The 71,139-nt window shown below is 43.1% G+C and overlaps 5 protein-coding genes, 1 long non-coding RNA gene and 1 pseudogene across 7 annotated transcripts in view; 4 read left to right on the forward strand and 3 right to left on the reverse strand.

Annotated features, from left to right (window-relative positions):
• The window catches only part of LOC133897445 (transcription factor bHLH94-like), a 2,155-nt gene extending 576 nt beyond the window's left edge, over positions 1-1,579 (forward strand). The window contains exons 1-3 of the mRNA XM_062338178.1: positions 1-315; positions 393-830; positions 1,327-1,579. The exon at positions 1-315 is cut by the window's left edge and continues 576 nt beyond it. Of these exons, the coding sequence (XP_062194162.1) occupies positions 1-315; positions 393-830; positions 1,327-1,431 (858 nt within the window). The 3' untranslated portion in view covers positions 1,432-1,579. The remainder of the gene's footprint in view (positions 316-392; positions 831-1,326) is intronic.
• Positions 1,580-6,368: 4,789 nt separating this feature from the next.
• On the reverse strand, positions 6,369-8,178 carry LOC133897804 (E3 ubiquitin-protein ligase Os04g0590900-like). Its single transcript, XM_062338633.1, has one exon. It carries the CDS (start codon positions 7,948-7,950, stop codon positions 6,868-6,870), a length of 1,083 nt encoding a protein of 360 aa, XP_062194617.1. The 5' UTR covers positions 7,951-8,178; the 3' UTR covers positions 6,369-6,867.
• A 2,517-nt stretch (positions 8,179-10,695) lies between these two features.
• On the forward strand, positions 10,696-13,984 carry LOC133897735 (uncharacterized). The gene is made up of 6 exons (XM_062338552.1): positions 10,696-10,902; positions 11,019-11,072; positions 11,167-11,277; positions 11,361-11,431; positions 11,859-12,052; positions 13,599-13,984. The coding sequence occupies exons 1-6, from the start codon at positions 10,838-10,840 to the stop codon at positions 13,710-13,712; spliced, it is 609 nt and encodes a 202-aa protein (XP_062194536.1). The 5' UTR covers positions 10,696-10,837; the 3' UTR covers positions 13,713-13,984.
• An 18,684-nt stretch (positions 13,985-32,668) lies between these two features.
• LOC133896817 (isoamylase 3, chloroplastic) lies at positions 32,669-43,408 on the reverse strand. 2 transcript variants are annotated; one of them, XM_062337459.1, is made up of 24 exons: positions 43,101-43,408; positions 42,909-42,975; positions 42,737-42,811; positions 42,281-42,441; positions 41,600-41,687; positions 40,884-41,120; positions 40,701-40,805; positions 40,380-40,484; positions 40,156-40,290; positions 39,975-40,061; positions 39,796-39,853; positions 39,200-39,263; positions 38,513-38,612; positions 37,621-37,721; positions 37,037-37,088; positions 36,631-36,702; positions 35,614-35,703; positions 35,448-35,520; positions 34,932-35,011; positions 34,735-34,839; positions 34,071-34,169; positions 33,877-33,938; positions 33,643-33,754; positions 32,669-33,231 (listed from the first exon to the last, which is right to left on the reverse strand). In XM_062337459.1, the coding sequence occupies exons 1-24, from the start codon at positions 43,199-43,201 to the stop codon at positions 33,118-33,120; spliced, it is 2,343 nt and encodes a 780-aa protein (XP_062193443.1). In that variant the 5' UTR covers positions 43,202-43,408; the 3' UTR covers positions 32,669-33,117. The 2 variants fall into 2 exon arrangements, with proteins under 2 accessions (XP_062193443.1, XP_062193445.1); XM_062337461.1 differs by having other exon boundaries at positions 36,631-36,693; positions 43,101-43,406.
• A 9,238-nt stretch (positions 43,409-52,646) lies between these two features.
• LOC133897328 (dicarboxylate transporter 2.1, chloroplastic-like) lies at positions 52,647-57,827 on the forward strand. Its single transcript, XM_062338021.1, has 4 exons — positions 52,647-53,513; positions 55,138-55,451; positions 56,169-56,617; positions 56,895-57,827. The coding sequence occupies exons 1-4, from the start codon at positions 52,740-52,742 to the stop codon at positions 57,008-57,010; spliced, it is 1,653 nt and encodes a 550-aa protein (XP_062194005.1). The 5' UTR covers positions 52,647-52,739; the 3' UTR covers positions 57,011-57,827.
• LOC133897329 (uncharacterized) lies at positions 53,520-54,527 on the forward strand. Its single transcript, XR_009905896.1, has 2 exons — positions 53,520-53,670; positions 53,796-54,527. It is a non-coding gene; the product is annotated as an uncharacterized LOC133897329 (long non-coding RNA).
• Positions 57,828-70,920: 13,093 nt separating the features above from the next.
• LOC133896995 (uncharacterized) overlaps positions 70,921-71,139 on the reverse strand; it is an 860-nt pseudogene continuing 641 nt past the window's right edge.

Below are 71,139 nucleotides of genomic sequence, written 5' to 3' on the forward strand. Positions count from 1 at the left end.
GGTGCCGCGTGCTCGTCTATGCTGCTGCATGGGTTCCAGGAGCTGAATCACATCCCGGCCACCGGCGCGCCGCCAATGGAGCCCAAAGGGAGCGCGGGCGGCGTTGATCAGGAGGCCCCAGCGGCGGCGGTGGGGATGACGGCGACGGCGCCGGCCGGGCGGAGGAAGCGGCGGCGGACGAGGGCGGTCAAGAACAGGGAGGAGGTGGAGAGCCAGCGGATGACCCACATTGCCGTCGAGCGCAACCGCCGCAAGCAGATGAACGAGTACCTAGCCGTGCTCCGCTCCCTCATGCCGCACGCCTACGCGCAACGGGTAACCGACGAGTTCTCATGCACGTCCTGGCAATCTAGCATGATGCGATCGAATTGAGTGCGCGTTGCTGTGTGCAGGGCGATCAGGCGTCCATCGTCGGCGGCGCGATCAACTTTGTCAAGGAGCTGGAGCAGCAGCTCCAGTCCCTGGAGGCGCAGAGGCGGTCCAGGCAGCACCCGGCCGACGGCAGCAACGGCGACGCGGCTCCGTTCGCCGACTTCTTCACCTTCCCGCAGTACTCGATGAGCGCTGCCGCGGCGCCAGCTTCTCCTGCCGACGCTACCGACCGCGACAGCGCCGATGCCGAGGCCGAGGCGGCCGGGTCGAAGCCGTCGGCGGTGGCCGACGTCGAGGCGACCATGGTAGAGAGCCACGCCAACCTGCGGTTGCTGTCCCGGCAGCGGCCGAGGCAGCTGCTGCGGCTGGTGGTGGGGCTGCAGGGCCACCGGCTCACCGTGCTCCACCTAAACATGACCAGCGCCGGCCACATGGTGCTCTACTCGTTCAGCCTCAAGGTACACAATAGCCTAAGCTACTTCGCATTCTTCCAATCTACTCGTCAACAACTGAATCTATATGATGGATATGCTACATGGCTCTCCGTCCATCGTGTATACTGTAGTACTCATACCTGGTTAGCAATACCTCACTTGGAAGTCTCGAACGGTTGCTCCAAATATTTGAAGTTTTAGACATACACGGTCTCCAACGTGTTATTTCGTATTAGAATATATTTATAAAATTCAATGAACTGATAAGATTCTAAAAGTATTTTTAATATCTACACATATAATTTTAATGTTTCTAAACTAAATATGTTAAAAGTTATTGATAGTTAAAATTTTAAAAAATTAACCAGATCTTATCTAAAACGTCAAGTATTTATGATGAAAGTATTTATTAAATTAACGGAGAAGATAAGTGAGCTAAAAGGTTGCAATTACCTAAAAGAACAGTTCTTTGACTTGCTAATGGATGACCATATGATAGAAGAGCATTTTGTCAATGCAGGTAGAGGATGATTGCCAACTTACCTCTGTGGATGAGATTGCAACCGCGGCTCATCAGATCGTCGAGAAGATCCAAGAAGAGCAGGGTTGTTGCAGCTTAGACTAGCATCAAGCATGCATGTATATGCAAGTTTTTACCTCTTTTAGCAAGTGGAGTGAAGTGATAACCTTTGTGCAAATCAATAATGTAGTTATCAGCTCAAGCTAGTCTTGAATAACCTTAATGCATAATTTGTCTTTGTTCATAGCACTTGTAAGTTCTCTAAATTAAGAACGGACGTGTAGCTCAGTGGTACTAGCGTATTGTTGCTCGCGTCTGAATTGTGTGCGTCTCATGGGGTTTTTCCTAGAGTGTCCAGATAAGTTTGGATTAAACTAGATATATGTACGCGTGCACGTTCAGTGCTGCTGTGTGTTCCGACGTATTGAAAGTCTTAAGTCTCCTAATCCTATCTTATCGTGTGTTTGGACACGCAGGGGGTGTGTGCACGTGTGAGGTGAATGTGGAGTGCCTGAATTGTGTGCGTCTTAGTGGTACTTAAAAAAAAAAGTAAGGTCTCTATATTATGAAGGCTCCAGCTAGAGAGCAATTCCATGGTGCGTTGGAGATGGCACATGACATTCCTTGTGGGTGCTACCATGTTCACCACAGGATCTGACAATTTTGACAGGTGCTGTTTCACGCCTCCTTGGGGGATTCTGTATTTCTGTTCCCCTTGTGAAGCGTCATCCCCTGCCAAAACACCAAAAGATTCCCAACTTCTGTGCACACAGTTTGCAATTTCCTTTCTCGAATTTCCACTCTGCAAGTTAAGCTGATGCAAAGCATATCCATGTTGTGATCATAGAATCACAGAGTTGTGTATATCACAAATAAATAGACAAAATACATACCGGAGCAAGAGCAGCTCTAGGCCTTTCCTCCAAACCATATGCTCTATTGAATCCTTAATTGGGCTCAATGAGCCTGTATCTGGGTAATGGATTTCTGCAGATAACACAGTGCTTTTAAGGGAAAGAACAGGTATGGAGTATGGTCATATGGCGGAGCATGGACATCAAAGCGAGACTGAAAGGAGGAGCGATAAGAAAAGAAGAGCAAATAGCTTGCGCGTGTCCTCTCATTTACCCAGGAAAGGATTCTAAAACAGGGCACTTTTACCTGATCGACCTTTTACCATTTCTGTATAAGCATGATTGATCAAACAGTGAAAGAGCTACACGAACATGTCATCTCTGTGATGCATGCATCTGATTGATTGGACCAACAGGACAAACTACATGTGCATCTTGCTCGCATGCAGCATATCGTTTTCACACCCGAAATGTTCTGCTCTGAAGCAAAGAGCCACCTGAGTAAAAATAAAAAGCCCAACGTAGAGCTGAGTTTCATGAATCAACCAATTCACGGAAACCTTTTAGCTGCTACATAAAGGTACATGAACTGCTTATGCTTCAAATATTTAGGGGTTGTTTGGTTCTCGTCCATAGGAAGCCAAGCTAAATTTTGATCATGTTAAAATGAAGGTTATATCAAAATTAATTTATGTCAACTAATTTTTAGTTTGAGATCAAGCTAAAATTTTGACTGACCAAAAATCGGGATGGCCATTTAGGACGTCAAAATCGGGCATAGCTTTGTTATAAAAAAATTTTAGGGTGTGACTAAATTTTGGGTTTGAACCAAATAAAAATCAAATTTTAACTTAGCTTCTTAAAGGCAACCACCAAATAGCCCCGTGTGGATACTACGTACATCTATGTGCGAGCATGTGAGTGTCCATGAAAATGACAGGTCTGTGTAGCAAGAACGATAGGCATATTGATAAGATCACCGAACTAGACCATGATATTGATGATATATGCTTAGGGGCATAGATTGAAGGACCACATACTGTATATTCTATATTGATTCAACAGAATGCAGCTGCTTCAGCATAGGACAAAAAAAAAGAACAGCATTGCTCGAAATCAGCAAAAATAGGTCGTATGCTAAGACAAGATTGTTCTCAGTTAAGTGGACTAACCACAGGCCACAGCTCAATATACTAGTCAATATGAAAATCAATCTCAACAGCATACATGACATAGATCACATCTTTAAAAGAACTATAGTAAAAGGACCTACAGTTGAGGGCCCATCAACGACTTAACATCGTTTTTCGGGACTCCATACGGGTAAAGAAAGAAAACCTTCATGGTCCAAGTTGAACGCTAGAACCTTGACAAAAGCAAAAGCGTGGTATCAGGAAAATTATAGTCAGTTCTGTTGGGAGTCGAAGGTCAGAAAGCTAATGTAGTTAGGCACATCGAGCCAAGAGTGAGAAGGCACCAGCCATGTCACTCCAAATAGACAAATGTTGAACTATGAAGTCATAATTATTATGCCATCGCCATATCAGCGTGACGAAAATATGAGTCTCGTCACACCAACACCACGGCGCAAGCGCTTATAGCGTCTATCATATCGATGTGGCGCCGTTACGGGGTTCTATGACGACCAGTTTTGTTGTGACAGACGTCATTCCCCCAATAAAGGAGATGAGGAGCGGGATCGAGTTTGAGTGAGCCATATGCGTGTACTTGACCACTTGAACCATAGCCTTGGTCGCCGCCGCTGCCGCCCGAGATCAAGATCCGTCCACTGCTCGTGCTCCTCGCCGTCGCGCCCCGAGATCCTTGCACTCCCATGTCCCGCCCCTGCACCCCCCCCCCTGTCGTCCCCCAGCGCCTGGCCCCGCCTGGAAATCCCCTTCCAGATCTGGGCACATGGGAGCAGAGGAACAGAGAGAGCACCAAACATTGAAGCGAAGTGAGAACATTTTCCTGACTGACACGTTGGGTCAGATGGCATGTGGGGCCAGATTGCAGAGGCTTGATAGCGGTTGGTGGGTCAAATGGGCTGAACTGGGCTGATTTACGACTGCGTGCAGATTTGAGCCGACTCGGATTCGAAAGAGCTTGATCTCAAGAAAAAAAGATTGGAAAGAGCTTCGGGAAGAAATCTAAGCTGAGGAGAGGTTTGAAACTTTTGTGCTATATTTACATTGTCATTCGCTAATATAATTTTCTAATATCCTAAACTACAATATATATATTCAGTCACACTGATGTGTATATAACATCACCATACCGCACACCCGTAACAACTATGTACAAAGTACAGTATCGCTGTATTGGTTCTCACCAACCATAAGTAGCCTGTGAACAACTGGAGATCAGCAGCCATTACCCCGTCAAACAGCAAAGAGACAATAAATGGACAGCTTAACAGATGCATAATTTTCGCTTGCCGGGAACATAAGAAATAAGTCCACTTGAAGAAAGAGACGGGGAAAAGGCAAAGAGGAAGACAAGGATGGAGGAAGACGATGAAATGAGGGGCAGAAAGTCAAGCATAAGTGGATTTTTCAGTGGTTGCCAAAGGGAACAAAAGATAAACCAGTAGCACCATGGCAAAAGACTAGTGAAAATAGAGAACACATTGTCGGTTGGTGTAATATTTAATCATGCAAGACAACTTCCTTTACGCTGCACCTCCGGAACAAAAATGGCGTACTTGGCACGTCCATCAAGAATGGAATTTAGAGGTACATGAATGGTGAATCAAAGCTTTGAAGAAGTTTGTTACTCAAGCATTCTACATATTGAAAATCCCAGTCCCCTATTCTGAAATCCCATCCAAGTGTTTAGGTACAGGGACCATGCACCATCATAAGCAAACTTAGAAAATTGTTAAACAGAAGTAGAATTGATACAAAAGTAAATTTCTTTCATCAATCGGTATAAATGAAGTGACTGCTAAAACTCAATTAGTCTTTCAGATTTTGATAGATAGAATTCAACATTTTTCCTCAAGTCACATATACAAATGTTACAATGTGTACAAGTGAACTATGAGGTGTGATTTTAGAATATAGTTTGTGGGTTCTTAAGTGAATTCCTTGACAGGTGAGCATGTTTATTTGATATGAATTCTCTACTCTCTAGTGTAATATAGCTTAAAGAGAAAAGACATAGAACAGAATCTTGATGCAGTGAGCCCATATTTAGGAACTCTTTCTTTTGTTCCGCAGCTCTTGCTGCATTAGGTTGTAACTCCTTCTAAAAAGCAATGAATAAGCAGGCTCTGCTCGTTCGTCAAAAAAATATTTTTCATACTAAAGATGCATTTGCGATCTTGTTCCTTGCCATGCACCCCCTAAGCAGTCTGATTGTTCACGTGAAGAGACAGATCATTGCTGAGAAAAAAGAGTAGAACATAGAAAACAAGCATGCACCCACACTATCAAAAATCATTTGTAATGCAAAGCAAATAAAAATGAACAATTGTGTTACTATTTCTTATTTCAACTTGTTATTCAAGAAACTTATTGGAAACCTGCAAACAGGATAGGGATTGTACCTGGTATGTTGAACCATTATAGTGGCTCAAAGATTTTAAAACTGTTTTGCTAATAGAGTTTTTAAGCAAAGCTGGTACCGCTTAAGAGATCACAAAATTGAGTTTTGTTAATGAACATAACCATCAAGTTCATATTTAACTGGGGATAATTGCAGTCAAGTTTTGTCAAATCACCATGAAATACCTCTCTATACCACAAAAGGAATACTATTTTAGAAGCAATTAAATCAGTGTTGTAATCATAATCAAATATCTCTTTCAAAACATAAAATGGCATAAACCAAGCTACATGGACACTAACAAAAGCCAAGGACAAACTGAACATTGCATCAAACCTTAGACATGTAAGGAACTAACTATATCTAATTGCATGAGTTTTTCAACATTATCCTTTATGTTTAAAATGAACAAAAGCTTCTTAAATTACTGAAAAAACAGGTACCTCAATTTGGTGAATCTTCCCAACTTGATCTGCAGGAGCACACCACAGTATTGTATTTCAGTTCATTTATTATCCTGCCAACAGGAAGAGCACGCATGCAAAATTTACTATATGTTAGCACACTTGATACTCTATTACTAGTTATGCTAACTAGATCTTAACATCCACATAATAAATAAGACAATCACATGCCGAATTACTAGTTTAAGTTTGCATTCAATATGTGATCAATGCTATCCATACAAAGATGACAAATAACAATATCATACCCTACCACCAGGAAGTATTGGTCTCCCAAGCTACAGATTCTTGATTTAGTGCATTAGCTCCATTCCTTTTTGAGACCAATAGACGTTGATGTAGGCAGATAGTCCATTCCTTCTTGTATAATTGCTACATAATATAAATATATGGAGAAGCCAAACATCAGCTTCTTCCCCAAAATTCACTCAACCCAAGTTTTGAAACTATGGTACAGGAAACTTGGGACTTGGAAGCTAACACCAGCGCATCAACTCAAGAAATCATTATCTCCCAACAACTGCTCTTGTCAACTCACACACCCCAAAGGACATTTTCTTCTTTGAGAGCTACTTCAACTCTCGAGTTTACACTTTCTATCAACAGGCACTGACACACTACCAGCTCCCGGCTTTGCTGAGGCTGCACCCCCTTGACAGTAAAATCATGCCGACTCACAGTCGCAGCATGGTGCCACTGGAGCGGCCATTCCGTGAGAAGAAGAATCCCAGACCACTGCTTGACATGGACCTGCCAATCTTAAACCGGCCTGCCTGACAAGAGGATGAAGATGTCCCTGCTGCCTCCTTCTCCCCCACCCTGAAGAACCTCATCTCTCGGCCACTAGACAACTTGCAATTAGACTGCACGTCATCATCCTGAGCTTCAGGCACAGCTACGAGGAACAACGGCGAGTCCATGGACGCCGAGCGCCGAATTGCCATGGGCGTCACCCTTCCATTCTCATCCGCTACAGCTGCCGTGTCCTCACTTTGAGTGTCTGAAGAGGCATCGGTGTCCACAGAAACCTCTGCCTGCGATTCCAAATTCGACAACGACATTTCATCAACCACTTCGCGCTCTTCCTGTTGGGCGCCATCTGCCTCAGCCTCCGTGACCGCGGCGGGGAGATCGGCGGGAACGGCAACGGGGGAGCGGCAGAGCGGGCAGTTGACGTGGGCGCGGAGCCAGGTGTCGATGCAGGGCGCGTGGAACGGGTGGGCGCAGCGCGGGAGGAGTCGGACCAGCTCCCCGTCGCTGAACTCGCCGAGGCACACCGCGCAGTCCCCACCCCGCCCCACCCCACCGCGGTACTCCACGGTGGCTATGGACGCGATGGTGGCCTCGTCGAGCCCCACCGTGCGGATGTACCACACGTGGTGCACTACCCTTCCCCTGCCGCCCCCCTCCTCCTCGTCGCCATCGCCGAACTCATCGTCGCCGGGAAGCGCCCCTCCCGAGGCGGCTGCGGCCGCGCGGCGACGGCGGCGCAGGACGAGGCGGCGGCGGCGGTAGAGGAGGAGCGTGGATAGGGCGAGCGAGAGGAAGAGGAAGACGGAGAGCAGGGAGACGATGAGGAGGAGGCGCGCGGGCGCGTGGCGGTCGGCGTCCGGCGCGCGGGGGATCACCGGGATCGGGGGCGGCGGGGGCAAGGCGTAGTCGGAGCATCTGGCGCCGCCGGGGCAGAGCGGGAGGCAGTCGAATGGGGTCTCCGTGCAGTTGACGGTGACGGTCGCGTGCGGGCTCACCGTGTGCATGGCTACCTCGGATCCCACAGCGGCGGCGTGGCCTCGGCGGCGCGCATCGGGGCTGGGGTGCCCTGGCCGCGTGCGCGAGGTGCGGCGTCAGTGGTGGTGGTGGCCTGGTGAGGGTGGAGAGTGGAGACGTGGAGTGGATTGGTCGCTGTTGGGTTTGGTAAAAGGTTTGGCGAATCGCACCAGCAGGGGTGGAGCTGGAGCGCATGGAGTCATGGACTGCCGACGACGACTGCCGAGTACCGAAGACTTACGAACTCTGCGAACACTCTCACTGACCGTGTAGGCCCAAGAACCTTTCCCTTTTCCTGGCCCACCGATCATGACTAAGTACGGTTTCGTTATAAAATGACGTTTGCTCATGCGCTTAGCCGCAGCTGAATTTGGTGTGGAAAGTGAAACACTCGTTGGACCATGATTAGTAACCACTCATCGGTACATTTTGCCCGTGCTTTGCAGCAAAAATATGATATAATCTACTTATATGTTATAGCGAAAAATATATTTTACTCATATGTTATAATAAAACATAAATATTAAATTAATAATATTAAATACAAACTTAAAGTAGTGATATAGATGTGATGTATGAGTGTCATCGAATTAATACGTCAGAAATAATATTGTAGTTTGATTTTAGATAAGATAAAAAAAAAATATCCTTAATTTTTTATTTATTTTTAAGTAAAATCGGTATCATATCGGTATCTAATAATGAGATGAGAAGGTCAAAAGGGTAAATATAGATAATATATATGAGTAAATTATATGAATTTTAAAAGTTTTTATTATATAGGAGAATGAGAGAAAAATAGATTACGTGAGAACCAACTTATATATTTTATTTTATATAGTAAAAATTTAGATACATGATTTCATCTTCGACGATCTGGATGTAACGGGCAGAGAGGTGAAGGGGTTCCTAAATGCTTGGCAGTGGCCGTGATCGTGCAGTACCGGTTAAAAATGGAGAAGCTTCTGGCTCTGGGCCTCTGGCTATGGGTGAGGCAAGTGATGGATTGGTTAATCGTGCGGCTGTTTAAGGATGTGTTTGGTTTTTTTGATCTTTTCTATTTTAATTTAGCAGATGTGTAAAATTTTAAAAATAAGTATATTTAGTTGTATATATCTACTATTTAGCACGGATGTAAATATACAACATTATCCTAATCTTAATCGAGCTTCACTTTATAGCCTGAATAAACGGGTTTATTGGTCAATATCACAAAATTATCTTTATACAAATAAACAATTCTAATCTTAACTTTTACGTTCATTCATACGAACTTAAATTCAATCAAACAAATATAAAACTTAGTTAACATATCAAACAAATATAACCAACTAAATACTCTTTATTTTTAATAAATAATACTCAATTCAATTTATTTCCCCTCTAACTACTTATACGATACATCCTTACCAAACCTCCTGCGGAGTCGTTTTGTTAGGCAAGTGCGGTTAAGTTAATCCAGGTTTCAACGCAATCAATGGGCAATCACACGTCATATCGGATGATGACAAATGGATGAGGCGTTCTTGAATCTTTCCGGATGCGCCAGTGGCATCGGCCTCAGATGGTTTTTGAACTCCTCGCGGTTTGAGTTTGAACAAACTCAGCTCGAGTAAATTTGACCCTCTCGGTAGTGGATCGTGTAAAATGACCAAACTCGGAAAAGGACACGTCTTTTTTAACTTTTTATAAAAGGTCATGCTAATTTGTAGTCATATGAAAATAACATTTCAATCAAGCAACATCCTGATCGATTCGATCTTCATCGGATGGCTAGAGTTGTTTGTTCAACCTCTTGACAGATGCAGCAGGTCGCTTTGTTCCCTCCTGCACGTGTCTGTGGTGCGTGGGAATCCGCTTTCACTGTCTTTGTTGCGCTAATCACCCCATTTTAAAGCTCTCTTGTCTTGTTACCGACCCATCAGCTATCCGTCGTCTAGCTCGTAGTTGACGATGTTTCCATCGTTTCACACACTCCGCTCCTATATTTTTTTTTACTCTTCACCACTGAATACAACTGTAGTATCTGAACATGAACGTGCGCATTCACTCCACACACACCTAACGCACGCACATGCTAGCCCTATAATTACACACAGCTTAAAGAAAAACGTCTAACCAAAAATTATCAGGACCCAACAAAAATCCCGAAGACGACGAGCACGTCATAATCCCTTCTATAAGGTCCGGAGAAATCCGAAATAAATCAGATCCTCCCGTGCGTCACTGGACTTGAAGCCCGGGTGAGCTCGGCTCAATACCCTAGCCTTACCACCGTGCCTTCGCTCCTACATTTATCTTCTCTATGAGGCCGATTTGCCTCACCTAGAGCTCTTCTAAGCCCGATAGTCATAAAACTCTCCAACCTCAAATACCCCAGAGCCCAAAACCTCACCGGTGGCGTGGAAGAATGTCACGGATCAAAACCGAGAAATCAGGAAACGTTTTATAAAACGTCAACCGGGCTTAATATGGCCCATTAGCCAGGTCGGACTAGTTGGGCTTCCCGTTGGTATATCTGCGTAGGCTCAATCTTGAAATGGGCCGACGGGCCGGGCCGCGATGCCGCATTCAAAGCCTTTGGCATGGGGCAAGCCACATCATCACGCACTAATTAAAGCCTGCATCAGCAGAGCGACTCAGTTATCCAGATTCCAGAGTAATAAGGTTTGTTTAATTCCCTCGTGCGAAATTCTTTTCTACTCTACTCTATCGCGTCGTCAATTACGGCTACGAATCGAATTATTGGTCTGACAATAACACAAATTTAATGTTGGCGTAGGCAATCAGGCACGGAACCTAGAGCTGACCCGGCGAGCTGATCTACTCTAGTCTCTTGTTCCTTTCTTGCCTTTGGGCTCACCTAACCGATCCTCCATGGCGACCCTCACCTTGCCGCCGACCGCCGCCGCCGGCCAGGCCACCCAAGAAGGCTTACCAGAGTATGCGCCCGCCATCTTTGTTGCTTTTTTTTTGCTTGGGTTCTTCGTAAGACTCGACCTACCAAGGGATTGATGTGAAATTTGATGATTTCTTGGTGTTTCTCTTTCTGATGCAGCGGGATCAAGAGCCCAGCCGGCGATGCTGCAGATCCAGCGGGCTTGGACTCCGGGTACGTGTTCTCCGAGCAGGAGTTGTGATTTGTTGCTTGCTTTTTGAGACAAGGACTCGTGGGTTTGTCTAACGCGGTTATTTCCGGTGAACAGGTGGGTGGTTCTTGGAAAATCGGACATCGTCCCGGCGGATTTGGCCGCGGCAGCGGCCGCCGCTGGCCATCAGCGCCTCGGATTCTCGCCCCTGCCGATGATTCCTATCTGGTAGGAATTGGGAACAACGATTGTGCATATCAAAATAGGATCTTTCTGATTTGTATGATTGATATCTCCCTTGCTTCGCTCAGGGCGCAGATGGTGATTGGGGGTGTGGTTTACACGGTTGTGCCGTTTTACAAGAGGGCCAGGAAGGTCGAAGGTATGATCCGATCCATACAATTGTTAATTTCAGGGCACAGATGGTGCTTGGGGGTGTAGTTCAGGATTGGTTATCAGTTTAGTCATAGTCTATAGATGATCAGATGACGTCTAGAACACTAAGGTTTGAGTTCTCTTTAACACAAATTTGGATGTCTATTTCTTCTTATTTATAATGGCACCTAGTTCCTCGTAGGTTGGTTGAGTTTTATAGATGATCGGATGAATTACAAACTGCTGCGACATGTTCATATACTCTAGTTCTTTTTTAGAGGAAAATTGGCAGGTGTTCTGCCTTCTCATTGTAGTAGGGAAAGAGTATTTACATGAGCCAGAGGCTCAAAGAAACTTTCCAGAACAAACTACTACTAAAACAAACATGCTCCAGTTCTTAACTACTTATTGCAATGATTGAATTGCTATATCAGGAGAAACGTTAGACAATGTGGAAACTGCAGTGGAGGTTGTGGAGCATGTCGCTGAGGTGACAGAGAAGCTAGCTGCTAATGCGGCCAGTTCCCTTCCAGAGGATGGGTCTCCGGAGAAGGTGGCCGTGGAAGTTGAGTGCATTGCTGAAGTAGTGGATAAGGATGCACATAAGGTTGAAGCGGTCATTAAAAAGGTCTGTGATGCCTTATTTATGCTCTTACTTGAAATTGAATGTCTCAGCACATTGAGAATATGTCAATCCTACATGAGAAATTGAAAATCATATGTATGTGTTAATTTGTAGTTGGCCGTGCTTTCTCATTAGACATTAGTAAAAGCTACCCATGGAAAAAACATGTGCAAGAACAAATTTCTTACCTTTTAAGTTTTAGGAAATTTCTGAGTTTTGACCACTTCAAACAAGGGATTTCTTACTTTGGGTTACCTGTTTCTTGTAAGAAACTGAGGACAGATTCAATCCCTTCTAGTAGTTCCACATACCAAGAATTGAATTGACTTGGAACTGAGGAAATCATGTGCAAACTTGTTAGTGAAAAATAATGATTCTAAGGTTTCTTGCAGAACATGCTTTTCTTTTCGACCAAGAAGAAAACACTCCTGTATCTGCTTTAATTCGGAAACACTCTCAGAACATACTTTTGGTAGCTTCAAACCAAATTTATAGGGGAAATTATGAAAATACCATCGTAAAAGAGCGCTTGTTGCTAAATACCATCGCAAACGTGAAAAACTCTGGAAAATACTATTGCCGGCGTTAAAACGCCATGAACAGTACTCGACAGCTCCAATTTCAAAATAGTGGTCTTTACTTCAAAAATCTTAGAACTTTTTGTACATGTTCCATAATCCATGTGCAACTCATTTTAATTGGATTCACTCAAAAATCCTATGTAGAATTTAAACTAAAATTCTCCAAAAAAGACTACTTTTATAACTTCTAACAATTATTAGAGCCTCAAATAAATTCCAAAAAATCTGGGAAAAAATTCATAAATATTTTTATTATGTGATGGACTAATTTCTAAAATTATTTTCAGCCATATGTTATATGGTGACAATCAAATTTAATTAAACGAAGAATATCACATTAAATGATAGAAATGTATAAAAATAGAGCATTACAAATAAATTCATTTTTTCACCATATAACCTAATGAAGAAAATAATTTTAGAAATTATTCCATTATATAATAAGAATATTAGTAAATTTTCCCATATTGTTTGGAATTTATTTGATGCCCTAATAACTGTTAGAAGTTATAAAGGTAGCCTTTTTGGAGAATTTTAGTTTAAATTATATATAGGTTTTTTGGGTGAATCCAATTAAAATGGGTTGCACATGGATTATGGAGCACATACAAAAAGTTCTAAGATTTTTGGAGTAACAGAAGACTACTATTTTTGAAATTAGAGCTGTCGACTACTGTTCATGACGTTTTAACACCGGCGATGGTATTTTCGAGAGTTTTTCGCGTTTGCGATGGTATTTAGCAACTCAACAACTTTACGATGGTATTTAGCAACAAGCGCTCTTTTGCGATGGTATTTTCATAATTTCCTCAAATGTATACTGCTGAACTGTACAGTTTATGTTGCATCTAGCTTAGATGAGAAACAGTTTGGTTTCATCCTGTTAAAGACCGTTTCATGTCTACAGATACTAGTTGCACGGGTTATGGAAAAAGATTAAATCTCTTCTAATGTCCTTACCAATGCAGATTGAAGATCTGAGTGACCGGATCGACGCCGCAGTGGAGCCTGTCATTGAAGAGCTCGAGAAGGACTTCAAACCGGACCCAACATCCACTGGTGGATCAGATGCCCAGAAGTAATACTTCATGTAGATTTGGGGGGGGGGGGGGTGCAAAACTTAAGTGTTCCTCGTTGTAAATATTGTTGTTGTTTTTCCGTTCTTCCTGAATGCCTTCGTGTAATTATATGCTTTCGATGCCCTATGAACTAGAACTGCACCATGGCTACAGTAAAGACATGGTTATGGTGCGTGCTGGGTGCTCGAATCTGGAGCGTCCTGATGGTCAAAATGTATTGACAACTACTACACTGAATGTGGATTGCTGTATGAATTTTTAGGATTTTTAATTTATGTTTGACGGTGAGTAGTATAGAACTACTGTATCTTAGGATTTTTTTTATCCTTGGCATATATCTTCATTTTTGGGAAAGAAGTCACTATGTATAAAAACTATCAGTAAGTTTTAGAATATCTCTTAATTAAAGAAGTTTATCCTTAAATTTAAGGATGACAGAATCTTATTAGAAAAAAGAGTTCGCATGATACACGATAACTCTCATGTATATATACGGAACAAGAGAACCCTGCGAAGGACAGATCCAAAAAATAGATTTAAGCTCATCTAAGTCATTACATGCCATTGAAGTCTACAGAAGTTTTACGTGTTAACATCTCTTTCCGACTACACACAAAGAAACCATCCAACTAGATTTAAATCTATCTAAATTAGCCACACATCCCCTTTAATAGTCTTGGAAAATAATATAAAGATAAATAGGACGTAGGCATAGCGTTGGCACCACGTTGTGGAAATTTGCAGTGATTAACTACGTGACCAAGGAGTACAATTTGATGGAGGTGAGGAAGAACGACTATTACGCCTGCTTCGGCAGCAACGCGCTGAGCAACGACGACAGTGGCTTGACTAACATCTCATGCTCACAGCCCCTGGCACATGCTACTTCATCTGTAACATCACCATCCACTGCACCATCGGCATGAAGCTCGTTGTCCCTGTCACCGGGGCAGGCTCTCCCTCGGTGCCTTCGGGTGTGTGAGGAACGTTGAAGTTCTAAAAGTGAAGGGTAAATTGGGACATTTAGAAACCTAACAAAATTGGCTCTAAAAACTTCACAAGATAAATCTATCTCAATTTCTATCTAAATATGCTCTAGATTTATCTAGTGTGTTTATTCTACCACTCAAGAGGATTTTAACCTACTCTAGTAAGATAAATTGCAAATATGTAAATGCGAAAACGTAATTAAGCTAGAGAGACAAACTCGGCATAAGAGATTTTTATCCTGTAGTATCGATGGTATAAATATCACCCCTAATCTATGTTGAAGCTTCATCAAAGATATACTCCCGATCGGTACTCGATCATGACTCTTGAGCCACCAAATCAAGGCCTCAAGCCGGATGAGCCACTAAGCCACCAAGATAAGGTCTCACCACTAGCTTCTTTTCCGGTTACTTGCCGTTGTGATCACTTCAGAGCTTAAGTCACCAAGGCAAGGGTCTCTGCGTCCCCATACACGTATCTTACCGTCAGTCCACATCAAGTCGAAGGGTCAACAAGCTTGAGCCACCAAGGCCCAAGATATCAGCGAGTCAACAAGACTCTAAGGTGCCGACGTACCTCTTGGTAGACACTAGGATCACTCTCTAATCCCTTCTTCAAGCTGCAACACATAACTATAACTCACTCTAGGCCTATAAGCACTAAACACTCTCTAACCTTGGATGATCACTTTAAGCACTTTGGTGCTTTGGATATCTTCTGAAGAGTGTATGAGCTTTCTCTAAACTCCAGCAGCATGCCACATGTTCAAATGACTGAGTGGAGAGGTATTTATAGCCTCAAACTCGCCAACTAGCTATTTTCCCAACGGCTCAAAAAAGTTGTTAACACCAAATGATGTGGTGAGAACAGTACTACTAACACCGGATCATCCGGTGAATACAACCTCAGAACCTAGTCGTTGGAACTCCACTCAATACCTCTATGAACACCGGACACTACGATATACCTTCAAATCCATCACCGAACCTTCCGATGAGTTATCTTGAGCCATCCGAGCCTTTACATCCTCTCTGTATAAAATGCTCCGGTGCATTCATCTGATGTTCATTCTATTCACACCGGACCATACGGTGAGCTAAACCGTCTCTTCTTTTCCCTGGAAATGCTCCGATGCAACCATCTCTGTAATCACCGGACTATCCGGTGAATTGATCTTCATTCTTTAGCACTTGCAGTCACCTCTGCAAGAAATACTCCGGTGCTATAATCCCGTGTGCACAAATCAAGCACCGGACCATCCGGTGGGTTGATCTTCAGTCTTCTGTAGTTGCATTCTTCTCTGCAGAAAATACTCTGGTGTTACCCAGTGCAGATCACCAGACTATCCGGTGAGATCCTCAGCCTTCTCCCCTTTATCAGAAACACTCCGATGAGTTTAACACAGAGAGCATTGAACTATCCAGTGAAGTCATCAAACTTCACTTTGTCTTTGGACAAAAACTCCAGTCAGTTCAACCCCTAAATACCGGACCATCCGATGAGATCAATTTTTCTGGAACTTCTCCAATTTAATCAAATTTTATTTCGGCTACGGTAGCCTCTTGATGTATTGCATTAATGATAACTACTAACATATATTCTTGACAAATATGTTAGTCTCAATAACTATGTTGTTATTAATCGCTAAAATGATAATTATGATCTAATTGGCTATTTTCGCTATAGGGTGCCACATCTACCGGCGGCACCTTGGTTCCGGCGATGGGGCCCATTGTCGCCACGCTCGTAGGGGCTCTAATCAAGCTCCGCTGTTCTAATGGAACACGTGAGGCTCGGCCAACCTAGGCCGTGGCCACCCCCCAGCCTTTTGCCAAAAAAATTTAAATATAGGTATGCAATTTTTCTGACTGTTCCTCTCTGCATGTGACCGTGCTCCGTCTGTCACTACCGGCGGCGGACGACACCCTTCTTGGCTGGCGGCTGCTCCTCCAAGTTCGAGGCTCCAGATCGGCAGGACGGCAGATCCCGTCGCCCGGCCTCCCCTGCAGGCTCCTCCGCTCCTGCTCAGGTGCTCGGCCTCCCCTGCAGGCTGCGTCAACTGGACCGACAGTGTCGTGGGCTAGCTGAGGGATGATTCTAATTTCTGAGCTACCCTGTCTGAAATCCAAGCTTCAGACAGATCAAAAGCTAGTTAGTACTTGTTGATGCTCATTGGCCTTGCATACCTTTTCAACTGCAAATTTGCATTTGCACTAGATGCTAAAGCTGGCAGTACTACTAATTTAGCTATTGTCTGGTAATTCAGTTTTAATTTTCTTTTCTTGAATGAACACTATAAATTAAATTGGTATCACTGTACTTCACAATCCATATGTATGTTGCTTTGCTTCATGTGATTGCGAAGAAATTGATGTCTCCATTAGTCTTTCCATGCACGTTTCTTCTTCTGATATTTAGTTCTTCAGATTGGGGCATTTGCTAATTCGAACATATATTCATTTGTAATGTATTATGTAGGTAACTATGGTTAAGGGTAAAACCATTGATTCATTTTACAAAAGAAAAGGAGCTGAATCAGCTGATGAAGATATCACAATTCATCCTTCACCTTTGTTGTTAGTAGAAGTGGAACCTCAGACTCAGAGAGAACAAGATGAAGGGCAAGGAACAAATGAAGTCACATTTTGAGGTATTGAATTCTTGAAGCGGGATTCTGGATTACGCCCACAAATTTGGCAATATCCACTTAACCAAAGAGATGATGTGGTGCGGGCATATTTGAAGTTAGGTCCTATGCAATCCCTATTGCAAAAATATAAAACATCTAGAGTACATGGGCATCAATGCCACTTTCATTATAATTGGTTTAGTCTTTTCCCATCATGGTTAGAGGACTCAAAGAGCAATCATCATGCATATTGTTTATTTTGATTCCTGCACAGCACGAATAAAAACAAAAGAGGTGGTTTTGATGTCTTCACAGTACATGGTTTTGATAGTTGGAAGAAGGTCAATGATGGAAAAAATTGTTCATTATTAACCCGTGTAGGATCTTATCCTTGCTTTGTACACAACAATGCAGTCACAGAATGCCGAGCTTTATTGAATCAACCAGGCCATATAGAAAATGTCCTAGCAGTGAAGAGCAAGAAAGAGATAGAAGAAAATCATTTACGACTTAAAACATCAGTTGTAGTTGCCAAGTGGATCACAAATCAGTCTTGTGCTTTTAGAGGTAATGATGAGACACCTCAATCAAGGAATAGAAGTAACTTTCTTGAAATGGTAAAGCTTCTTGCAAAATTCAATCCTGAGATTGGAAAGGTTGTATTGGAGAATGCTCCATACAATTCAAAGTACACATCACCAGAGATTCAGAAGGAGATACTAAGTATTTTCGCAAGTGCAGTTAGGAAACACATCCGCGAGGAAATAGGGGATTCTAAGTTCTCTATTCTGGTTGATGAAACTTGTGATGCAGCAAAAAGAGAGCAAATGGCACTGGTTTTCAGATTTGTTGATGAAGATGGTCTTTTGCAAGAGCGGTTCTTTGACTTGATACATGTGACAAACACCAAAGCTTTAACACTTAAAAGAGGAGTTGTGCTCCGTATTATCCGACCATTCTTTTGATGTTCAGAATCTTCGTGGTCAAGGATACGATGGGGCTAGCAACATGAGGGGAGAGTTGAATGGATTACAAGCCCTTTTTATTAAAGAATGTCCTTATGCATATTGTGTTCATTGCTATGCCCATCGTTTGCAACTTGCACTAGTTGCTGCATCCAAGGATGTGGTTCCTGTTACTCGGTCTTTTCAGAAGCTGAATTTTATTATCAACACAGTTGACTCCTCTTCAAAGCGACATGATGAGCTTCATGATGCCCAATTGGTTGAACTAGCACTAGCACTAACTATTAACGACATTGAGACTGGTCAAGGGGCAAATTAGATAGGTGCACTAAAACGAGCTGGAGACACTAGGTGGGGTTCTCACCTAGGTTCTATCTGTAGCCTTCTGGATATGTTTGCTGTAGTAAGTTCTGTTCTTCATACTATAGCTGCCGGTGCATCAGCTGGCTCAGTTCGTGCTGATGGAGACACTGCTTTTAGCTACTTGTCTTCTTTTGAGTTTATATTCATCTTATGTATGATGAGAGAAATATTAGAGATAACTGAAGATCTTGGCCAAGCTTTACAAAGGAAATCACAGGATATTGTAAATGCTATTTGTCTTGTGTTCTCTACAAAAGTGTGCCTCGTTGAACTGAGATCAGATGATGGATGGGAAGATTTTTTTTTTTTTTTTTTGCAGGGTCGTGGAGTTTTGTGTTAATCATTGCATTGAGATTCCAGACATGCAGGAAACTTACATCATGCGTGGCGATCGTGCCCGTCGTCAGCCTGATCAGCTTACTAAAGAGATTTATTATCGAGTGGAAATATTTCGGACAACACTTGATACCCAACTGCAAGAACTAGGTCTCAGATTTAATGAGAAAGTAATGGATCTTCTATCCACTAGTGCTACATTGATCCCAAAAAATAAATTTAGATCTTTCAAAGCTGGTGACATATGCGACATGGTGAAGAAGTATTATCCAGCTGATTTTACTCAGTCAGATAGGTATGGCTTAGAGCAGTAGCTAAAGCATTTTGTTGTAGATGCTTCCAGAGATGAAGAATTGAAGAATGTGTCAACCTTAACTGCACTTTGCCAATGTCTTGTCAAGACAGGACGTCACACTATCTACAATTTCATTGATAGATTGCTTCTCTTACTTGTTACTCTTCCGGTTTCCACGACTAGCACTGAGCGTGCATTTTCTAGTTTGAAGATCATTAAGACAAGGCTACTTAACAAGATGGAGGATGACTTTCTTGCCAATAGCTTGCTAGTACACATTGAGGGTAAAATTGCAGATAAGTATGGCTATGAAGATATCATGAAGGATTTCAAGGATGGAAAACGTCAAAGAGCTGATTTTTAGTTGCTATCAACCTGAGACCATGGTTAGTTGTAATTTTGGTGTGCGTGTGTGTATATATATAATACTACATTTTAGAGTTATTTCTAGGTATTATAATCTATTAATCTCACTCGAATACGTATTTTGAACCAATTACCATAAATGTCAATATGCTGCTCTCTTATGACTATAAATTGTGCTATATATTAGTTTAATGGTGTGACACTTAAATATTTTCGAATTTACTTTCGCTTTGGCCCCCCTTGAAATTTTGGTCAAGCTCCGTCACTGCACACGAGTACACAACCTTTAACGTCGTCTCATGGTACAGACAGTGCATGCGGGCCGTTTTGATTGTTCGTGTATCAGTAATGGACCAGATTTTTGCTACGTTTTCCGGCAATTATTGTTCGCCGTGCACCTCATATACGCATTAGTGTGTGCTGTCAATGTTTGGCGTGTTTGATCGCCGTGTATGATCCAGTTAGCACTCGAGCTCAGTTTGCCGCGCGCACGATCCCAATCGCACGGCCTGAAGCGGCAACGTTCCGCCCTCCACTCCCCAGAGCTCCCAGGCCCCGGCGCGGCAGCGCCCTCCTCTGGTCCTCCCAGCGCGCGGTGATGGGCGTCGATGTCGCGGTTGTCGGCACGCGGGGAGGAGCGTGCTCGCTCAAGGTCCTCCACGCCTCGTGGGAAACTGCATGTGTAGTGTTCACCGACGTGAGCTAGGCGCACACGGTGACGGAGGTGAGCAAGAGCGACTACGACACCTGCTCCGGCAGCAACGCGCTGAGCGACGACGACAGCGGCTCCACCACCGTCACGCTCACCACCCCCAGCACGAAGTTCGCCGTCACCGCCTCCGAGACGCCCTTGAGCTCCACCCCGACCGGCGCCGCAGGGGGCTCCCTGGTTCCAGCCATGGGCTCCGTCGTTGCCGCAGCCACCGGGGCTCTGATCAAGCTCGCGCTCCTCTGACGGAGCACAACCGTGTCAGCGTCTCAGGGTAGAGACAGTGCAGTGCATGCAGGCTACGTTCTTGGCCGTCGTTGATGAGTCGTGTAATCAGTCGTCTTCCTCATTTCCGCTACGTTTTCTGCCAATTAATCGCTCGTTGTGCACGGCGCACCTGATGTATGTACGTCGTTAGTTCTGCAGTGGCGTGTGCTTTTCATGTCTGAGGTTATATGTGCACCTGCACCAGCCGCCAGGTGCATCATCTATCGTGTCTGATCGCTCTGTGGGCTGTCTTCGTGTAATTTAAATTTGCTTCTCTTGTGTTCCATCGATGAAGTGGTTTGTGCAACACAGCCTCTCGAATCACATTGTCTTGTCAGGTCATGTGAGAGTGTGATTTGGCGGTCCACTTCTGAAAAGGTAGAAGAAAATGGAGGAAAGAATCGAGCCGAAGTATAAATAGTTTATAAGAAAGCAAGCGACCTTGTCGGTTGGACTTGATGCATAAGCGTCGATAGAAGTTTCTAATGGCTATCTGCGAAAAGCCACTGCTTTTCATTTTTCTGGATTGTCTCAGGAAACTCTTGAACCTTTGCAATCTGGAAAACACCAGCATCAGAAACCATTGCAAAAGCTAAGGCAAAAAGATCACGAGTTGACGTCGAGTTACAGCACTTTTAGGGACAGAGCACAAGCACAAGCCTTCCGAGCCACCAAGACCGAATAATTTTTTTTTCATGTTCAAAGTGACACTGGAAAAATAGTCGGTCGTCGTTGAAGTATGAGTAGGTTTCAAGTACCTTTGTCAATGAACTTGGCTGCGTACATCCTTGGATTAAAAAACCTTTATCAATGAACAGCTTAAAGTTTCAGGTCCGTAAAGCTTAAACAAGTAGTATTACTGCTGTGGAGTTCATTGGAATGATCATGTTCGTCGTTTCGTCTAATCAACTGTCCAGATTGAGCGCCGGCGCAAACACGAACTTGCATCCCCTCGTAACCGAGCATAATGCAAGTACGGTTCAGACTGCGTTCTTTTTTATTTTGAGAGGACGTACGGCTCAGACTTGTGAACCCAAGATATAAAAAACCAATGGGCTGGTTCTAAGAAAAAAAGATATTCAATGGGCCCAATCTAGATATAAAAACCCAAAAGTGGAGGCCGAGTAGGGCCGGGAAGATCACCGATGGGCTGCCTGTAACCCTACATGTTAGACATTTTTCTTTCCGAGAAGACAGCGTCACATTTATAAGCTTGTCTCCCGTGTAAACAAGGCATCTCTAGTTCTCTTCTTGTAACGGTCTAATTTGATCGTGCAATTGCTTGTCTAAATACTATTTAAACTTTTTTATAAGCTTTATACTTGGTAGTACATTTATAATTAGATTATAATTCAAAACATAGTAGTATTTCGTGTGGAATTGATCGACAGGTGTAGTTTTATATTTTTTTGGTCGGATATTTATGATTCAACCATAATCCTACAAATACCTTTTAATCTATTTAGATGATGAAAGAACATCTTAGGCCTTTGCATCATATGATGCACACAACAGAAATACCTAAATACCTTTTAGGTCGTCCTGGCTGAGTTTACGCTTGATTTGACACGGCGGCGTTTTTTCTTAACTATTTTTAAGCATTGCTTTGCCTTCTCTACTGTTCCTCTTTGCTAAAAGTTATTACATAAAGCCTGAAAGATTCATATGACTGTCTCTAGACATTTTTCAAATTTCCTGCACGTCCATCTAGGACATCACAGTTAAAAACTAGATCCGGCAAACTAACGGCTAACGAGAGCGTTTAACTATAGTAGCTGGAGAAATGTACCTCCACGGACGCTCCCGGTCCCTCTCCAAGCAGAAAGAGATCCTCGCAGTGAAGATGAACAGTGACTTGCATTGGATCCGTTCCTAACTGTCGGGTCAAAAGATATGCTACAATAAATGAATAACGGTTCCTACAGTACCATTCTATAGTGTCACTGTATATCCATGTTCACCTCCATCAGGAACAGTGACATCATAAGAAAGAGGTGACTTAGGACATTTAAAACCTAATTGGTTTCAAAAACTTCACAAGATAAATCTGTCTAAATTTTTATAAATGTGTTCTAGGTTTATCTAGTGTTTCTACTCTACCATTTAAGAGAATTACAACATACTCTAGCAAGTTAAATTACATGTATGTAAATGTAGAAATGTAAATAAGGTAGAGAGATAATCTCGGCATAAAAGATTTTTATCTCTTGGTATGATGGTATGAATGTCACCTATAGTCCACTTTGTAACTCTACAAATGATATGCTCCCGATCGGTATGATTTTTTCGGTCACGACTCTTGAGCTACCAAGTCACAAAGATAAGATCTTAAGCATGATAAATCATCAAGCCACCAAGATAAGATCTCACCACTAGCCTCTCTTACAGTCACTTACCGTCGTGACCACTTCGGAGCTTGAGTCACGAAGGAAAGGGGCTCCACGTCTCCGTACACGTGTCTTACAGCTGCTCCATACTAAGTCAGAGGGTCAACAAACTTAAGTCACCAAGGCCCAAAATGCTGACGAGTCATCAAGACTCTAAGGTACTTGCGTACTTCTCGGTATACGCTAGGATCACTCCTTGATCCCTTCTTCAAGCTGCAACATTTAGCTACAACTCACTCTAGACCTATAAGCACTAAACACTCTCTAATCTTATGCTTAATTATCTTAGATAATCACTTTAAACACTTTGGTGGTTTCGATATCTTCTCAAGTGTGTATGAGCTTCCTCTAGATTACAGCAGCATGTTACACCTTAAAATAACTGAGTGGAGGGGTATTTATAGCCTCAAACCTGCCAACTAGCCATTTTCCAATAGTTTAAAAAAATTGTTAATAATAAATGATCCGGTGAGAATATTAGTACTAATAACAAATCATTCGGTGAGTATAACCTCAAAAACTAGTCGTTGGATTTTCACTCAAAGCCTCTATGAACACCGGATACTCCAGTGTTTCTTCAAATCCATCATCAGATCTTTCGGTGAGTAATCTTGAGTCATCTGAGCCTTTGCAATCTCTCTGTGTAAAATACTCTGGTGTTTTCATCCGATGTTCATTTCATTCACACCGAACAATCCGGTAAGTTAAAACTTCTCTTCTTTTTCGTTGAAATGCTCCGGTGCAACTATTTCTGTGATCAGCTGACTATCTGGTGAATTGATCTTCATTCTTTAGCACTTATAGTCGTCTTTGCAAGAAATGTCTAGTGCTATACTCCGGTGTTACCAGTACAAATCATCAAACTATTCGATGAGGTCCTCAGCCTTCTCTAGCTTTGACAGAAATACTCTGGTGAATTCAACACACAGGGTATCGGATCTTTCAGTGAAGTCATCAGCCTTCACTTTACCTCTGAATAAAATACTCTGGTGAGTTCATATCCTATTTACCGGACTATCTGGTGAGACTATCAGCCTTTGTGCAAAATACTCTTGCGGTGAGGTCAATTCTTATAGGACTTCTCTAATTCAATTAAACTTTATCTCGACTGCAGAAGCTTCTTAATATATTACATCTATGAGATATACTAACATATATTCTGTAAACATGTTAGTCCTAATAATATGTTGTCACTAATCGTCAAAATGATAATTATACCGTAATAATATCATTTTCCTAAAACCTCCTAAATATACCACTGGTGTAGTTGCTACAGTCTCTGCATGGCCAAGCCCTTCGTCACATCAGCATACATGGGATGTACACCTGCCAGGCAGGGCTCATATTTAGGCCCCACTGGCCTGGCCAAACCAGAGCAAGATGCTGCTGCGTCTCATGATTCGCATCTCAAATTTTCCCTTTCTTTTCGGCAAGGAATTTCTAGTATCATTGGCGGGATGCAGAGGTACTAGATGTCTGAAAACCTTCCTCTCCCTTTTCTTTTTCTTCTTCCTCTCCTTCTCACCCTCTCTTTTCTTCTTACTCTCCTTTATCCATAACAATATATATATATATATATATATATATATATATATATATATATATATATATATATATATATATATATATATATATATATATATATATATATATATATATATATTAGGGCTAAGGAGCTTCCATTCCCCCCGCCCCACGGATCCGATTCTCATCTTTTCATCTGTATCCATTCCATGGGCAGTGTGCGGCGAGCGTCGTTTGTGCTACGACCGAACGAGCGGCGCGTACAAAATTAGAGGCCTACGCGCATACATAACTCAAATGTGATCACATGCTCCACACCTGATGAAATTTGGTTGGCTGAGAAAAGCCAATCTTTCGCTCTGCTCCCCACAAAATAAAGCTAAATCCTAAAGAGGCATCTGTGGCTTCTTTACAGCTCCAAAGATATAAAGAACGCATAATGCCGCTGCCGCATTACAAGCTGTGGTTTAGCAAATGCGGGCGAAGGAAGTCCGTGAGAACCGCTAGCCCATAGCTTGACATAGCCTGCCCAAGGCGAGGAACCATCTTCGGATAGAAAACGGACGGCCCGGATCAGGGCGGTTCGCATGAGAACACTAATTTTCCGCGAAAAACAGAGTTCATATATACCCAAAGATATGGGTACAGTACACTGATTAGACACCCGCACTCCTTGCCATCTGACCTTACATGCTTCCAAGTGTCAATGGCCTATAACAGTGCTCACACAAAAACTAAAGCGAGAAGCAAAAGATGCAGGCCCTACGGTCCTATGGCGTGCGCCGTCCCTCCTAATCTGCTCTTTTCAGCACACTGATTACACTATCATAAACAAGCAGATAGCCGTAGCAACTGCTGCTTGGAACACGTAAATTTCACACGGAACCGCGTACTCTTCCTTTATGATGCGCAGCATCATCCCTCCATTTGGGCACGCATATCATGCCGTCGCCGTGCCGTCACTACCGCCGACCCCGCCTCTGGCTACCTTCCGATCTCCATCTGAGCAAGCTGATTACTGCCCCGTACACGAGCCAGCAGCGCACCGCAGCCTGCGCGACCAACCTGGCCGCCGGTCGTACCCCTGCTGCGCCTGCGCGCGCCCCAGCTGATTGTACCGGTCCGTGCAGGCGTGCGCGGGACGCCGACGGGGCAAGGCTAGCGACACCATCCCGCATCCTCGTCCGCCTTCGGCCGTGCATGCAGGGGCAGGCTGCCGGGCGTAGCGCGCATGGGAGTGGGCAACGGCACGTGCTCGCAGTCGCAGCCCCACCTCGACGCCTCGGCATCGGCATCCCCACCGACCCCGTGGCGTTTTCTACTTGCTGCCCGCCTGCGGCCCTGCCCCCCCAGCTGGCCTCCCTCCGTCGTCCAGCCCTACTCTACAGCCCGAAATAGGGGCGTATAATAATTGTTTTCTGGCAGGTTGCCAAACGCGCCCAGATCTGGAGCACAGTGGCCCAGATCCACGCCCCGGCCGCGATCTGAACGAGCTGATCTCCATGGATGCACTGCGTGCGTGTCGACGAGCGTGAGCATGCAGTGTGGTCAACAAGCCCAGGCAGGCGCAAAACATTCGCAAGCTACACGGCACTATACTACACTCTCCAAGATCTCATCTGATGGAACGAGAACAAGTAGTAATGTGGAGCGGTAAGAGTATTACTGTGAAAGAGGAAGAAGAGGTGAAAGAAAGAAATTAACCGGGGATTATACATATGGCGGAGGAGCACAACAACACCACCGGGCCAACCAACCAACCAATCTGTCCAAGCCACAATCCTACACTGTAGTAACGGACGCAGTCCTAGGGAATCGAATGCCGAATGGAATATGGATCAAAAAATGGAGAGAAAAAAGAAAATCAACAGCTCAACACGGATGATAAAATTACAGAACGGGGCGGCGCGGATCTCTCAGTAGAACGCGGCGGCAATGGCCACGGCGGCGGCGGCCACCCATTTGGCCGCGGGGGAGACGCCGTCGGCGGCGCTGGAGGGAGGCACATCGGGGGTGAGCGCCGGCGGGGGGCTCATCTCGGGGGTGGGCGCCGGCGGGGAGCTCATCTCGGGGGTGGGCGCCTCAGCCTTGGGCGCGGGTGCGGGGGCCTTGGGGGCGGGGGCGGGGGCAACGGGCGCCGGGGCCGGGGGAGGAGTGGCCGGGGCCTGGGCCGGGGGAGACACCGGAGCAAGGGTCGGCGGCGGCGAGGCCGGTGGTGGGGACGCCCTGGGGGCGGGCGTCGGGGTGGCAGCCGGGGCCTGGGCCGCGGCGGCGGCGAAGAGCACGGCCATGACCAAGGCCGCTAGCTGGAGGCGCGCCATTGGAGCAGACAGAGAGAGAAGGCTTGCTTGAGCTTGTGATAGTCTTCTGCGCTTGAGCTGGTGTGCACTGTAATGGTGTCTCGACACAGCAGAGGCCGGGAGCTTATAAAGAAGTGCGAGACGAGGTTCACACACGTAAATTGTTATGGTATCAGGGGTTTAGTGATAATTTCAGCAGTGATCATCCGTTGGATCCATATTGCACGGTGGGGATGCCGTCTTTTTGCTATAGCATGTCGGTTTGGAGTGTCCAGATTTTCTTTCCTTTTTTCAAAAAAAAAAAAAGACAGGTAGCTTCAGGTCACGCATGATAAAAACTGGAACCGATGATTGGCTACATGCCTCTTACTTTTTTCTTTGTTTCACCTGTAATTTGATCCGGTCAGTTTTGAGCTGGCCGTGTACTGTTCGGTTTGGTCGCACCAAATTTTGGATTCTTTTGGAGTTTGGAAAATGCGCCCGCGTGAATTTTTGCCTACTTTTGTATATTGAACTTCGCAAGGAGACTATGATAATGATTGATGTTGAAACGGACCCCTTTAAGTTTCTTGGTAGTCCCATCTGGCCTTATGTTTATGTGATATTTCTGCATTCAAGATATATATTTATTATGCTAAAAAGGAAAGCAGGTGCAGTTTGTGACGGAACAAACCTATTGCAGGATTTGAATGGGAAGAAAAAAACTTTATTGTGACTAGCCGTTGGTGACCACTTGCGAATAGTAATAGGCTGAATTATTAGCATTTGGAATATGTGGTCAGAGAGTTTTTTACCTAGGAGTATGGGTTACGGTCTAGGCAGAGAATTGGTGCGCTTTAGTAATTTCTGCTTCCACCGGTTATAAACTTTTATGATGTTTTCTCTTTTCTTTTTTGCTATGTGCATCTTAGTTATGCAAAAACTAGAAGTATTCGCAGCTCGGTTGTATCATTGTGATGTAATTGTCTAAGTTCAATAAAACTTCCTTTATCGAAAAAGATTTTGTTGCCTAGAACAAGGGTGTTGCTATAATTGTGAGGCATGTTTCTTAAGAAAAAAAAATAGGCGACGAAGATCAGAGGTTTGATTCCAATCCAATGGTTTAGAATCAAGCAGGTATTATTCACCTTCTTCTTGTGTTTCTTTCTTTCCGCACCGATTGTTTCTTCCTCCCGCGATGTCATATGCGCTCCCTTATGTTGCATGTCTCTTGTCGTCTCTGGCGCCATCTCTGCCATCGAATCCGCATCCATTGTCTGTCGCCGCGCTAATCGTTTCGTTTTCATTAACCCTGCCGCCAAACCTGCCCACCGCCGCTGCCGCAACCTCCCTCTAACCCTAGGGTCACCGATGAACCCAAAACCCCAAATCCAAACCCAGGGCCACTGGCATTCACACAGTCGACTAGACTTCTTGCAATTTTCATACGCCTGGTCATTAGAAAGTGTGCTAGAATAATGCCTTTAGAAGGAAATGATTAGGTTGGTGAAACTGATCAATCAAGCCCATGTTCCAGCCTCAAATTTTATATTCGACTATTGGTGGTTTATTATTATTCACCTGCACAAATCACACTACATATATTACATGAGTTACTGCTATAAAAATCTCGTTGTGAAGTATTCCTGAATCCAAGATTGATTGCTTTGCAAATTCATGTACTATTTCTTATGGGAAACGTGTTTACTTGGGTGGTCTATGGAGAGTTTGATTTTCTTGTGACTTGATCCATAAGATAATTCCAGTGATTTCCAGCCTAACCAGATCCTTCCAAGACTAAAGCTACACTCTCCTTCACAATAGTCAGCTTGATCCATGTAAGATAAACCTAGTGATTTCCAACCTAACCAAACCCTTCCAAAAACCAAAGTGACACTCCTTCGAGAACTTGATCCACGGGATAAATCCAGTATTTAATTTATAACCTACCCAAACCCTCCAAAACCTTAAAGAAACATCCACTCGTTCACTGATCACAAAAGTCCGCCTTGTACAGATGCAGTTTCCTGGTTCTTAACAACAATTTAGAGAACTGCGAGAATGTCGGTGTAGGTATCTCCATTAAGGTCATCTTTTTAAACGGGACTTCTATAATTTCCGAAAGTTGGCCAATAGCTCTGACAATTACCAAATAAGTATTATGGCTCAATCCTCAATATATGGGCATATTATGCTATTCCTAATGCTCCACATTGGATTATGTCTTAGACATTAAATCCACATCTACGCAAAATGAAAACTGATGTGGAAAGCAATTAAATGAGTAAAGATAAGAAGCTAGTGTCTTTATAAAGAAACAAGCTAGGTTACAAATCCAAAAAACAATCAAATATGTATCGGGGAATAGATAGTGTCTTTGGTATATATTCTTGTACTTATCTATTGATCGTAAATAACTCTTCAGTTACCAGCCATAGACATTATGCATTGGGATGATTGTTTTTTAGCATGTATTTTCGTATTCTCTTTCCTCTAAGAAATGCTACTTACATTTTTTTTAATATCGTTGTAGCCTCTAACACATAGAACAATGTGATAATTAATATACCCATATTTGGCATGTCTACATCTCTTAATTAATCCCACGTCTAATTAATAGCACACAAACCACTCAATTCACCATGCTCATTCATTTTAACTCTAACTTCCAATAGCTTTGAATAAAGACTTTTTGCTAAAACACCACCTACAAAACATAAAACGGTGTCTATTTAAAAATAAATTAAGTCCTTAAAACGATATTTATTTGAGAACTGAAGAAGTAGTTATAATATCATGTATTGGGAGTGGCTTTAAACACTTCCCGCTACCAGGCCACTTGCCATTTCCCAGAAGGCTGGAATGAATGATTTGTAATGAAAATTATTTTCTCATATGTAAATTTTTCGCGCTCCGCCGGTTGACAAGACACGGACACTCTTCTGATTCATCCATTTCCTTAGAATGATCAGCAATTAAGTGATCTCCCAACGGATCCGATTCAAGAGTATCGAGTTGGCATTTTTCGTTCAATCTATAGCCTTCGGCGCACCACCATACCATCGAAGTGGGCTGTGCCCAGGTTGGAAGATTCCGGCCGGCCGGCCGGCCAGCCGGCCAGCCAGCGACGGCGACACCGACGTGCCAACCAGCAAGACAGGCCGCCCACCTTCCGAGCGGACGACGACTTCACGGCTTCGAGTTCGCAACATGACAACCACAAACTAGCTCGAAAATCGTAAGTTGTCACCATGTCGATCTCCATGCAGTGGCATACCCAGTATTTTTAATTTGGACGTATTTATCCATCACGCTCGTGTATGAATGTGTAGCTGTATGCGCCCCGTCTCGTTCATGTCTGCGTCACCACCGCTACCCTTCAGGTTTGAGCCTATGCCTCGCCCCGCCACCATCGTCGTCCTCCATATCATGAATATGTTTGTCACACAATCACACACGCAGTTTCAGCCTCTCAGAAATCGATGAACTCATATATTGGATCGTCACTCGTGGCTCAAGGACGCATGAGCCACTATCGGTGGCCACGTAGGCAGTGGGTTGTGAGCTATGATCGCGTCAACGCCAGTCAGGTCATGGCGATATAGGTTTGAGCCATTGTGGATCGTGGTCACCTGACACACCTATAGAACATGACATTAGCTAAATGTCCATACATTACAACAAAAATATAAATATTAGACACAGTAATATCAAGCATAAACTTAAAGTATGGAGATATGGATACACCATGAGAACACCGCTGAATGAATACGTCGGGAGCGATGCCCTACTTTAGTTTCATATGTAGTCAAAAAAGGAGTAGGAGATTATCCACTAATTTTTCTTATAATTTCTTCAGTTATTTTTATTAGTAAAATGGGTTTCATATAACAAGGCGGGAAGCTAGAGGACAGGAGTGTATAGCAAAAGTTGATACAATATTTAAATTTTAGGGTTTTTATTAGATATTAGGAGAATACAAGGAAGAGGTGATACGAGAAATAACTCATATTTTATATAGTTGATATATAAAAAAATTATACAAAAATTTTGGGTCACGAAAATCTTTGGCAAACAGCTACTTGCTAAGTTTCGCTAGTCCAACTGGTAGAGCACCTAAGTTCATTGGGTGAGTAACTGATTACCAAGACTGAATTTTGAGTTTTACTATTTATAGATTTTAGAGGGAGAATCGTTGAATTTCTGTCATTGATCTCCCATCAGGATTAGTACTTACCGATGGGAGGTTGTCTTCTACGGCAAGCTCCTCGTCTTCTCTGGTGAGACCATCAGTTAGGGTTAGGGTTCGTGATTTTTAGGGGAGGGGGATTTGGTGTCCCCTGGCTATCAAAATATGGTCGGGGAGGCCGGTGGCTAGGCGATGGTGATGGGCGATGGGCGAGACGGTGAGGCGGCAAGGGCGCCACCCGTCATAGCGGTGGAGGACTGTCGGTTGGGTGGGGTTGACGGTGAGGACGTCGTTCTTTGAAGTGGTTAGTGAGGGAGCGGTCAAGGGCACCGGTGAATGTGGGGAGCGTGGGATCCATCGCCAACATGAAAGAGGACGCACTTGGAGGGAGGAGCGGAGGGGGAGGGAGGGTTGGTGGTGAATGTGGTCGTCGACAGGCCGTGTTGGCACCGAGGATGGCGACGATGAGGTGGTCGGGAGTGGAACACGTGAAGGTAGTGCCTGGCGACTGGCACCGCCAGGTGGAATAGGGTGGGGATTAGGATTAGGAATATTTATTTGATGAAGATATTAATCTGAAGCGTTGGATGAAGATCCAAGGAACAAAAATCCGACAGATTTTTGAGCCTCGAATCTGTCACCGTATGACTAGCATAACCCTTGAAGTTTAGCATCCATTCTAAAATGATTGGCGTCGGTTGTATATGTTTTTGATAATAGTCGTATGTTGTTTCCGTGAACTCTTGCTTGGCAAGTCCTCCGAGTGAACTCTAACCTGCACTCATTATACTAGAAAGAGTGAAATACACTAATGATCCTTAAGCTTGTCCCGTGATGTTGAAAACAACAAAGAAATATGGATATCCTAGGGGTAACTGCAAATTAAGCGTTGCGAGACTTTAGTTGGTACCTGAACTTCCATACGTCCTCTTTGGAGGACAGTGGGGAGACCAGCTTGGCATTGATTAAGTACAAGAGTGCTTCGTTGGCCATCTATGAAAGTATGAATGATTGGGAATTTTCTTAAACAATTTGCAGGATTCCACTATCCGTAACGTAAATTATGATTAGTACTAACGAGCTAATCACTCACATATAGCAACAAGCAAACCATGATGGCAGCCACGGCCCGCAGAGCCTTAGCATCAGTACCCCTAACAGGACAGCTAAGTACGCACCACTCTTTCGGATAAAGGCGTTTGCCTCGTTTCTTCTCCCTCTCTTTGGAACCTGGAAGTTTGTTGCCAACGAATGATTAAGATTGGATTATTTTGCCTCATTTCAGGTGAGATGGATATGAGAGCTCATCACATGTCTAGTTAGGGCATTCGCTGGCCCAGCTCTGTCAATGCCATGTTATCCTGTCACATCATCGCCGGCTGTTCGTTTAGCTGCGCCGGAGGCCAGGTTGGAGCCTGTTTGAGAAATTAGAACCCTGTGGCATTCTCTCTCCTCCGTATCACGATGAGCACGCTACTGCCGCTACAAGGCCGCTACCACTAGCAGGAAATAATTTTAACACTGAGCACCTGAGGTTCATTCCAAGAGAAACAGAACTGATGGTACAGAGGTTATTGCATATTTTCAGGCTAAACTTACTACTTAAACACCATGCAGGACTTAATGGCCCCAGCAGTCCAAGCAACCGGCAAGAACATACTTAGACGAAGCAAGACTGGTATCCATTCGTCAAGCATATGTTCAATACAGGAAAGCTTCCATATTCTCACAAGAGAGCATATAGGTCGTAAACATGGGATACGATGCCAAATTATTAAGGAAACAAGCTCTTGACAGCCATTCACAGGTTCAACGAAAAAAAATGAAATAACATAATGCAAACACTAGCTTCCCCCAACCAGAACTCCGGTGACATCTGTATAACAGGCTCTTGTTGCTTCTCATGTGCAGAAAAGTTCACTTGCGATGTGTGGTTATTATGAGTCCCCTGTACCAGTTGCAACTGTGGCTCCCACCAGTCAATTTTCCGCTAAGATCAGCCTGACTCCCCAGATCAAAGTTTGCCATGTTTGCAGAACTGTTGGTTAAGAGCTTGGAAAGTAAGATGAGTCTTTTTAACCAAACTAAGCCAGACTTGCCTCCACCATTCTAAAGCTTTGCCTTGAGCAGGATGCAAGAGTACGGAGCAATCCTATACCTTGATCCTGAAAATGGCACCCCTTCTGGCACAATATCATTTGGTGATTCCAGGTTGGTATCCACCTGCAGCAATCCGACAAAAGAACTTGTAAGCTAATGAAATAGAAGGGGAAGTCAAGAAAGAAGTGACACTAAAAGTAGACAAACCATTACCGTAAAAAAAATCTAGACAAACCACAGTAAGTGTAGACACTCGGTCCACTTTATGAACTCAGTCCAGTTGTAGCTGGTTTATTGCTCAAGATAACAGTAAAAAGGAGTATTGTAATAGCATTATCTAGGCATCTAGCCACTTGTTTGCCAAATTTACAAAAAGATCTTTTCTTTGTTGACTTATAGAAACAATAATAGAATTTGTCCCAATAACAATTATTACCTTAATAGATAAAAGGAAATTTGGAGGTTGACTATGTTAGGACTACACAGAAAGTTACTCCATATAAAACATTTAGCAAGATCAGAGAATATCCATACCACGCGGTTCCAACATTTATGGTGTGGCGGTGGGGGGATTACAGAGTTCACAAAATAGTCATGAGCATTGAATGCCAAATAGATGTCTTCACAAGAGTTGTGGTCGTGTACCCTGCATCAAAATTGCGAGCAAGCAATTGAAAATCCAAGATTTGCAGAAAACAAACTATGACAAATACCATCATATGGTCAAAATGTAGCATCTAATCAAGTGTCATGAGCAAACTTCCTTACGTGAAAGCCAAGAATTTGCTTTCCTGGTTCTCCCAACAATCTTCATGCCAGGTGACATCATTCTACAAACAATAAAGATCTCAGAACAGATGGCGACAATTATTTTGGCAAAAGGAAAAATTGTTAGCTTTAATGAAGAACTGAGGGATTCAATTGCAAGAATAGCACTAAGAATGCAATCAATCTGAGCTTACTTTGTTAAGAAACCTGTCACGTCTCAGTATTCGGTGGTTATGACGAAACTTGATCATCTCTGAGAAAAACCTGAAATGGCCATCCCTTCTTTCTTCCAACTATATCAACATGAAAACCGTAGAGGACAAATTAGCATATGCCTATCAATAAATATAGAGTGAATTGCACAAAACTACAAGTATTGTGTCATTTGTAACACAAAAGTACAAGTATTGTGCACTAATTTCACATAAAACCCCATTTTAATTAGATTCATCCAAAAAATGTCTTATATTTCTCCAATAATCCTAGAACTTTTTGTACGTGTTCTATAATCCATGTGCAACCCATTTTAATTGGACTCACCCAAAAAGTCTATGTAGAATTTAAACTAAAATTCTACAGAAGACTACTTTTATAACTCCTAACGATTGTTAGGGCCTCAAATAAAATCCAAAAAATATGGGAAAATTCACTAATATTCTCCTTATATGATGGAGTAATTTCCAAGATTATTTCCAGCCCTAGGTTATATGGTGAAAAAGTGAGTTCCTGAAATCGGGTTTTGTGTGAAATTAGTTCACAATACTTGTAGTTTTGTGCTGCAAATGGCACAATACTTGTAGTTTTGTGCAATTCACTCATAAATATATTCGCAATGGAAAATCAACATAATCGTGTTACCTGTCCCCATTGGAAATGGTTTATGAAAGTATCATGACCATAGCTATTATTGTTTCCATAACGTGTGTGAGCATATTCATCTCCCATCAGCATCATTGGAATGCCCTATTATACAAAAAGGAAAGTATATGGTACTAATATATAAACAATGCAATTCCACATAAAAAGGTATGTATATGCTAATCAGCAATATTTACCTGAGAAATCATTAATGCCACATGGAAGTTCTTCATTTGTCTTGAACGAAGATTTAGCACATTCAAATCATTTGTTTCTCCTGTCATAATGAAATCATATTTTTAATAGCACTGAACATATGTAACATAGAATTAAGTGGAACAAATCAATTTCTTGTCCATGAAAAGAAAAAAAAAGTGCATGACCATGCTTTTATATGAAAAGGTACCGCGGTACTTCTATAATTATTTGGTTCAATCTTAATGTAGAAACTTCACTGATATGAGTAATCTTTGAGTTCTGTTGACAAAATGAAAAACCACTGATTCAACAAATTCAAAGTTACCATTCTCCTGATAACTTTATTCTCCATTCAAGTAAAGGGATATTTAACAATTTTGAACAACTTTGCATTTCCATAGAATACTATACTTTAGTCAAGTATACCAGTATTATGAAATGTGAAGAGAAACATTTCTCAAACTTTAACACTTTCGATGTACAAAACAGAATTTGCTATTCAGTAAAGCATGTACCTTCAACACCACAGTTCCAGCTAAAATTGTCGTTGCACCCATCCCGACCACTTTCTCCATTCGCATGATTGTGCTATAAGATTTTGTTCAAAAGAGAAGGCATGTGAACAGAGATCACACCTTGCATCAAAAGGATCTAGACCACTGTGGTGTTTACTACAGTTACCTTTAAGTTGTATGAAACGAGGTCATATAAAGTAAATCCATCATGTGCAATTACAAAGTTTACACTATGGTGCGGCTTCCGCTTGTTCACCTGTCAACCAAACTTACATCAGGGGAACTTGATTTTACATATTTTTCTTTTGTTAAGAAAAGGAATTTATCCCCAGTTTCCACATAAAAGTCTTATAACTAATTGACAAAGGCTCCCAAAGAAAAGGACAGGTGATGGCACAGACAACTGGCTTTTACATTACCAAATGACATAGTCGCTATGGTACACAGAATACAGTTACTACCATTATGCAATTCGATCCAGGAGAAACTAAGGCCATGCGCAACAACATGAGTTGGCAGGGTGCTTATCGTCAGTTATGTGTTTGATTTGCCACGGTGGAGCTCGTCACAGGGGAATGTGAGCGCTTGTGGGTGGCATCACTGCTCGAGCAAGTGTTCGATGCTTCGAGTATCCATGTGGAGTCAGGCGCTACCGTCCAGCAGAAAATAATTGCCAGAGCACGTGGTGTGCATTGTGGTAACGGATGCTTAAACAGGCTCCTGTTTTGTTAAACTATCTAAGCATCTATTATACAGTTGTTCTCATTGAAGTTTAGAGCTCTTGTGTAGGCGCTTCATAACGTAGTCTTTATTCTCTCTCCTTAAGCATCTATCTAAGCATCTTTGCATTGTACTTGCCCTAATGAGGACTGTAAAAAAGGCAAATTAGTTTACATCAAGATAGAATTTGGAGGCTTTGTTCTTGCAAGGGATATAATTTGGTCTGGTAAATATTAACAACATCAGCAGCGTTCTAATGATGAGGCGTGGTTTCAACAAAACCATTGAAAAGATTAACAAGTGCATGGCTCCAACCGGTTTCAACCATTTGTAAAACGCAGGAAAACATCAAGAAGAATCAAGGTTCCAAAAGCAAGTAGCATTCCAGGAGGCCCAAGCAAGCAATATGTACTCAGCAAATGGCTAAAACATCAGGTCTATAAAGGAAAAAGCACAAGAGAACCTGGTAGAGATCAGCAGATCCAGAAACACGAGTCGCAAACACCCCCTTCATACCAGCGTCGCCCTGTAAATGCTTAGTGGTATTGAATCATTGTTTTGTGCTTGAGAAACAATATATGGAGAGAAACAAAAGAAAAAAATGGCAATGCTGTAAAAGTTCCTATGCCATGAAGGCCATTTCTAGCTGGCTGTCATGCTCCTACCACCAACTACATGGTAAGAATGAACAGAACCGGAGTAAGAAGCAAAGTGTCAGTACTCAGTACGGAACTGTCTTATGTGATGGTTGAGAGAAGGCTGCAATGTATGAGCCAAATGAGCGATAAACTAGCATAAGAATCCTCTCCATCAAGCACGCCCTCAATTATATAATATTTTGAAAAGGTCATAATTTGCTCATATGGTACCTTAATATATCTTCGGATATCATCTCTGTACTGCCCATTCCATTCAGCCCACCTATAAGACAATGTGGAACATATTACAGTCGTTTGTATCTTAGAAATAAATGAAAATAATTAAGAAAAACATCTATCTGTTCATGGCAATATACAGTCTTCATAAGTTCACAGTACGCTGATCCTTTTATGCCAAGTAGCAATGGGAAAGAATATTGGCAATAATTCTATTAAACAAGGAATCAGCACAATATCATTTGAAAAGAAATGCAATTGCTAAGTATTTAACGGATGAACATTTCCGCACGGTATGATCATTTATTATCATTATTGTTTTCTCGTCACCTTTTATTTTTTACTATTACTAGTACATTTATTATCATTATTGTTTTCTCATCATCTTTTTAGTTGGATCTTGTGGGTTTCATCTCTAGCCTACCCCAACTTGCTTGGGACAAAGGCGTTGTTGTTGTGGTGGTGGTGGTATGATGATATCATCCATGAAAGAAAAGAAAATTACATTCAAGAGCAAGGCCAAAATATACAACCTCAGTCGTTCTTTCTAGTATAATTCAATCATATGGTCGAATTACCTGTCCCAGTTAGGGAATCGCCCTACTAGATAGAGACCACCACAATCCCAAGGTTCAGCAATGATCTTACATCTAGACAATACAGAATCTTTGGCAATTTCCTGCAGCCAAGTAAATAAACAGTCAGATAAAGCAGTACAAAGGAAAGCTGAAAGGTTTACATCTATGTAATATGAGCTACTGGATTGGAGAATCAGGTGTCAGAGTTAAGTGGTCTTGAGAAAGCGGGAATCATCCTTAAATATTTCCCAACCTCTGACAGGGTTAAGAAAAGAGTTGCATTCATATGACCCTCAAGTCCCCCTAAATCTAGTCCATCCATGCCTCATTCAATGTTCAAATCTTGCATGATTGCACTCAAATATGAGTTTGCAGTTATATGTGCCCAAAAAATAATGTAAACAATTGAGAAACAGAAAGCAAACAAGAAATACAGTGCTACAGGTAGGGGTGAAACACAGGCACCAAGTTATTTTGACACCTGAAGCAGCTAAAATTGACAATATTGCTTCAAAATTAGACATCTTTCTATATGTATGGTGATGTTGTGCACCACCACAATTTCATTCTAGCTTCGCCCCTGGCTGCAAGATCGATACAATTTAAACCGTCACAATTGGTCTCTTGGAGTTTAGTAGGTCACAATTGTATCCAACTGCCCATGTAAGGAAACTTATGGCCCCTCATTGCATCAATGAACTTTTTTATCAGAATACAGTAACATTTAGAAACTAATGTCTTGATTTTTCATGAACTACATTAATTTCATTTGTCTGGCTAAGAAGAGCACAAAGAAATGGAAATGGTGAATAAAGAAAAGATTGCTTTTAAGGCTTGGTAACTCTTATTTTTAAGTTTGAAACTGCAAGTCTGCAGCTACTAAAAGAAGTACCTTAATGAGTGGTGGTGCATCAAGAGGGCTACCATTTGGTCCACGACAAAGAACGCTTGCGAGGTCAAATCGAAATCCATCTATGTGATACTCATTAACCCTTGAAGCATCAAAAGCAGTTATGCAAATTATAACAACACTAGGAATATGATGAAACCGCTGTCAGGAAAAAAAAAGGAGCTAAAATTTATTTCGTTTAATTAAAAATGTCATATAGCAGCTATACTGCAGTTTGCTTAGACATTTTGGTTGTCAGGGACTTGTAGGGTTCATATAGGACTAGACAGTGCATTACCCATATTACTACATGATACCAATCATACATCTTGGAAGATGTTAACATCAGTGCTCTAGCTGTTGCATCAGCTATATCTTGCCACAAGGTAAATGATTTCTAGTTATCAACTAGCAGGACTGTGCACTATAGCCTAGAGGAAGTTTCGGTGACTTCAGTCTGTATATCACACAGCATCTTGGTTTGAACTTTGATCATATGAATCGGAGAGTTCATCCACATATATATCTGTTAACACTTGATAGTAGACATGTAACAAAAGTAAACAAAGTAGTAATCAAAGCGTCACATACAATTATGAGTAAAGACGTGATCAGATGAACTTGACAAGTATGCACAAAATTTAAAAACGGTTGTCAGACAAAAAATAATAGTTGTAGCTTGTGCCATACCAATGTCTCAAACTGTCGAGTATAAGCTCCATGACAACAGGATGGTTGCAGTTTAGTGTGTTCCCTGGATTAAACAGGACAAATTGCATTCAGAACATATTTCCAGCACATTAAGTATCTGGTCAGTTACAATAATATCAACAAGACATTTAAGCAGGCTTTCACAAATGTTTGACAAGGCTTGTTCTATAGCTAGCAGCTCTCACAGAAATGTAAGGCTGTCTACATATATCCGCTTAAAATGACTGAGTGACTGATCCGTACACTCCTATCAACCAATATAACAGCTAATGTAATAACCAGGCACAGTCTGCCACCAATGTTGACAGGCAAATAGAAATTTGGAACATGTACTAAATCAAAGTCTATCATTCCAAGTTATTGGCACCAAAGTAGTAGTAGCCACAAAAGCTTCATTGCATACAACTAATCACAGTTGCAAGATGAATTCATAAGATATGTAACGAGTGACAGAAGATACATTAATAAGATATGCAATAATGCAAAGTACCAGATTGCATCCAACAACATGTGTTACCTAGGGCAATGCACATCTCGATAATTTAGAAATAGAAGTTAAAGGACCATGATTTTACCGCAGCCCGAGAAGTTAAGAAGCTGAGCATTGTTGTTCAGATCTAACATGTAATAAACCTGCAATAGCAGTAGTTAGTTTTCCATAGAAGTTCTCTTTCTGGCATTAGAACCAAAAGTATAGTACAGGTAACAACAAGCAGATTGTGCTCTTGCTGGCTCCAACTCACAGATAAATCACCTTGTTATCAATGCCACGGAAAGAAGTAATATAAGGGTTAGCATCATCGGCCTCATTTGTATGATTGTAAACAACGTCCAGAATAACCTATGCAAATGACGATACAGTTAAATGTGTTTTTGCTTGGGGGTAAACATAACTGATGCAATAGAGAGTTGCCAAGTCTACTGGATGTCAATACCTCAATCCCAGCATTATGCAATGCTTTTACCATCTTCTTAAGCTCTTTGGAAGCAGCCACAGGTCCACCACCAGCACTAGCATAACGGCTCATGGGCGCAAAAAAGTTCATTGTTGAATATCCCCATGTATTTACCTTTGAAATGAAAACATGGGAAGTCACTCCACTGATGAATGTGAAGGACATTATGCATCAGCATCAAACAAAGATTATCAATATTTTACCATGTGGTCCCTTGGGTTAGGGTACCTCTTGAACTCCAGCTCATCAAACTCAAAGACAGGAAGTAGTTCCACTGCATTAACGCCTAGTTCCAGCAAATGAGGAATCTACCAAACCACAACTATTTCATTTATAGTCATTAAAAAATTGGCATTAAAATTGGAAAGGTGGCCATCTCAATACCAGCTCCACAAAACTATATCACTAAAATAATAGCAGAAAATAACAATTTAGTTCAAAATTGTAGTGCTAACATAGGACCAAGGAAATCTAACTACTAAAAGAATAGATGTCCTCACAAGCCACAAAATAAGTACTCTTACTTTCTCAATGACACCAAGATAGCTTCCACGAACAGCTGGATCAAGGCCACTTGATTCATCGGCAGTGAAAGCGCGAACATTCATTTCATATATAACAAGATCTGTCTAGATTAAGAACGAAATATGCAGTCAGAACCTCATGTTTGGAATATTTAGCGCATTATACCAAAATGATCCAAATACCTCAGGCAAATTAGGAAGCAGATAATCATCATCCCAGTCAAAAGGATAGCTATCAAAATCATATGTTCCAAAAACCTGACTAGACTTTTCCTCGTCAGCCCCAAAGTACTTTCGACCCGAAACTAATTTTGCATAAGGGTCCAGAAGAATAACACTGCTATCAAATCTATGACCTTGCTCCCACCCTCGAGGACCATTAATGCGATACCCATAAAGAACACCAGAAGCAGGCAAACCCTGAAATTAAAAAAGAGAGAAGGCTTCTTTCAGGTCAGACATTTCTTGATAGAACAAACATAGAGTGCGAAACAGATGGGAGAAAATGTTAAACCAAGCACCAAAAAAGATAGAGCAAAAACATGCCATAAGTGGCCAAGCAGAACAGCTCACTTTCTGAGCCTGTACTTAACAGTGCTTTTTTTCAGCTGAGATGGACAAGTTCATATCACAAGACCAGCACTTTGGAAAATTTAAGGCTGACGTAAAAAAAGAAAATATAAGGCATTTCTTCACACAAGATCCCTCTCAAATGTAGGTTTTCTTTATAAAATGGAATCGAGCTTAGAGTAATATGTAATATAATACAAATATACAACAGAAAACTGTTGAATTCTTAACTTGTTGCGTGAATGTCAGTCCACACCAAGTTGTCAAATAAAACGAATATTGCATTTATCTCCAAAGGTAACCATAATAACAGAACTTTATAAAAATACCTCAACTGACACATGCCATATATCTCCTGTTTTGTTCTTCTGGCAATTTAAAGCAAACTCGACAATTTCTACATCATCTTTGGTTCCTCTGAAGAAACATTTTGGTAAGTTAGGAGTTTATCCAAAGAATATATCATAGTCCTTTGGAAAGAGAAAGCAAGATGAAAAAAAGCTAAAAGTACAGATATGATAAGTAACCGATGATTTGAACCAAGATTACACTCGAGATCAAATTACAAAAAACAAATATGAGTAGATCACGTTATTTTACTGTATTATTATATAAATGCACTAAAGTATATTCAGCATTAAGAGGCTTCCACCCATTTATGCGAGTATGGATCTTTTTTTTTTTCAACACATTGCAGCATTCTAAACCTGAAATAGTGAATACTGTATTATGATAACAATATTGCCATATCTTTGAGACCCTAAAATGGGTTTAGTTGTGGACCCATTGACCAAAGTTTAACACAAACAAAGCAGCTACAAACACAGCGGAAATGCAATTACAATGCTGATCAACAAAGTCAGAAAGGAGTAGCAGACTTTCAAAGCGGCCAGAAAACTACATGATTTCATATCCGAGGGAAAGCAAAAGAAGTTCAGCATAGTCAACATTTAATTCCAATGGTGAGGAAAGCAACATCACCGCATAGTTATAAGAGAGCAAGTCTATACCTATCAGGAAGTTTCAAGCAAAGGGCAACAGAGGAAGCATGTTGTGAGAAAATTGAAAAGTTCAGCCCGCCTTCTACTTCCGATACTCCGAGTGGGAAAGCTTTACCAGACGAATATTTCAAGAGCATTTCAGTGCTAGGTCCTGTGCATTCCATTGCCAGCTGTAGCAGAGTGAAAAAATGTTACCAAAAACACAGGAAAAATGGCGCATAGGCTCAGAAGCATAATTCAATTCTGGCATGGCAAAATGTCGAGTTTATAAATACCCAATACAAAACATATTTGCATGGAGCAGGGTTTTACTAGGATGATGCTATCTCATAAGCCATAACATGCAAGTTGGTCGCTATTGCATCAAACAACACAATGTAGTAGACAGTAGACTAGCAACTAAAGGGGGTCTACGAATATTGATCTACTAATATAGAAGGCATGCGGCATCCTGTGATTACATACCTCGGTCGCGCTACTCCCCGTTCTCCCGCTCTGAGCTCTCGCCCTGGTATCCCGCACCGCGTCAAGTCGGTGCACCTACACCACCACAAAATTCGCTTGGACCAATCAATCCACAAACCATACCATAAACATGAGGCACGCCACGAACAGACACCAAAATCGAGACACTTGCCTTTCCAAAACACCCTCCTGTTCCTCCTCCGAGACCAGACGCGATCCCGAGCTTACTCGCGGCCACACTGCACAGGGTCACGACGAGCTTAGCGTTAAGCATCAGCAGAGCCGCGCCACGAATCGAGAGAATGCAGCGCGACGAGATCAACATCCAGGGCGGTGATCGGGACAGCAGGACCGAGCCACTCACCGGTTGCCGAGCGCGGGGTGGCGGGGCGGGCGTCGCAGCGCGCTGCTTCGGGGGGCGGCGACGGAGCGCAGCGGGGGGCGATTTGTCCCGACGGAATCCATCCAAGCGGCGGGGATGGGGGAGGAGTGGGGGGCGAGCGTGAGTCGGGGAATGGGGCTAGTTATAGGGTCGGCTCCTATGCTCGCGGCCCTCGAGGAGACCGGTGGAGAGTAGCGGGGAGGAGTGGGAGGAGGAGACGGAAACGGAGGTGGTGATCTCACCTTGGGGGGCGTGGGGGTGGGACGGAGCGGGCTGCGGGGGACACGTGGTGCCGCATGCGCGGAGTTGGTGCAGGCACGGGGGATGATAGCGAAGTGGACGGACGGCCTCTCTTCTGGCCCGATCGGGGCCTGTCATGTGTTTCTCGGCTCCTCTTTTGTTCTTTCTCGCTCTCTAGATTTTTTCCTTTTGCCACAATGTACACCTATGTATCTCCGACATTCAGATATTACAGACGAATCTGTAATTCATATATTCAGATATTGCAGACGATTCTGACATTCAGATATTGCAGATCGAAGGGGGGAGGGGGGAATATGCATAGCATTACTCATCCAATAGATAATCTACCAAGCAATCGCAAAAGGCAGTGTATCACGGTTCACAAATGCGACGGTAACCGCTTAAAAATCGCGGTTACCGAACTTCTCAGTCCGGTCTGATTTCAGAAACCGAACAGTAACCGAATTTGAATTCAAAAAATTCGAAAAAAAAATTAAAAAATCAAAAAAAATCTTTAAAAAACTAGACACAATTCTAAGACCTTCTGTGAAAAAAGTTTTTAAAAATAATGTCGTTTGCATCATATTCTATAGGGAGGAAGTTTGAAAAAATGAAAAAATTGAAACGTACGGCTCAATTATTAACTCATGTTAAGGAAAAGTGTAACATGCAAACACATATTTTTCTTGTGTAAAAAGTATTTTAAAAGAATCTTTAAAATTGATTTCACTTTATTTAGAGTTTTATTAATTTCTCTATGATTTTTACAAAGTTCACAAGCATAAAGTGAATATGTTAAAGAAACAGCACTGTAATTAACTTTTCATGTCTACTATTATTTTTTATACGTAAATTATAGTATAAATAAGCTAATGAAAGTGGTTTCACTAATTTTTGAGTGTGATGAGTCAGTTATGAATTAATCTAGTCGCAACATATTTACACAATCATGCATGTTATAATAACTAATTTATGAGTTCATGTATTTTTAAAAGACATAAGATCATGTAAGAAGACTAAAAAAATTAGTTTCATGATTTTTGGATTAGCAAAGAGTAAACTATGCATTTAACTTGGTTTAACAAATACAATTTCTCACAGAAAATTTTGAACTTTTTTATGAGTATAAATACTTTTATCATGTAGATCATGTCACAAGGAAACCAAAAAAAATTGTTTCACTTGATTTGAAGCTCAGATGAATTAGTTATTGATTTTACAAGATTGAGATAATTTTTAGGTTTTTTTTAGCTTCACTGAAAATCAAGAAAACCGCTCGATAAATCGAGAAAACTGAGCAGTTACCAAAAAAACTGAGCGGTTACCTATAATACGGAAAATTCGATAAAACCGTTCGATAAATCGCAAAAACCGCTCGGTAACCGATCCAAACCGACCGGTTACCGAACGGCTAAAATAGCAAAAAAAATTCCGAATTTCAAATTTTACCAAATGAATTTTATCCGATTTTTTTTGAATTTTTGATCGGTTACCGCCGGAGCTCGGTAACCGAGCTTCGGTCGATAAGGTTAACCCTGAGTGTATCCACATAGATAAAGCGCATAACTGCTGGCAGGCTGTTTTGGTTCATGAACCAGCACGCTCACCTTGCACGTTTGGTCTAACCATATTGTCGACTTCGTTACCATGGATAAGGTGCCCAAAATCATAAGCATGGCATCTAGCTGAGTGTTCAACAACCATGATGTGGAAAGCGCTGGCTTCAAAATCGTCACCGAGAAAGGGAGAAGATACGAGAAGGTTGGAAAGAAGCGTAAACAACATATTGTGACCTACAATAGATTTAAGTTACGGTCAAATTCATCTGATAAAAGTTTCATGATTTATAACACAAGAGAACTTGCCAAGATTTATAGAGTAGATCTATACACACTCCTATTATAATTGTTTTTTTTCCTAAGATTAATCAAGACAACACAGTATGTATTGCTATTATCCTAAAGGAAGTTCGAACCTTTATAAAATATCGTGTTATACTCTTCGATACACATAGTTAGTGAACATGCATCCTTACTTTAAATATGTTTATATAATTGACTTTACTAATAGTTGACATCTGACGTTATCTGTGAGGATATCATCAACTAAGCACATAAAGTCTCTAGTAAAGAGCTACTTTGGACTCGACAAAACAGGTTCTATAACAACTTTGGACTCGATGTCTGCATGAAGCCCAATGAGTTGGCAAAAGTTCCTCAATCTCTGATAATGAATTTTTGCCATCGAGCCCTTGAGCTCAAAGGTCAAGATGATTACTCACATGATCATACGACTAATTGACTAAAAAATCCGACTATGACTACAGCATCAATTTTTGGTGGCTTTTGCCACCATATAGTCACTAATATAGAGTAGGAGATTTCAGATGATGAATCTTGCTTCTCGGATTTTAACGCATCTACAGACAAAGAAGACATGCAAGATTATGGTGTCAATGTGCTCTCTGCTAATTAGTAGAAAGACTTGGTGGCGGTTAGTCCTGCCCATGAGAACCTCGTTGCAAGTAACAATGTTGATAGGGCACGACAAGAAGAGTCAAATCCATCAATACACCCTACACAAGCATATGTTCAAGATGAGCATGAACATCGCGGGAAGTGCTAGACGTTGCCTGGTCAAATGATTTTTCGTTCATTGGGCCAGCAAGGTAGCTAAAAGTGCATCTAGGCCTCTTATAGGGATTTTAGATAATTGATGACAAATGATCAAGAGAATAATAAAGTTTAATGAGTTTATGAACATGTATTAGTCCTATAGATAAGTTAAAAGACGTTAGCGACCCTAAAAAAGGAAAAGAAGCAACATGTGGCTACTCAGTAGATTTAAATTCATTTTATTTCTGAAATTGAGTATAAGTATGTGGTACTATCAAGAGAAATATGTATAGACTGACTTGAGGATGTCTCAGTGCTCAAAGTACCTATTTAGACTACTTATGAGAGACACAAGACACCCCACGTACACCAGAGTTTGCTAACAAGTCTTCTGTACCCAAAAGTTTCTGGTGCAATCCAAAAGTTCCGGGTAACCAAAACCTCTAGATGGACTCCGGACAGTGGGTGTCGGCTTGGGTTTTTTAATTTAACCGGGAAGTTCTAGATAAGTCCAGAACCATCGAGTTCTAGTGACTTTTACCGGATCCTCTGGATGGAGTTCCATGTTAGAGTTCTCGATTGTTGTGGTCACGTGTTAACCTGGAAGTTCCGGATTAGGCTAGAATGCTCTGTAACGGTCATATTTTGGGGGTTAGATATAAATAGCCCATTACCCCCCTCCACTCATTTAGTGTTAACCAAACTTGAGACAAAAGCATTGAAAGCCCTCTAGAACTCTCCTTACTCACCTAAGCTTCAATTCTTGAAAAGATTTGAGAGTAGAGTGAGGGATTGCAAGTGTAATAGCCAGTGAGCTTCATCTCCGACCTTTGAGCACTTGGTTCATCGTCAAGTCAGTTGATTTCGCATTTGTTACTCTTGGAGGTTCGCCCTTCTAGCTGGCTAGGCGTTGCTTATGAACACTCAAGCTTGTAGTGTACCGCAAGAAAGTTTGTGAAGACCCTCCTTGCTTCCGTAAGGGAAGAAGATATTGAGTAAGCTCTAAGCTCGATCTTTGTGGTCGCTCGATGAGGGAAAGGGTTGAAAGAGACCCGACTTGTGAGCTACTCAACGGGGACGTAGGATTCTTGGATCCAAACTTTGGGAAACAAATCACTTATCTCCTTTGCTTACTTATGTTATTCTTGTGTTCGCTCTTGTGCGTGCTGACTTTAGATGATTTACCCTGATATACTTATTGGCGAGTTTATGGCTGCAAGTGCTTTGTAAAAATGCTTAGAAACATCATTGATGATATGTGGTAACACTTAGATTCAGGTAGATTTGCATAAGTATAATTTAATCCCAGTTTTGAGCTCTATGAATGGAATATCCGAGTTGAGCCTAGAACTTTTGGATAAGTTGGAAGTTCCGGATTGAACCTAGAGGTTCTGGATTCTGTTTAATCCACTGCAAAATTTAATTTTTTTTTAGAAACGCCTATTCACCCCCTCTATGCGACATCTCAATATTTCAATTAGTATCAGAGCCTAATCTCCTATAAAACTTCACCGCTTGAAGAAATTGAAAATGTCGACGTCGGGGATAAAAATCTGAGGAGTCCTAAGGAGGATCCTTTGAATTCGGGCAACGATAAGAACAAGGGAGTTGAAAACGATTTCATTTATGATAAGTTGAATGCATCATATTTTTATATTTTCATTTCATTCGGACGTGGACTATATTTTAATGGCACGTACTATGTCGTTTGGAGGCAAAAGATGAAAATACATCTAATCTCTCTTCATCCAAGTGTTTGAAGAATTGATTGCACATGTCTTGAGTTTCCTGATGAGGACATATAGCTCATTCCTTAACAAGAGCAAAACCTCCACGTAATACACAAGCCGTAAGTGTGTTGTTTGGTCCTTTGAGCTTCGAGGAATTCAATAAAGTGGATGTGCTTGAAGAGGCTAAGGAGATATGTAATACACTCAAAGTGGCACATAAAGTCACCACATGTGTGAGAGGATAAAAAATAGAGCTCTTAGAGTAAAAGTTAGGATGCTTTGTGATGAAAGACGATAAAACCCTTCAAAAGATGTATGACCATATGACGGTGCTTGTGAACAAGATTCGAGGGCTTGGAAGTGATGAGCTAGATGATCACAAGGTGGTGAAAAGATTGTTGAGAGATTTCGCACCAAGAAATCCCACCTTGGTGACACTCATCCGCGAGAGAAGGGAGAAGAGACTAAAAAAACTCACACCAAGTGATGTGATAGGAAGGATACTAGCTCATGAGCTCATGGAAGAGGAAGTCATAGAAGTAAAAAAAAAAAACCTTATCAAGTAAAGCTTAAGCTCCAAGATCAAGGAAGTGGCATTGAAGGCAAGTAACATCAAACAAGATAAAGAATCAAACTCAAGTGAAGAAGAGAACTCCAATGATGAAGAATTTCTCTCTTTGTGAAGAAGTTCAAGAAATTTTTGAAAAAGGGCGGTTATAGTAAGTACAAGAAACATAAGTCCAAAAGAAGACAATCCAAGAAAGCTTGCTATGAGTGTGACGAGATTGACCATTTCATAGCCGAGTGGTCTAACAACAAGAAGAATAAGGACAGGGAATTGAAGAAAAGCAAGCCTTACAAGAAGTACAAGGGCAAGACCCACAAGAATATATATTTAGGTCAAGCTCACATCGGCAAAGAGTGGTACTCCAACAACTCTGACTCCAATGATGAAGAGGTTGCCACCATCGTCATCCACTCCACTCCATTGATAAGGTTATTTTTTAGTGACATGAGCGATGATGATGACCCACCCACTTACCTTATGCCAAAGGGGCGCAAGGTACAATCACGACCTAAGTTCCTAGATAGCGATAGTGATAATGATTATGTATATAAAAATTTGCTAAAAGATCTAAATAAAAATACCATAACAAAAATGAAACAATTTATAGAGACAACAAAGAGCCAAGAGAAGAGTCTCGAAAAGCATGATGGTTTGCTCCTTCTTGAAAAGGAGAGAAATCCTAACATCGAGAAGCTCCTTGATAAAAAGAAGGAGAAAGTTAGCAATTGAGCTTGGTCAATGAATCTATTGCTAGCCTAAAGGGTACCAACGACTCACTTCAAGAGAATTTCAAATATTTAGGTGAAACTCATAAAGCTCTTGAAGTGCAATTTAATGTCCTATGGAGTAGCACATCCTCCTTCTCTAATGATGCAAAAAGGCCCCCTAGTGCCTCCACTAGTGAAGGGTGTGCAAGGTGTTACAACATCGATATAATGCTTATGCTACTAATACGTAATTCTTACAAGTATTATAAAAGAAAAATGAAAGGCCAAATGCTTTGATCAAGTATTGGTGCTTGAAGACGTACAAATCTAAGGATGCTCTATACAAGATCATTGAGCCTAATGATAAGAAGTAAAAGAGGGGTCTTGGCTTTGATATGCATAAGAGCAAGCCAAGTGAACGTGTGGTAATAAATGGTAAGAAGTGTCTTAAGTTCATCAAGAGAGGCAGCAAGTTGATCTCATCCTACAAGCCAAGCAACTCAAAGGCCATGCATCTCAAGACACATTCTATGCTTCTTATGTGTTGAAGAGGAACCACTTTGGTAAAGTGATTACTCTATAAGTTAGTGTCCGTACAAATGAGCGTGTTGTGAAAAAGAATATGTGGGTGCCAAAGGTGCTAGTTACTAACATGAAAGAACCTAAGAAAATTTAGGTATTTAAAATAAAAGCTTAATTTGTTTTGTAGACATACTCCTCCTGTGGAACAAGTTTGGTGCTTAATAGTGGATGCACCAACACTTTTCCCGATCCATCCTGAAGGTTTTTCATATGACTGGAGATAAGAGGATGTTCTCATCACTTGAAAAAAATAGAGGATCACATAAAAATATTAGGCCAGAATGCTCTGTAATGGTCATATTTTGGGGATTAGATATAAATAGACTCTCACCCCCTCCACTCATTTAGTGCAGAAGAAACTTGAGACAAAAGCATTAAAAGCCCTTTAGAGCTCTCCCTACTCACCTAAGCTTCAATTCTTGGAAGGATTTGAGAGTAAAGTGAGGGATTGTAAGTGTGAGAATTAGTGAGTTTTATCTCCAACCTTTGAGCACTTGGCTCATCGTCAAGCTAATCGATTCTATATTTGTTACTCTTAGAGGTTTACCCTCCTAGACGGCTAGGCATTGCTTGTGAGCACTCAAGCTTGCGGTGTGCTGCAAGAAAGTTTGTGAAGGCCCTCCTTACCTCCGCAAGGGAAGAGAATATTGAGTAAGCTCCGAGTTTGATCTCCGTGGTCGCTTGGTGAGGGAAATGATTGACAGAGACTCGGCTCTTTGTGAGCTCCTCAAGGAAGACGCGGGATTCTTGGATCCGAACTTCAGGAAACAAATCACTTGTCTCCTTTGTTTACTTGTGTTCGCTCTTGTGCGTGTTGACTTTTAGACGATTTGCCCCGATCTACTTGTTGGCGAGTTTATGGCTGCAGGTGCTTTGTGAAAATGCTTGGAAACATCATTGGTGATTTGTGGTAACACTTGGATTCAAGTAGATTTGTATAAGTGTAGTTTAATCTCGGTTTCGAGTTATGTGATCAAAATATTCGGGTTGTGTCCGAAACTTCCGGATAAGGCTAGAAGTTCCAGATTGAATCGGAGGTTCCAGATTCTGTTTAATCCATTGTGAAGTTTTTTTAGAAACGTCTATTCACCCCCCTTTAGGTGAGATCTCAATCCTTCAATAACAAAGGCCAATTTATTTCTGGTACTGCCCAATACCTGCAAGGTGCAAAAAAACCCTACTCTCCAATCCGTCTAAAGGGATGTTGGATACTCCAGAAAGGGCACAAATAGTTCACGTTGGAACAATTCTGACCAAGTTTCCCCAGGTTAGCAGAGAGAGGTTAGACTAGCCTACGAAAGGATGTATGCCCGTGACTGGTGAGCGTATCATACAACGCATCCCTGAGGTCACCCTGTGCGAGATCTATGTCGTGACATAGACAAACATTGCAATAGGGTGGAACATCGAGATAGATCTCCCAAAAGGACCAGGTCAAGTTCCGAGAACCATACCAATACGATTCTTGTGGATCGAGGCTATGTTTTTCGACTACTGAAGAAGCACTGCATGCAGTGGTTACCGAGTGTTGGGCTTTCACACCCAATTTCCGAGCAGCATGCTACCCGGATAGATTCTGACTCGGTATACTAATGAAAGCTCTATGTTAGAATTCTTTCAAATCTATACAACAGATGCAAAGGTGATGACAAATTACCTCTCTATGGTGCTTGAAGAATCTGCCCGAATGGCTGACCAATTTTCCAGCAAAATCGGTATACTTATAGGAACACTTTTGTGACCTTGGCCAGTTTCAAGAAACTTATGAGCGTACTGGAAAGGAAGACGATCTGCATCGCCTTCGTCAGGAGAGTAATGAAACTCTCTGGCTATTTATCCAAAGGTTTAGCAATATTAGGAACATAATTCCCGAGGTTACTAATTTCTCGGTGATTTGAGCCTTTCGACAAGAAGTACGGAACATGAGGCTAACTAAAGATATGACTATGTACCCATCATAAAGCACCAAGGAGATATTCGAGATGGCTAACCGCTGTGCTACAGCGGTAAAAGGGGTCAAGTGGAGTCGTTCCCTCGATAAGAGGGATAAGTTGCCTCAGCCTGGTTTGGGAGACAAGACCTCCAAATCGGCCGACAAGCGTAAGCTTAGAAAGAACGACGATAAGACTAGAAAAAAGAAGAAGATTGAGACGCCAAACATTACGACTGCAACTCACGACAATGACTTAAGGTCATGTTGTTTTCTCAACAAGGGTAAGAAACCCTTGTAAATGATATTAGAAAACCAGGCACACATGACTTCACTATTTTACGTATAGTTCTTAAACAGGTGAAAAAGAATCAAAATTCACATTTTGTTGAAGCATATGCAGATTTGGCATGTAATATCGATGTGCATTAGTGCTACGGAAGCAATATCAGTTATGATAAAATGCTACTACAAATATGTAAATTAGCTGGCGATGTAGCTCAGATGACGCTTAGCTTGCGAGATAATTAGTTGACATTCTCATGGAAAAATTCGATTCGCGTTACAGCATTATCAAATTTATTTTTATTTCTGTGAATTTTACATGCACGCTTAGTAGTAAGCAGGTGGCAATTCACTCAGCAGAAAAGGAACAAAGACGCTGATGGTTTTGTTGGAAGCAAAGGATTATGAAATACGCATACGAATTGTTCTGGTCACAGAGAAAATCGCCGTGGGAAACGTGGGGATTTGCAAGAGGCCACAACATGAGCATGACTAGTACTGTCATCGGGATCGTTGAGTTCTAATCGGACGACAGCAAAGTCGCCTGCCCGAATCTAGCCGCAGCGCAACGGAATCCGTCAGACCCTACATTTTGATCTGTCATCCTTTCATTGGTTCTGCGCATCGCAGGATCTACCGCCGGCCGCCGCTGCCCAGGCACGCAGATGATGACCCCGATTCCTCCGACTGACACCGGGCCCCACTCCGATACTAAAGTATCCTGTGCAGTCTGCCTACGACCCGCCCGTTGTTCTCCCGCCTCGTACCCAATTATACTGTCAAGTGGGCCGTGTTGCACGTTCCAACACATGACCCAGCTGGACCCGGCATGCCAGTGAGTGTACCTTAACATATGGTTCGGGCCGTTAACCAGGCGACCAGGCACTTCAAAAGGTCCCCCTCCTGAGACTGAAACCACCGCCCGGCTCCTCGACCACTCCGCCGCTTCCCGCCGACGCCGATGGAGAGCCTCCGCCTCGCCGTCTCACACCGCCCGCCTCTTCCCGTCCCAGCGCCACCCAACCTCTGCCGTCGCCACCTCCATCATCTCCCCGCGCCCCTCTCCCTTCCCCGCACCCCCCTCTCCCTCTCCTCCCCGCATCATCACCTCTCCCCTACCCCTCGCCGCCACCTCCTCCCGCCTCTCCTTGCCTCCCAAACCCCTGTCTCTAAGCCCGACCCCTATCCCGCTGCCGCCGGCGCGAAACTCGTGCCGCTCGTCATCTCCCTCGCCGTCGGCCTCGCCGTGCGGTTCCTCGCACCGCGGCCCGCCGAGGTGAGCCCGCAGGCGTGGCAGCTCCTCTCCATCTTCCTCTCCACCATCGCGGGGCTCGTGCTGGGGCCGCTCCCCGTGGGCGCTTGGGCCTTCCTCGGCCTCACCGCCGCCGTCGCCACGCACACTCTCCCCTTCACCGCCGCCTTCTCCGCCTTCACCAACGAGGTCATCTGGCTCATCGTCATCTCCTTCTTCTTCGCGCGGGGGTTCGTCAAGACGGGCCTCGGCGACCGCATCGCCACCTACTTCGTCAAGTGGCTCGGGAGCAGCACGCTGGGACTGTCCTACGGGCTCACCATCAGCGAGGCCTTCATCGCGCCGGCCATGCCCAGCACCACGGCGAGGGCCGGGGGTGTGTTCCTGCCCATCATCAAGTCGCTCTCGCTCTCGGCTGAGAGCAAACCCAACGAGCCATCGTCACGGAAGCTCGGGTCCTATCTTGTGATGACTCAATTCCAGGTAATTGAGTAATGTGGTCCGTCAGATTCGCATGGGATCAGTTGATTAACTTGCTGCTTGTAACTTGATTATAGATAAGATAGATCTTATATACTGCAGAGACTGTAGGCCTCCGATATATGAATTCACAGAATTGCTGATCACCACTAAATTAAGAGTGCGTATTCCCAGCCGAATTTGTTTTCAGAAAGGTTCGTTGCTGGTTGTATTAGCTTGATCACTGTATCCTTCAGTGGAGCTCTGCACATGTAAAAATTGGAAGTAGCATTCCTTTGTTTTCAGAAAGTACTCAAATGGCGCCCATATGACTTGCCAAGGGAGGGTGAGGAACGCAAGGGTCTTGAAGGGCTGCAAGTGAGAAGTTGAGTGTGTGATATCGTTTGTTGTTGTTTCAGAAAGTAGTTAGTCTTCTCTCAAAGAGAAAGAAGATAGTTAATCTACAGTTCTACATACTGTTATGCTGAAGACTAACTTAGCACATCCTACCTGCTAGACTGAGAATTTGTGCATTTTAGCTCATTAATGTCATCAGTCCTCTTTCTTATAGGGACTATTCTGTTGTTGGAGGATTTGACATGAAAATGGTGCAGCATTCGTCTTGATTCTTTTCGTCACTAAGTTGATAAAGAGTGTTGATTATAAAATTCTTGGCTTCTATGGAAATAACAAGAAATAAACAAGTGGTTATTATTGGTTCTGGTATCGAACCTAGGATGGGTCAGTATTAGACTTTTGGTTCAGAACCTATGCCATTGCTAATCAACATAATTTGCTTCATTTTTTTTTATTCACTGATGCCCGGGATTTGCTGTATGGATGACTATGATGGCAATGTGAAAAGTAGTGTATTTTAGGAAAGAAATGGTGTATGTATTTTTTTTTTTGTAATTTAATTATCTTAGTATAAAGGCTATCTTACCCTTACCTTCCTCTGTAGATTTTGCTTTCTTGCTTACAAATTAGTTTCCATCAAACAGTACTCAACTCACAAGTACCAAATAGTTTTCATTAAACGGAACTCAACTCATAAGCACTAATGCAAAAGGTGATTATAAATTTATAATCCCTTTGTTGTGTTTGCTAGATGCCTACCTAATCTAAACAACCCTAATGCTGAAAGACTTCCTTGGCACATACAGTCTTAACTTTAATGAAAGGTGATTGATTTTTTAGTTTATAAGGGCATCCTCTTAAGCCAATGCGCACCCAGTTACATTTTTGGAAAATATCAAAAAATTTGTGGGTTGATAAGTAGAACAACGTACTGTTCCTTCATGTTTCCTTATAAATTGAAAGATGAAAAATCAAGATGTTTTCAAAATTTAGGAAAATCGTGGATTTACATCTCTATTGGGTGGTATTGTTGATTTTCCACTCTGTTGTCTCACTGACATGTGACTCCATAATCCATCTGTCAGTGCGACATCTAGTGGCAAACCCTCAAGTGACAGCGAATGGGGTAGCAAATCCTGAAAACCCTGCCAAAATTAGGAATTCCATTGTTGAAATTTGCCTTTTTGGGATCAAAATTATTAGGATCAATTCATGTTTACTCATAATTGTTGAATGATTATATGCTTCTTCTGGTATGTTATGCATATTGATGCTTTCTGTTGCTTGACAGGCAGCTGGTAACTCAAGTGCTTTATTCCTGACTGCTGCAGCACAAAACTTGCTATGCTTGAAGTTAGCAGAGGAGCTTGGTGTTATTATTGCAAATCCATGGGTATCATGGTTCAAAGTTGCTAGTTTGCCAGCTATTGTTTCTCTGCTGGCAACACCATATTTGCTATACAAAATCTTTCCCCCTGAAACAAAGGACACCCCTGATGCCCCAGCATTGGCTGCAGAGAAGCTGAAGCGCATGGGCCCTGTGACTAAAAATGAATGGGTTATGATTGGCACAATGATTCTTGCAGTCTCCCTATGGGTTTTTGGGTAAGCTTATCTGTCACCGAAGAAAATCATCTCGTAATATTGACTCGTGATTTTAATAGTGTTGCAGCTTGTGACCTATTTTACAATATGATTCATTTTTTGTAAAAGATTTGCATGGACTTTTAGTTAGCTGCTTCTTACGATCCCATTACATTTACCTTGGGATTTTCAAATTAATCTACGAAAGCGGAATCATTGTTTGATTGTTGCGTCTAGAGTCCTGTTCCCTTTCTTTCTTTCTTTCTTCCTTCCTTGCTTGATTGCGAGGATATCAGCCCCCTTTTGTTTTCTTTGAGGCACCTAGTCTAGTACGAGCAAACTGGGTCCTGTTCCATTGCAATTTAAATGTGTGGTTCAAGTTCAACACTGTTGAGAAACGTTTCTCATACTCAAATGAGTCAATGTTTAAGATATTTGCACAGAAACAACAATTTAATCAGGATAAATACTTATTTATCCATCTGGATTCTGCTTTTGATGACACAATATTTTCTTGTTTTGGTCTCTGGCCATCATATTCATCTGTATCCATCATTTCATGCGAAATACTTGATAGATCTTGTATCCTTCATTCAAGTGATTAATAATTACTAATTAGGCAAAGTGCTTCAGAACACCATATATGAGATATTATGCATGATGCCTAGAAATAGTGTTTTTTTGTGTCTAGTGGCCATGACGGATAGCTATCTAACTTGGTGCACAATTTCTGTGCAGGGATGCTATTGGTGTATCTAGTGTTGTGGCTGCAATGCTTGGGCTTTCCATCCTTCTCCTGCTTGGTGTGCTAGACTGGGATGATTGCTTGAATGAAAAATCAGCATGGGATACATTGGCTTGGTTTGCTGTTCTGGTTGGAATGGCCGGACAGCTCACTAACCTGGGAATTGTTTCTTGGATGTCAAGCTGTGTTGCCAAGTTGCTTGAGTCTTTCTCATTGAGTTGGCCTGCAGCATTTTATGTTCTTGAGGCCTCCTACTTCCTCATCCACTATCTATTTGCAAGCCAAACTGGGCATGTTGGAGCTTTATACTCAGCATTTCTGGCTATGCATATAGCGGCTGGTGTTCCTCGTGTGCTGTCAGCACTTGCTTTGGCGTTCAACACAAATTTGTTTGGTGCACTAACCCATTACAGTAGTGGACAAGCTGCAGTATACTTTGGAGGTAATTTCATTTATCCAGATTCTTTTCTGAACTTCAGTTCATCGTTCTTTTTTAGCTTTCGAGTAGCCCAGCTAACATTGCTGACTCTGCCAATTTAATTTGCTGATTGTTTTGCCTCTGCATTTACACGGTCTGTCAATCAAGAAGAATGAAGAAGAAAATAGTAAAAAAAAACATATAGAATGAGAAAGTTGAACTTCTAGGAGTCTTTTTTTCCTGTGTATTTATAGCCCTTTGAAACTCATATGCCCAGTAACCTGTTGCTTTCCTTCTGCAGCGGGGTATGTTGAGCTTCCAGATGTATTCAGGGTGGGTTTTATAACAGCCTTGATTAACACATTGATCTGGGGAGTTGTTGGAACCATTTGGTGGAAATTTTTGGGGCTCTATTGACAGTAGCTGCCAAGTTACCAAAATTTTCGTTTTTTACTCGTCGAATTGCTCTTGCTTACTGTTTGGAAGGGAAAGAGCATAATAACAGAATAACGATCGTTGTTCATGCTGGTTACGCCTGTCTTGTTTCTCCATCTTGTACAGCACCTTAATTTTTATCGTAAATAGTTTGATGGGAAAAGCCCTAATCAATTTGTGTTCCAGTATGTCCCTTGTTTGTACTTTTACAGTCCGCTCTGTAAAATGTGAGCAACTGAACTGAAGCAGCCGCGCCTGGTATGAGCCTCGTGGAGAAGCAATGGCTAGTCCACGGGGCTGAAGTATGTAACCCATGCCATACTCCCAGGAAAAGCTCGAACGACCTTCAACAAAAGGGTACCTGCTGGTTACGCCTGTCTTGTTTCTCCATCTTGTACAGCACCTTAATTTTTATCGTAAATAGTTTGATGGGAAAAGCCCTAATCAATTTGTGTTCCAGTATGTCCCTTGTTTGTACTTTTACAGTCCGCTCTGTAAAATGTGAGCAACTGAACTGAAGCAGCACACAGCCTTCACGGCTCTCCAAAAGCATTTTTGCTGCCAATTTATTGGAGATGTTTTTTAAACAATAAAATCTTAGAGAACATGATGGAACCTTATGGTCGCAGAGGCGACTGAAACTGTTTCCCTGGCCATTTGGACGAATCCTCCATGGTTGTATTTAGCATGACTCAGAGATAGTGGCTAGTTTGAGCTCTGGTCATCTGTGCCACCCTTCTCTGTTTATTTCATGAATTGAGAATAGCAAACATTTCTCGTTTCCTTGGACATAAACAAATGCATCATCAGCTCGGATCTCCCACATATATGTGCATCTGAACCTATTTCTGTCCGCATGTGAGCATGGATCAATTATTTCCCCTTCCCGCTGTTATGCGGGTCCGCTTAATTTGCGCTCGCGCGCGGAACGGAAGTTCCTTTTTTTGGAATTTTTTTGAAAAAAACTTTTCCAGCTCAAAAGTTCTAAGAGAAAAGTTATAAGGAAAGATTTTTGAGAAAAAATTACCGAGAAAAAATTTTGAGAATGAGAAAAGGTAAGCGAGAAAAAATTTCGACAAAAAGTTATGAGAAAAAATTACTAAGAAAAAGTTTTGAAAAAAATTATTAAAAAATTACCGACAAATTTTTTAACATAAACTTTCTTTACAAAATTTTTAACTAAAAACTTAAAAACCGGCCAGACCGATATAGCCTAGCCGGCCTCAGCACGCGCGCAAGCACGCGGCCAGTAGCTGCCAATCAACGCGGGTCCGCCAGCCGCTCGGATAGGTCGTCCGCGTGCTCACGCACGGGTCGGAGTGAGCCGCGAGTTCCCAAGTCGGGCGCACTCCAAACAGGAATTTTGCTGTTATGCACCGTGTAGCGCTCTAGCGCAACGTCGCCTGGTGCCGGCCTACGCAACACGTCAACACGTGACCAAGGCTGCAAGGCCGGCGTAACATTACACCGGCCGAAAGCCCGGAACCGATTGGTTCCTTGCGTTAGCAGAAAAATACAAACCCCTCGACACGGCGGACCACCCCCGTCCCGGACCTGGCACCCGTACCACCACGTCGGTGCCTATGCCCTGCACGGCTGCACTGTTCCAGACGGGGACGGTGGTCCAGCCCCGCCCGCCCGCCCGGACGCGCGAGGACCACCTGATCATAACCAACTCAAAAGGCATGGTCCCTACGCCCCGTTTTTTTTTTCTCCTTCTCCCACGGACGCGACGGGTGCCGCCACGCCACGTCGAGCTCCTGCTGCTGGCGCGACGCCGAGATGTCCTGGCCGGCGATGCATGGAGGGTCGGATCGGGTCGCATCGTGCTCGCCGTGCATTTCATCCCCACGCGCTGAGAGCTGTCAGCTGCGGCCTGCGGGCGCGAGCGTGACGTCGACGTGGACACACCGGGGAATCTGTTCCGTGTACGAGTAGCAGCTGTTGGAGTGTCTCTGGAAGTAATACACGACGCTCCTACGTTGGAAAGACTGATTGGCGATCGATGCAACAACGCAAGCGTAGAATGCTACTAAGATTCGATTTTCTCCTGTGCTGATTTCACGCTATCGTTATTCGTTAGCCAACATCGCCTAGGGCAATGCGACGCCTAGCTAGCATAGGTGAGTGACGTGCTCGGCCCGGCCTTCCAACTCCGAGCACCCCCGGGCGTATCGAAGAACTTCCAAGCCTTACCCATGCTCGACCATGACAGCCATCAGAAAATCAAAAGGATACTGGATACGATCACGGCAACTGATCAGAGGCAGACACAAATCTGCTGCTCGAAAAGACTACTAGCTCTTGCAGCTAATGGAAAACCTAACTCCCACTGCAAGCCGATGCTGAATTCGAAACATCAAAAGGAAAAAGGAACTTTTGCTGCTGTTCGATATGCAAACCAGCCAGCGGCTAACGCAACGGTGAAAGGCCGGACCGGCCAATGCAACGTACCATCAAAAGACCAAGAGCTTTTGGCTCCCAACTCTTCAGTTTCTTCTGCATCTCGCGATTTGTAAGCTGTGACCGCGACAACTGGGAGAGTGGCCGAGAGCGGGCAGAAGGCCACCCCACCACACACCGCACGCGGCCCGTGCCTGTGCGAGCGAAACCCCTCGCCGCGGCAGCCGTTTTTACCTCTGATTCCCCTCCTGTTTCGCTCTGTCGCTAGCTGCTGCTCGGCCGGACGGGAAGGAAAGCGAAAGCGCTCGCTTGGCCTGCACAGGAAGGGAATCCATCCGTCCGGCCTCTAGGGTGTGCAGTGCTGGTGGGTGCGTGTGGGGTTGGGTTGGTTCGTGCGCACGGTACGTTCGGATGGACGCCGGGAGAAAAAGGCGAGATGGACCAGACCGGACCGGGGCAGAGCGGCAAAGTCCCCCGTGTCCACGCATCGCTTTCCTAGCCGCCCTAGGCCGGGGTCGCCGAGGCCTTTCGGGCAGGTGCTGCCTTGGCCTGTCGCCGATCCCATTTCCTCCTCGTCGCCAAATCCTTTCGTTTGGTTTGGACGATTCCCTGACAGCTTGGAAAGGGTGGTACAGGGCAGTGGACTAACGCGATGCGGTAGAGAGGAGGCCCTGTACGGTGTTTGTTCTTCGGGACACATATGTAGCTAGCGACCTAGCGTGTACTGGAACACAGGGTCCCGGTCTTTGAATATGTGTCCGGAGGTTTCAGTGGACGCATCACGCATGTGGTCACACGTGAATACGGTTTTACGCTCGAATGGGGCGGTCTGGTTCGGAGCCATGGAGTATTTTTTTTTACACTGGCCTCTCTATCAGGGGCCTACGTTGAAAATCAAATCGAGGGTATGCGACATCTGAAAATCGAACTTGGATAGACTCGATCATATTCTTGTGCCTTTGCCGAGCTCCGTGCTCGTTCGCAGCCATGGAGTATTTAGGTCGTGACTGTAGCACTTCACCGAGGAACACAAAGTGCTGGAGTCCCCCTTCTAAAACGATTCCTTCTCTTGGTTTGGGGTTTTCTTCATCGTTTGGCGAGTTCACCTTTGGTCCCCAGTCCTTTCTGCAAGGGCGTACGTTAGTGTCTCTGCGCCTAAACATTACTACTGCACCACAGTGGGCTCAGTCCACAGTGAAAACTCAATCACTTTTTGCTTTTTTGCCGCCCTTCTTTTCTCATTCTCCATCATGGTTCTCTTGCGGTAAAATTCAAAATATCGCGTGAGTCCAAGCTGTGTCCACCTTACTCCCTGTAGACTACCGCAAAAACGGTATTTCCAGTGAAAAGAGCATTTCCGGGAAAAGAACCCGTGATCGCAGCTGGGACAAATGACCGCGTCGCCGAGAAAAGAATCTCGTCACTGCATGCAGACCGTAGGTAACATATATACGAGACCGTGTGAAGAATTAAAAAAAATGGAACTTCGGTGAAACTGTGTGGAAAACGTGTATCGTCCACGGTCCACGACCCGTCCCTTGGCTAGCAGCGTAGCGCGCGCGATAGCTGCACGTAGCAGTAAAAAGAGCCGCTCCCTCCCTCGCATCCCCGGCATGGCTACGCGCATGTCAGTCAGGACCGGGACGCGAACGCTGCGAGCCCACCCGAGCAAAAGGCGTGGTGGTGCAGTTCAGTGGGGGGCATGCATGTGGCTTTCAGTTCCTGACGACACACCCCGAGCTGACGCCGCGGGCCGGGACCATCGCTGCCTGCCGCGTCGCGCGCGGTGCCTGCCCGCCTGCCCCTACCCTGTTCAGACTGCTTGCTCTGCTCGCTCCCGGATGCGCGCACGTCGCCGGCCGGCGCAGTGCGCCCCCCCTCCCCCCCCCCCCCCCCCCACCACCACCACGGGCGGAACTCCGTCGCGGGCGGACTAGGTTACGCGAGCGTCCGGGATAGGGTTGTTGCACTTGCAGGCTTGCAAGTTGGGGAGGATGCGTTCTGACTTCCGAGTTTGAGTCCCAGGCAAGTTTCGGGGTACGCCGTACGAAAAATACGGCATGCTTCCCTGGGAGACGGCGTGAACTTGTGGTTCCTCGTCTCACCGGTTGTCTCGTAATTCTTGCACGGCGGAGATGAACCATGCACCCTAAACAGTCCCTTGCCGTCGGGTTCCCTCTCGTCCGTGGGCAGATGGACTGCGCTAGCGTCACGGACTCACGACAACACGGTGGGTGTTGCTTGCTGCGCATCGTCCGCCCACAGAAATATCAAAAGGGGCACACGGCCAATCGCGCGGAAAGGAGCAGGCAGTGCCCATGCAACGCAGTCACGAAGGAACAGGAGTCAAGCTACAGCGCAGAAGAAAACCAAAGCGGGGTCGAGTGAGGTGTGAGTGCACGCAGGCAAGTTGCTCCCATTCGCACAGAGGCCGGCCTGTGGATGAGTCTGTGTCTGTGACCGTGAGCTCGTTTACATTTCCCCATGTTTCTCGAACCGTTTTCAGTTTCACATTGGGGAAATATCTAAACCACTTTCAGTTTCATATTTTCATTTAAAAATAAAGTCGATAATGATAATACCATAAACTAATATGATGTAGATAATACGAGAAATCAAAAACAGTGTTATTGAAACGAAACCATGCTGGTATTAATCGAGAATCAATAATTCAAACTTGAAAGAATAAGTATACAATATATATGAACAATAATCAAACTCATTTCATGGTAAAGAAACCAAAACTTACATATATGATCAGTCGGACAATTCTTTCAAAAGCAGCCTTCCCAATGTCTGAATAACTTGAAATACCATCTTTGCTCTCAAAACAATGTTTCAGAAGAATTCTAGAATAAAACCAAACAGTTGGGAAAAATACTACAATTGCAAGGCTTGCCCATCCAGCTTCGTGAATTGTAAATGGGGTGAAAAGAGAGCCAACACCAGTAAGTATTTTGGCGCTGGTGGATGGCATGTAACCAATTAAAACGAGCCGTGGGCGGATGGGGCACAGGAGTCCGATGAGTCACAAGAGCCGGGAGGCGAGAGGCCTGTTAGCTGTTGCCTGGATTGGTGAGTCGTGGGCTAACTAAATTCGAGAATTACCGTTGTAAATTCTTAATCCAAAACGGAAAAACTCGAAAACCATCGAAAATGATTTAAATAATTTTCGTTATCATTTTCATTTCTTTTTTTAATATCATTTCTAACTTCTACGATAAAAAAATTCAAAATCGGTCTTCAGAATTTCGAGTTTTATCATTTTTATTTTCATCCCAACCCATCACCACTGTTTGTTGCGGAATCTCACGCCACAGTTCCGAGCGATCCCTTGTCAAGCAAACGCTGCCCAAAAGGTACGTGTATGCGGCCGTACGTGACAGAGACCCGGGGGCCCGCCCGTATCCCGTCTGATGACAAGTTGCGCGCCAGGGTGTGGCGTCGATGATGCTTGTGAGCGGCCCGTGACATCGACGGAAATGTCTCGCGGTTTGGGCGCGGCAAGTTGTTCCTCTCCTCTTTGCCCTGGCCCTGGCAGGTCTCCGTCACACAGATCGCCATCCCGGCATGCAGAGATGCGTGCATGCATGCATTCTCTCCGCCTCGCTGCGCCGACTGCTGAGCCATGCAATTTGCCGTGCGAGGGGGTAGGGCCGGATATGTACGCGTCTTTGAGCCCGTCATACGTATACTGTGTAGCCGTGTAGGCCATACGCAAGACCGACTTTATCTTCACTGGATGCACTCTTTTGTCAAACCTTAAGTACAGTGGCGGATCTTTGGGGGGACGGGATGGGACGGTAGGGGCAAGCTCTCCTTACCGGCCGAACACTCTCGAATAGCCTCTTAACTTCTTTTTTTTTTCGCAAGAGAAGAGAGGAAGATAGATGAGTTCGAGGACGAGGAACGTGAAGAAGATGAATATCCGTCTATGATTTTGTTGTGTAGACTGAGAATAAATATTAGAGAGAGTGAATATGCATCTTACTGTTTTCTTTCGAAATAAATAGTATTTTTTTATGTTCTCATCCAACGTACATCAAAATTAAAAATAGAAGCAACGTAAAAAGCAAAACTAGTTACAATAAAAATCTTCTAGGAAGATGAGACTCTCATAGATAAAATTGAACCCTATATTTCATAGAATATTATTCCAAGAATTATTAAAAAAATAGCAACTCGAAGGAGATACACTTAGGTCCAAGAAAATAAACACCGGGTGAAAAAATCCTTCAAGTTGATGATTTAGAGGTGAGAGAATTTAATATCAATTCTGAATGTGAATTTCTACCTCTAGCAACAAGAAGAACCACTTCAATAAGTTGAATAATTTCAGCTCTCAAATCAAAACAAAACGCAACGAAAAACTAAAAACTCGCAATAAAGCAAGAGAATCAATAGAAAGAAACTAGAAAAAGATTGATACAAACATAAGAGACAATATGATCTTCATTACTTATAAGTGACAACCCTATTTTTGACATATTGTAAATTATTTTTACTCATAAAAGCTCTCACCTAATACATAGGCTAAGCACTACTCTCACCCTTTTAAAACCCTAACTTACAACTCTCAAATGGCTAGCTCAAAGGGCTCAACCAGCTCTCCCTCTTTATTTATAGTCTAGGTTTCTTAACCCCTAAATTTTCTAGATTGTTCCCAAAATTCTCCTCTCTTTCAATACACTTGTACATACCACCGAGAGTATTTTCATCAATCTTTCTCCTCGTACATCAGACGGTCGTAGAGCCATCTTCCAATACACTCATACTTAGCTTCGCCTCTACACAAGCTTCGTGATGATACCACATGCACTCCATCCTTCTACGGTTTTAAGGCTAAACCGTGAAACAACCTTGCACGCTTTCTCAAAGCGTGACTTACTGTCACTTGCTTACACCTTAAGCAAGTATTCTGATGTCGACGTGTATACTCTGTCTTGTGATCTTGATCGCCAGCAAGTCTCTTCAGCTCCCGATCCCTCAGGCCGTCTTGTCACTTACATCGGTATCCCTTTCACTTTATTTTTTTCAACACGTCATTTTCATCCATCTTATCATGCTCCACTTGCCCTCCATGTGTATATCAAGGATCACCCTTGACTCTACCCGGCCTCCTCGATCGTCCAGCAGCAAGCAGCCTGCTTAGCTTCGATCATCCCGCTGTCGGTCACCAAATTGCATCAATTACCTACACATTATAAGATAAACAAACACGCATCTCCAACTCCATTATAGATTAGTCAAAATCAAAATCCTCTGCCGAAAAACTCATCATAGAAAATTCGTGAACACCGAATGTTCTAGCGTGTTCTGATTTCTGAATGCCGGACCATCCGATCTATGCAATACTTCCTTTGCTGGAAACCTCATGGAAAACACTCTAGTGAAACATCTGGTGAGCACATATTCGAACGTTAGACCATCCGATGTGTACATCTTCACTAGATAAGCTTTGCAAACTTTTCTAAAAAAATTAGTCTGATGTACATAGTTCCCATCGCCGGACCATCCGACGTGTTCATCCTTGCTAGAAATTATTTTGCACCTTCTCTAAAAAAATTAGTCCGGCGTGTTTATCCTCCATCGCTGGATCATCTGGTGTACACTTCAATTTTTACCACTGGTTTGAAATACTCTAGCGTTCGCAATGCCCCATCACCGGATCATTTGGCGTGTACAAAATCTCCAACATCGGATCATCCGGTGAGGCAAAATTTCCTAAACTCAAAAATACGAACTCTATTTTATCTATAACTTTAATTAATCATAATCATAAATGCAACACATAGACATACCTGTGCAATCCAAAATTATCAAATCAAATAAATAACCTTATTAATCACCCATCATACATAAAATAAGGCAAATTTTAATTTGATTTATCAAGTTATGTCCGCCATTACTTAAATAAAACAATGCACTAGATGTGATGTATTCCATCTATCTACCACTGCGTTTTCCACAACTTATTTTTCCCATTTTCGTCCCAATCTTCAAGCACTTGAACAAGCTCAATCAGAAGAGTTCCGGGTGACAACACAGAGCGCGACAGCTTCAGTTGAATCCTCACTCACGTAGGGACGGCACAACGCTATTTTCTCTTAAGAAAAGGTACAGCCGTGACCGGCGGAAGTGCGCCATAGCTGAAACCTCGTCACGACTCACATGACACCAATTCAAAATTGTCACTAACGAGTACAAGATTATATTTTTTCTCGTTTCTTCTTCGGATTCTTCAGGAGCACACGCTTCGCAAACGTTACCGGCACAAATGACAACGGTTCACCACGACACGAACCAATGGAACATCCAAGGAATCCTGCTTTTACGACACATCGTTTTCGGGGGACGAATTAGTCTCACCTGCTGATTTAAAAACGCGAACCATTTTGCGTCCAAGGATTCGCTGGGGATTTGAGGAGGCTAGAATATGCAATTGAATACTAGTAAACAAAAAGAAAGCGAAAACTTATTTAAGTTGCAAAATATCACTAGCTAATATTTTATCCAAACTATAGTCGGAGCTGAAAACTAGCGTCTCTACCCTGGGGGCCGCTGCCTGCGTGTTTATATGGCCGGGAATAGCCCCCGTGCGTGGCTGTTACAAATGAGTCCGAGTTGGAGAGGATTGGTTCAAAACTGAGATAGAAACTAGCTAACAGATATGCTATACAACTTGAATCAGACTACTCTATCTCTATCTCCAACAGAATCCGAACCTTCTCCATGTACAGACTCAGTTACGATCAGTTTTACAATCCAAATCTCTAACAGGAGCCATCTTCATGTCTCTGCCAACAGAACTCATAGCTGTAGCTGAGTGTTGCAGCTCACCTAGACGAGCAAACAGGAAGAGGCCCATGCAAATTGCTAAATTACAAATTGAGACAATGTAATTGTGCAGAGCTCAAGGAGCAAACTGCAAAATGATTTACTAGTGGTCTAGTCCTACGACGGCGGGCCCACCATTCCCCAGAAAGCTGTCCCTCCGTTTGAAGGTTTGGCTTTTACCGGCATGCCATTTGATCCCCCGACCAATAGAAGCGCCCTGCCTTTTCACCGGGAACGGAAAATGTCACTCCGCCTTAGGGACGTACGGACTATCAGATCATTTATTTGGGTTAGAATTCGTGTTGAAGTAGTAAAAAAAAAAATCATAAAATAGCCAACAGAATCATGGCTGCATATCAGACGTGAGATAATCCGTGTTTCATGTGCGGAGTTGTCTTTCCTTTTTCACCCTGACCTCTTTCTGCTGTTAAAATCCTCGAGCGTTTTTCCACTCATTATTCTGTTTGGTGAAAGGAAATTTTATGAGATTTTTTTATCAAAAATTCTTTACGAGATTCTGTTCTATACCGTTTTTCACTACTCTAAGGGTTGACACGTGCAACTAAAAGAAAGAAGAAGAGAAACACATAACATGTAAAAAGAAGATCTTTTTTTGGAAATCGGATCTCATAGAATTTCCTTTACTGTCTGAGGGAGCAAGGGTGAACCGGCGCCAAGTGTTGAATCCAAGCCGCGCACACGTACGAATTCTCCTCATACCCCCACCCGTTGTTCGGGTTTCATCTCGCTCGCATCGCCTACGGCAGTGTGGTTCGCTGATGCCCCGGCCACAGGTCGCTGTGATGCCGGTGCCGGGCCCTGCTCCTGGCTTTGGCTCGTCTGTTCAACTTGGCTTCATGGGCGTGACCTGAGCTTGACCACCGCCTCGTTTCGGTCGAAGGAGTGTGGATGGATAGCCAACAATAGTGTTGGTTAGTACTTCTAGCAAAGGCAGTGGGATGACGAGCACGTGCACAATTTATAGTTCAACAAAGCAAGACAAAAGGTAAGAGAAATTGAAGACCTGAGGAAGTTCTAGTGCATATTGGAACTAGACGATGTTAGGCAAGGATGTTGTGGTTGCAAAACCCAACTTCTAGCGCATGGGCTCATGAGCTGTGGATTTTGCGCTGCATGAATGAACTGTACCAAGATTAGCATCGATTCTGGGTGCTGGTTGCCTCGTCCTCTCACTGAAGTTGAGCGGGAGCTGCCAACCTAGCTAAAGGCTCGAGTACTTGGTATGGTAGCTGTAGAGCGAATTTGATGCCACCAAGGCTCTCCATTGCTGACTCTCAAGGCTGCAGATACCAACTCAATTTTTTTCCACCTCCACGCCAACGCAGACATCGCAAGAACCATATCCACTCTGTCCAAACAACAGAAGGTCTTGCTATTAGCCATGATCATGAGGAGAAAGTCGCTAAAATCTTTCAGCACTTCTTGACCATCCTAAGTACCCCCACAAATGGCACTTTAGCTTTGTCTGGGACGCCTTAAGCCTACCAAGCCTTGATTTCTCATTGCTCAAGTTTCCCTTCTCGGAGGAAGAGATATGGTTAGCTATCGAAGCTTCTTCACGACAAAGCCCATAGACTAGACAGATACAAGGACTATTTTTATCGGAATTGTTGAGACCTTATCAAAGAGGATGTCATGGCAACATTTCACCATTTTTACAGCATGCACTCTCGTCACTTCGATCGCATCAATGGGGCTTTTATCTCTGCAGTAAAAAAAGGAGCATCTAAAGTGAGGGACTAACAACCAATCAACCTGATTAGTAGCTTTACGAAGCTCGTCTCCAAAGCTTTATCTCTCCAATTGGCCCCTTTCTTAGACAAGCTTGTCTCCATGGCCTAAAGTGCATTTATTGAGAAGTGGTGTATCCAATAGAATTTTCTATATGTCCAAAATTTGACGCGGGCTCTGCATTGCAAGCACAAACCATCGCTACTGCTCAAGTTTGATACTTCTAAGGCCTTTGACATGGTCTCCTGGTCCTATTTCCTGGATCTCCTCCAAGCACGTGGTTTCGGACCCCGGTAGCGGGTATGGATCTTATTCGCCACGACTTCATCCAATGTGCTCCTTAATGGTCCCCCCGGATGAGTCATGCTCTCCTTTCTTGTTCATCATTACCATCAACCCGCTACAATGTCTTTTTGAGATAGCAACAAGGGTTGGATTATTGTCTTCGATTAATAATCGGGATGCGAGGATGCGGCTCTCTCTCTCTCTCTCTCTCTCTCTCTCTCTCTCTCTCTCTCTCTCTCTCTCTCTCTCTCTCTCTCTCTCTCTCTCTCTCTCTCTCCGCCGATGATACGGCAATCCTCTTGGCCCCCATCAAGGAAGAGCTAAAACTAATGGGTCAAATTTTAGAGCTCTTCGATCAAGTCACTGGCCCGCGAGCAAACTTATCCAAGGGTTTTGTTGCAGGTATTCGATGTGATGAGCTAGACCTATAAGACATCTAGTAGCAATCTAGGCCCCCCTAATATCTCTTCCTTTCAAATACCTCGAAATGCCACTATCGTTACGTAAATTGCGACGGCTGGAGTTTCAACCGCTACTCGATCGTGCCGTGGGTAGGGTGGCCGGTTGGAAAGGTCGCTTTTTCAACCCAGCTGGGAGCGTGACTATGGCAAAATATGTGTTCACTGCTCTACCGATCTACATCATGACCATCCACCATTTGTCAGTCTATGTTCGGAAGTGACTAGAGAAAATAATACGTACTTGGGTGTGGAGCCAATGTAGATGAGGCTAGTGGTGCCAAATGCAGAGTTTCATGGGTTCATGTTTGCCAGCTGAAGGATTTAGGTGGACTAGGTATCCTCAACCTAGTGAAATTCAGTCGTGCTCTCTAACTTTGTTGGATGTGGCTTGCATGGGCAACTCCAGAGAAGCCTTAGGTCAGACTTGAAATCCCTTATGATAAAATGGGTCAGGTGCTGTTCAACACTCTCACAACTGTTTCAGTAAGCGATGGATGTACATCTGACTTTTGGAACAGTTGCTGGCTACAAGGTTCCACACCCCGGAACATTGCACCGGACCTCTATACGGAGACCTGGCAATGACACCACACTGTGAGGGCGGCATTGACCAATGACCAATGGATCGAGGACATCAGAGATCGCATCACACCTGACACACTGCCAGACTATATTAAACTATGGCAAGCCTTGCGGGGAGTCATGTTAATCTTTACGTCGAACACCATTGTTTGGCAGGGTCGACGATAGGATCTTATTCTGCCCTATCTGCTTATCTAAGTTAGTTTGAAGGAAGTTCCTCGTCAACTTCGTTCCATTGGTATGGGAGTCATGGGCACCCCCGCAAATCAAATTCTTCGTCTGGCTCCTAATCAACCGACTGGTTTACATGGCAGATCGGTTGCTTTGTCGAGGGTGGCCAAATTCATATTTCTACCCCCCTGCATATGTAACTTGGAGACCATCAACCATCTTTTCATGGACTACCCCTTCATGGCTGATGTGTGGCGCATCGTGTGTGATTGGTCCAACCTACCAGCCCTAGCACATGGCGCTGCGCATAGCTTCCGACGATGGTGGGAACAATGCATCCTTCCTACGCCTCAAGCTTCCTGACGCAAGTTCAAAAGCCTCATCCTCTTCACCGTGTGGCGGCTATGGAAGGAATGAAAACGCAATATCTTCGGAGATAAACGCACATCTCCAAACGCCATAAGATGTCTCATCAAGGAGGAGTTCAATCTCTGGGCTTTGATTAGCACTCGACTCTCTTAGTTGGGTGGCTTAACCTTGTATAGTATGTATAGTTAGGGCCTATTTGGTTTCTAGCCACAGATTGCTATGCCTAAGGTTAGGTATCAACTGCACTTATGGCTAACCACATTATGTGGCAAATTTGCATTCTTTGGTTGGTAACTAAGGTGTGACAAAAAATAATGGCAGCTATTTGGATTGTTGCCACAGAAGTTTGGCAAAAAACAATGGCAGATGTTTGGTTTGCTGCCACAAGTGGTTCATATCACCTCAATGTTAGAGTGGTGAAATTACCAATCCTTTTATCTCATGAAACAATTATATTTTAGCATGGGCAAAGAAAATATATGCATTGCAATAATATTTCAATCACAAAGAGATAATGAAGACTTGAATGGGCAAGTAGAGAAACTCCATGACTCGGTTCAATTAATCTCTCAGTTCAATTCATATGCACACAACTGATACAAGTTTCAACACATGACTTACACAAAATAAGCATACAACTGTTTATACAAGTTCCAGCAAAAATACACCTCAAATACAATTACAAGATGAGCACATAGTTGAGTACAAGTTCAACAATCGTTCATGGAGTTCAACTTCCAAAAACACCGACAATGATAACATAACTAACTAAACTTCATAGTTTAACACTAGTATTAATAACCCAACAGCTACTAAACACACATCACAAAGTTGTTCACCAAACAGCTACATTACAAGCTAAACTTTAGAGGTTATACCTTCTTTGTCACACAACAACTTAAACACCCAAGCATGCAGAGTATCAGCACTTGCATTGCACAACCAGCCACACCTACCTTTGGTCTCCTTGGAAGACAAATGCTCACCAATAAGAACCCTCTGATCAGGTGTCATTGGGATTGACTCTAGTTTCTACCACAAAGAAGCATGAGGATCAGTAAGCTGTGGCATTTTAGGAGGAGCAGTGGCAACAAGTGTTTTTCGAAGTGATTTCATCAGTGGACTCTGCAAAACGACTCTTGTTTTTTGATGGCTTCTTAGCTGGTGACTTGTTGCCTCTTGGACTCTTCTTACTAGCTCGATTAGTGCTGGAAGAGCTATTATAAACACCCGCATGCCTGGTTGGAGTTG

The sequence above is a fragment of the Phragmites australis genome, chromosome 17 (genome assembly GCF_958298935.1).
Source record: "Phragmites australis chromosome 17, lpPhrAust1.1, whole genome shotgun sequence".
NCBI classification, from domain to species: domain Eukaryota; kingdom Viridiplantae; phylum Streptophyta; class Magnoliopsida; order Poales; family Poaceae; genus Phragmites; species Phragmites australis.

Bases quoted from the DNA above. Each gene is read 5' to 3' on its own strand.
- LOC133897804 (XM_062338633.1), bottom strand. From the start codon at position 7,950: ATGCACACGGTGAGCCCGCACGCGACCGTCACCGTCAACTGCACGGAG.
- LOC133897735 (XM_062338552.1), top strand. From the start codon at position 10,838: ATGGCGACCCTCACCTTGCCGCCGACCGCCGCCGCCGGCCAGGCCACC. The intron at 10,903-11,018 runs GTATGCGCCCGC...TTTCTGATGCAG, and splicing joins ACCCAAGAAGGCTTACCAGA to CGGGATCAAGAGCCCAGCCG. The intron at 11,278-11,360 runs GTAGGAATTGGG...TGCTTCGCTCAG, and splicing joins CTGCCGATGATTCCTATCTG to GGCGCAGATGGTGATTGGGG.
- LOC133896817 (XM_062337459.1), bottom strand. From the start codon at position 43,201: ATGGATTCCGTCGGGACAAATCGCCCCCCGCTGCGCTCCGTCGCCGCC. The intron at 42,442-42,736 runs GTATGTAATCAC...ACTCTGCTACAG, and splicing joins CGGGGAGTAGCGCGACCGAG to CTGGCAATGGAATGCACAGG. The intron at 39,854-39,974 runs GTGATTTATCTG...CTGCTATTGCAG, and splicing joins TCCGTGGCATTGATAACAAG to GTTTATTACATGTTAGATCT.
- LOC133897328 (XM_062338021.1), top strand. From the start codon at position 52,740: ATGGAGAGCCTCCGCCTCGCCGTCTCACACCGCCCGCCTCTTCCCGTC. The intron at 53,514-55,137 runs GTAATTGAGTAA...GTTGCTTGACAG, and splicing joins TTGTGATGACTCAATTCCAG to GCAGCTGGTAACTCAAGTGC. The intron at 55,452-56,168 runs GTAAGCTTATCT...ATTTCTGTGCAG, and splicing joins GTCTCCCTATGGGTTTTTGG to GGATGCTATTGGTGTATCTA.